At 44.2% G+C, this 71,931-nt stretch overlaps 1 protein-coding gene across 2 annotated transcripts; it reads left to right on the forward strand.

The window, feature by feature from the left end:
- Window positions 1–3,735: 3,735 nt before the first annotated feature.
- Window positions 3,736–18,933, forward strand: Znf14 (zinc finger protein 14). Of its 2 annotated transcripts, none has more exons than XM_027394583.2 (5): window positions 3,736–3,872; window positions 12,221–12,548; window positions 15,504–15,630; window positions 15,800–15,860; window positions 16,377–18,933. In XM_027394583.2, exons 2-5 carry the CDS (start codon window positions 12,510–12,512, stop codon window positions 17,746–17,748), a joined length of 1,599 nt encoding a protein of 532 aa, XP_027250384.1. In that variant the 5' UTR covers window positions 3,736–3,872; window positions 12,221–12,509; the 3' UTR covers window positions 17,749–18,933. The 2 variants fall into 2 exon arrangements, with proteins under 2 accessions (XP_027250384.1, XP_027250385.1); XM_027394584.2 differs by lacking the exon at window positions 3,736–3,872 and adding an exon at window positions 4,094–4,379.
- Window positions 18,934–71,931: the final 52,998 nt, after the last annotated feature.

Below are 71,931 nucleotides of genomic sequence, written 5' to 3' on the forward strand. Positions count from 1 at the left end.
AACGGAACTAATGGGCATCACCAGGCTTCATGGACTGAGCAGCTGTTGGGCTCTCAGGGTCTCCACCATTTCCATGGCCTTTGCTGGGCTCCGCAGCCCCGCCATGTTAGTTCACTCACTGAGCTCTCTTTCTTCACATGCACACAGCCCATCCTGTCTCTGGCATAGTTTGTAGTATAAGAAAGGCTGAGACAAAACCCAGTTAATGGCTGGCTAAGTAGTTTTGGGGTTACATTTCTCTGTATCATGCACAGACATCTGGGTTTAACTCCATGGACCACATGTACTGGGCAGGAGATATAAATGCCTTACAAGAAAAGCACTTTTCTAAGTGCCTCTTATGGGGGACTTAAATCTCATGCAAATAGGTTAATTGTGAAAATACAAGTGTCTTCAGGCCAGTTAGCATGTCTTCCTGTTTCACAGGGATGATGTTTCTTCATTGGGCATTACAGTCCTGCTAATAATGACATTTTCTCAGCACTCAGGAGGCAGAGGCAGGCTGATATCTCTGTGAGTTCAAGACCAGCCTGGGCTACAAGAGCTAGTTCCAGGATAGCCTCCAAAGCCACAGAGAAACCCTGCCTGGACCCCCCCCCCCCCAATGACATTTTCTACATTTCAAGAAGAGAAAGAAAAGATAGATTTAATCTCAGTGTGCCAATGATGACAAAGGCAAAAACAGAATATCTGGAAGGCCACAGGGTAGACTGATAACAGTGGAGAAAACAAAGGGTCCTGGCTGATTATATTGTGTGCCTGTGTGTGTCTGCTTGATTGTGCACCACACCGTGCAGTTGCCCATTGTGAGAGCTACTCTTGGTTGTCAGCTTCCTACACCTGGGATTAACTAAACCCCCAAAGGGCTCTGCACACCTGTGAGGGATTTTTTTCCTTACCTGGATATTTTCAGTGGGAAGATTCACTCACTTCCAATCCAGATCTTGAGGTGGAAAGACATACCTTTAATCCAGATCTTTTGAGCTGAGAAAATCTATCTTGAATCTGGTCCATGCCTTCTGCTGAAAACCTATACAAGGGCATGGAAGAAGGAAACTTTTCCTCTTTTCCTGCTCATTTCCACTTCCTAGAAAGCCCATTCCTTCACTGGTAGTAGAGCCTTATTGCTTTGGGGAATTCACCAGAGATGACTGTTCAGACATGGGTTTAAGACAACAGGAAGGCTGGAAACCACTGAGCCATTTCTCCAGCTCCCTACTTTTGAACTTTTAATATCATTTGTGTCTGCTGCTTCTTTATTTTGGCTTGATCACCTGCCTCGTCTCAAGAGTATGGTATTGACACTGCTATTGGATAGCAGTCAGTTTGTGCCTGTACGGCCCATTAGCCTTTGTTTTGTGAAACTAAACGGCTGGTGTTTGGTGCACATGTGTAGCATCTTAATCATCTCCTGAGATACTGTTCTCTTTGATCTCCACAATATGGCTGTCTTTATCTCTTCTGAAGCCTTTCACCAGACATCAGTTCCTGCTTTCTCATGTGTCTCAAGTACCCTTTAAGCCCTTCCTCTCTCTGCTGATGATTTTCTCCATCAGTTATGCACATTGTTTCTGAGGCATTTTTGTTTTTTTGTTTTGGTTTCTGAGACAGGATCTCACCATGTAGTCCTGACTGTCTGGAAATCATCACTATGTAGACCATAGAACTCAAATATGTCTGCCCTTGCCACCTGAATGGTGGCAGTAAAGGTGTGTGACACTAAGCTTCTTAACATTTGCTTGTTTTTTATTTTATTTTATTTTTTTCCTGTTGTTGCCTGCTAGCTTACTTTCCACCAGCTGGTTTCTCTCTTATGTGATTCTTACAGAATGAGAAATTTGCAGTCTACCACACATAAGATTTATTGCTCCAGGACAGATAAGGCTACATAGTGAGACCCTGTCTAAAAAAGAGCAAAGCAAAACCCAAAACCTGCCCTTAAAAAGCACACACATGCACAAAGCACGGGCAGGTGTGGTGTGCAGAGAGGGAGCACTGTGCTCCCTGGTGAATCGTTATATTTCATGGGAATGTTCTGCCTGCATGTATGTATGTATGTATGTATGTATGTATGTATGTATGTATGTATGTATGTTCACCATGTGCATGCCTGGTCCAGGGAGGTCAAAGAGGATTTCAGATCCCCTAGGGCTAGAGTTACAGACTGTGAACCACTATGTGGGTGCTGGGAATCGAAACCAGATGCTATGGAAGAGCAGTCACTGCTCTTAACAACTGAACTATTTCTCCAGCCACCTCCCCCATGTACATTTTACTCATACATATAAGGTCGTGGAGCAAAGCTTAATTCCATTTCTCCTTCTCAGAGTCGACTAGGCAGCACACGTTTAGCTGATCCGGTCATTTTAAATGGCAGCAAAAGGTGACTGACACATGAATGAAACCTTTGAAAGTCCCATGGAGAAGAAAGGCCTCAGAACCTTCCTGGCCTTGTTAATTAGTTTTCTACAGTGTAGCGGGCAGGAGGAGGGAGTTAGATCACCCACGTCCACCAACTCGGCTTTTTGGGATGGGGTTGCGGTGTGTGTGTGTGTGTGTGTGTGTGTGTGTGTGTGGTTAACGTCTGCTGCTAGGCATTAGCCCAGTGGGTGCCAGAGATGAAAAAAGTCTCAGCAAGGAGGGGGTTTCTCTTGGGCAAGAGTCTGGAGTAAGTCCTCCAAAGTGGAGGTACTTCGATTTGGTTCAGGACCGCTCTCCTCAGCTAAGTACCTATTTAAGAATGAACTAATATCTCCTGTCTTCCTTACTATTCTATTGTGGTTTAGTCATTCCGGTGGCCCCATGGATGTGTGTATCTTCAATGTGTAAGGCTCCTTCAAACACCGTCTGTTGTTCTGGCAAAGTGGTCTGGAATTCGTTCAGTTTGTGTTTGTTGTCGAGAAATTTTTCCCTTTTACTCATGAAGTATATGCGTAATTCCTGTTCCCTTTGCTTCCACCCCCTGGTGTTGGGATTGCAGGAAAAGCAACACTACATCGGGCTTGGAATGTGTGTGTGTGTGTGTGTGTGTGTGTGTGTGTGCGCGCGCGCGCGTTCTGGTTAAAAAGAGAATGTGCAACTTGTTAAAGTTCGAGCAATCTTTGGCACGCCTTTCTGAAGTTCCTGATCCCCGGAGGACGTCAAGTCCTGTTCCAGTTTGATCTGGGAGAGCTGGGCGCTAGTCTAGCTGTGAGGCAAAGGGATCGCTGCCTTGGTCATTGTGTGTAACGGGCTGTTCACACCAACAAATCTATGTCCCTATTGCGAGAAGACAGCAGTGACAGTTCTGGGAGGCAAAAACAAGGTCTGTTTCCAAGCTGATCTCCCTGAAGCAGATTTGCGTGACCCTTGAGCCAGGAAAGGCTGTGTGGTCCACGTCTTTTAATTTCAGCTCACCCACCTAAGAGAGCTGACACTGTCATCCAGGTCTCAGCCGCCAATCAGGCCCTGGGGCAGGGCCATTCATTCACAAGTACCAAAGGAAGACGCGCCTGTCACTCAGGCCCTCGTGGGCAGTGCTGGCCAATCGGCCTCTGGGCCTGACCACTCAGTCGGCAGCGCCTGAAGAACTGCTTCGTCATGCAGGCCACGCTGGCCAATTAGGGCAATGGAGACCAGTGGTCCCTGCAGCAGTGTCTAGGGAGCTCTTGTCAATCAAGCTTGTGGGGAGGCTCTAGCCAATCAGGACTTCGGAACAGGATGTCCAATCAAGAGCGTCAGCCGGAGGCGGGAGGCGGGCTCTTTCCCGCCGCCATGCTGCGTGCTCTGCTCCGCGTCTTAAGCGGGCTTTGCATGGTCTCGTGTGCCGCGCCGTGAGCGCCGCTGCGGGGAGCCGGGAGGCGAGCGCGGACGAGCTCGGCAGCCGCGCCATGGTGAGCGCGGGGCCGGGGGCCCCGGACGGCGAGGAGCGGCCGGCTGAGCCGCGGCTGCCGGTGTGCTGGGCCCTCCCCGGGCTGGGGAGGGTGGGAGTGGCCGGCGCACCGGGCGCCCGGTGAGGTTCCGCGGCGACCTTAGCCCCGTCACCGGCCAGGCCTTGTCTCGGAGGAGTCTAGCCACTTCCGCCTTTCCGGCCATGTCCCCTCCAAGCGCGGGGAGCGGGAGGCTCCGCCCTTTGCGGGCGGGCAGCTTCCGGGTTGATGACATCAGCGGCCGGCGCTGGCGCCCTGTGCGTGCTTTTGGTGTCGCACTTACTGCTGTGCTCTGTGCACTGTGGTCTAGACGTTCTGGACTTTGTAGTTCACATTCAGGTCTAGGATCAACTCTGAGTTAATTTTGTGAAATTTTCTGAGTCTTTGTCCAAAGTATCTTAAGAATGGTGTCCCAGAAACAGTTCTAGGAAAGACTGATCAGTGGATTCCCTTTGCTACTTTTTATCAAAGGTCAGTTTGTTTCCTTATTTTTTAGTTGGTTTGTGGGTCTTTTTATTCATCCTAAATAGTGCGTTGTCTTGTGTATTTCATTGGGATTGTTAAGTGTGTGCTGTGGGTTCATCTGTAGTGCTGACCGTTCTTTTTTATTTTTATTTTTATTTTATTTTTTGGTTTTTTGAGACAGGGTTTCTCTGTGGCTTTGGAGGCTGTCCTGGAACTAGCTCTTGTAGATCAGGCTGGCCTCGAACTCACAGAGATCCGCCTGCCTCTGCCTCCCGAGTGCTGGGATCAAAGGCGTGCACCACCACCGCCCGGCCATTCTTTTTAAAAAATATTTGTATATAATCTTTAGTAATTGCTTTCTGTTACTTACAAGGGATTTTAAAACATTTTTATTGGGATTATTTAAGTCTATAATTGAAACTGGGGACTGACATTTTAAGCTTGTGGCTGTCATGTGCCAAAAACAGTATAATCTGGGTGAGGCTAAGGCAGGTTCTTTTTTGCAAATTGTAATTACTAATATTAACTTCATAACAGTAAATATATAGGTATATGCACATATGCTGTTTATAGAATGCATATAAGATAAAGAGGCTGCAGCAGAGTTAAAAGGGTCCAAGAAGTTGGCTGAGAGAAATGTAGTGTGTCAGTTGATAAAGATAAATTAGAACTCATGATCAGTGAGCCCCAGAGGGAACTTTGAAGTCTGGGAAGAGTCAGGTTTGAAAGTGTAGTTATGGTTGTCGGTGTTCCAGCTGTCAGATGAACGGCAGACTGGGGTCTGATGTGTGCTCCTGGTCTCAGTGGACAGACAGGGACCCAGCTGAGCTGAAGCTGCAGGGACAGTCAGGTATCAGATGATAGGCTGGTTTCAGGGGAGATGTCCATCACTTTCTGAGGCCAAGCAAGGGAATTGCATCCGCTTCAAAAAATATTATAAACACACACACACACACACACACACACACACACATTGTACATACATACATATTTTGACAGGGTCTCATTACACAGCAGTGGCTGACCTGGAACTTCCTGTGTAGACCAGGCTGCCCTGGCCTTGACTGAGAAATTCACATGCCTCTATCAAGTGCTGAGATAAAAGGGATCTGCCATCATGCCTAAGGATTTTTTATTTGTTTTTTTATTTTGAGATAGGGTCTCACTGTGGTCCCGGCTGCCTTGGAACTTCAGTGTGCTGGCCTTGAATTTACAGAAATCCACCTGCCTCTGCCTCCCAATGGAATGATAGGATTTTAATATGCCCACCTTTCCCGTAGTCTCAACAAACTAGATAATTTTCTCCTTTTCTACTCCCAGGAATAAGCTGTTTCCTAGTCTGTGCTGCATGGGTAATCAGATGTCAGAGTTTTTACATCTACCCAGGGGCTATAGTCAGTTCTCTTCCCTCAAAATGGAATCAGAAACTGCTTGTAAAATGGAGTCTCTCAGCCTGACTTCCAGTGTGGAGTGACATTGAGCAAGGCACAGCCTGAGCTCAATTGTCTGTCTGCAATTCCGCAGTAGTTCTCCTGTTAGTAAGTAAGATTATTTTTATTAGAAATTTGCAGTTAGCCAGTTGGTGGTGCACACCTTTAATGGAAGCACTCGGAAGCAGAGGCAGGCAGATCTCTGAGTTCAAGGCAGCTAGGTCTACAGAGTAAGTTCCAGGATATCTAGTACTGCACAGAGAAACGCTGTTTCAAAAAGACAAAGGTAAATAAAATAAGGTTAAAAATTAATTTAGAATTTTTTAAATTGTAAAAATTGGGGCTGGAGAGCTGGCTCAGTTCAGAGCACTGGCTGCCCTTTCAAAGGACCCAAGTTCAATTCCTAGTGCCCATACGGTGGATCCCAACCATCTATAGCTCCATGCAACACCCTGTTCTGTTCTCCTTGAACACCTGGCTCACAGATGGTGTGCAGATACACTGCAGGCAAAACACTCATACCAATACAGTAAAAAGTAAAAACTGTCAAAAATAAATTTATAAATAAAAACAAACCCCAAACTATTGTATCATGGTCAAGTGGAAGTTAAGGCAGGTATGTAGGACCAACAGAAACCTCAAGACTGAGGCTGTTCATGAATCTCACTGGTAAAGCACATACTAATTCCCACACTCAAAAAGGAAAAATTAACAGCCAGTATAATCCACTATATCCACAGTAAAGAAAAATTATATGATCATGCCAACACTTTGGGGAGGGGGACAACAACAAAAGTATGCCATATATCGAGAAAAGGTCAGAAAGCTATTGAGATTCAGAAGATATCAATTACTGCCCACAGAAAAGCCCAAGAACTAACAGAAACTCAAGGAATTAATTAGTATCTGAAGGATACAGGATCAGTATACAAAATTCCATTTTCCTGTATGTCAGCAATAAACAACAGGTTGTGTAAATAAAAACATTACACTGCTTCTAGACCATAAAGGAGAAAGACAAATACAAACAAATAAAATAACAAAGAACTATGGACATTAGCTACATTTTTCACTGTGTAACAGTGGCTGTCCTGGAAACTGCTCTGTAGACCAGAATGGCCTCAACTCAGATTAAAGGCGTGCAGCACCACTGTCCAGCAACTTTTATGTGTATGAATGTTTTGCTTCCATGTATATCTGGTGCACTGCTTGCATGCCTAGTGCCTACAGAGGCTAGCAGAGGGCATCAGATCTCCTGAAAGTTGTGAATGATTATGAACTGTCCTGTGTGCTCGGAGTTGAACCCAAGTCCTCTGGAAGAACAGCTGTATTCTAAACCACGGAGCCACCTCTCCAGTCTTACTTTTCTTTTAATTAATTAGCATGTATTTTTTGAGGTAGGATCTTGTATAGGCAAGAATGATCCTGAACTCCTGATTCTCCTGCCTCTATTTCCGTACATATTTATATGTATTTCTTTCTGTGTCTTTCTCCTTGGTATAGAAGCAGTGTAATGTTTTTATTTTCACAACCTGTTGTTTATTGCTGACATACAGGAAAATGGAATTTTGTATACTAATCCTGTTTGCTACAAGTTTGCTGTAGTATCTGATTAATTCTCTGAGTTTTTGTTAGTTCTTGGGATTTTCTGTGGATAATGAATAACAGGCATGCACTGGGACATGATTTAATAATTTCATATATAAACAATGTTCTGATTATTGTCATGTCCCACTCCCTAATTTCCCTTTTACCCTCTTTAGTCAACTCCTGCTTATAATTCCCTTTGATATATCCATGTCCCCACCCCCCTTTTTGTTTTGAGGCCCACGGTTTTAACCAGGATCATCTGTGTAGCCATGGGTGAACCTGTCCATTGGGCTTGGTGGTCACCTCAGTGGGCACACAATTGAAGACAGTGACTTGCTCCTCCAGAGTCCCTCAGTAATCATACTTCAAGGAGGGGTAACCACTGATTCATGATGGTTAGGTCCATCGCAGAAACCCATGGCTGTTGTCAAGTTGGAACAGCATTAGCTCTCCCAAGTCCAGAAATCAGCATTTCACATCCCATCTTGCTATCTTCTGGGCCTTTTTGTTTGTCTTTTTGAGACAGGTGTAGTCCAGGTTGGCCTTATACTCACTGAGATCCGCCTGCCCCTGCCTCCTCAGTGCTGGGACTAAAGGTGTGCGCCACCACTGCCTGCCTGCCTGCCTACCTTCCTTTTTTTTTTTTTTTTTTTTTTGAGACAGGGTTTCTCTGTATTGTTTTGGAGACTGTCCTAAAACTCACTCTGTAGAGCAGGCTGGCCTGGAACTCACTCACAGAGACCCACCTGCCTCTGCCTCCCGAGTGCTGGGGTTAAAGGCGTGCGCCACCACTGCCCTGCTGGGCCCTTCTTTCTTTATGCCCCTTCTACAGTGATCTCTGAGCCTTAGAAGTGGTGGTATAATTCCCTGTTTGTGGCTGAGCACTCAGGTGTCTGCTCTTATCACCTTGAGTGGCTGTGCATCTCTGTGATCTCTGCGAAGAGGCTTCTGTGATTTAGACTGGCAGTAGCATTTGTCTGTGGGTATAAACAGTATCAACAGTATTTAGAAGGTAACTGGATGCTGGGACAATTTAGCTAAATAGTAGTGCTAAGTTCAGCCCTCCCGTCTCAGACATGGGGTTTTGGCTGTGTTAACTGTGCCTGCATGGCTTCTCTTATGGAGTGAGCCTCAGATCCAATTAGAGAGCAGTCTGGGGTTGTCCTTGGAGTGGTTATACCACTCCTGTATAGGTGGCATACCTTGCTTGGGAGCTTGGTATTGTATGTTGTAGAGGTCACACAGCTGGGTAAGACATTTTGGGTCATAAGTCTTCAGCAGCTTGCATTGCACCTTTGGGAACTGTGAAAGTCAGCCAACAGGAGGAAGCTTTTAGCTCAATTCCAGTTTGATTTCTTGCTGCATTGTAACAGTGTGTATGGTGTCTTCAGCAATAACAACCAGCTCTGGTGGGCAGCCAAGAGGAGCAGAAGAGGGTATATTATTTGGGCGACTTCTGGGGCCTCCCTGACTAATAGCTAATAAAATACGGCGGTAACTCACTCCTGTACTCAAGTTACGGCTTAGTAACCATTGGCTTTTAGAAGCATCATTTATGTAGGGTCTCTTCCTTGTAACTCATACATGACTATAGCTATAAGCATGCCTGATCTTACTGCAGGAGGTACTCACACAGCTGTTTTCATTGTCACTCTTATCTGTAGTAACTGGGAAATGAGGGCAGCCTAGACACCATCAGCTGGTCAGTGGATAAGAAAAATGTACATACATAATGGGCTTCTGTGAAGAAGAAATTCTGAAACTTGCAGGTTAGTGGATGAAACTGGATTAAAAATACAGAATGAGCTGATAACCCTGGGCTGAGAGGATGAACACCCTGCATTCTCTCTCCCATGGGTGCTAGCTTCACACCCGTAGGTTGGTGTGTCATCACTTGTAGGGAAAAAGGGCCTCGAGGGAAAATTGTAGCACATGTGAGAAGAAAACAGGAAGAATTGGGGGTGAGGAGTTCAAGCATGGTGGTAGGATTGGGCTATGAGAGTTGTACAGCGGACAGGAGAGTTCATGAAACTAGGGTTGCATGGACAAGCCACATGGACACCTACTATGTTAGCAAGATGAAATTATTTCCTAAGTTTTCTTTTGTTATAGAGATAATATGTGAAAGCCGGGTGTTGGTGGCGCACGCCTTTTTCCCAGCACTTGGGAGGCAGAGGCAGGCGGATCTCTGTGAGTTCGAGACCAGCCTGGTCTACAAGAGCTAGTTCCAGGACAGGCTCCAAAGCCTCAGAGAAACCCTGTCTTGAAAACCAAAAAAAAAAAAAAAAAAAGAGAGAGAGAGAGAGATAATATTTGAGATGTTTCCAATTTCATTTTTTATCTACTTATTTATTTTTTGTTTTCTTGGTCTTACTTTGTAACCCAGGCTGACCTAGAATTTATAGGTTGCATTGCTGGCCTTGAAGTTGCAACACACCTCCTGTGTCTGCTTCCTCATAGCTGGAATTACAGGCATGTGCCACCGTGTCTTCAGGGTTACAGTTTCTACCTCAAAATCTCTCTATTTGTGATGTTATTAATGTTTTTATAATTTTAAAAAAGTTTGGATTTAGATGTAGCAGTGTTTTGTTGTATGTATGTGTGTGCCCTCTGTGTGTCTGGTGCTCATGGAAGTTAGGAGGGGTGCGTCAGATACCATTGGACCGGAGTTCCAGATGGTTGTCAGCCATCATGGGGTGCTGGGACTGAGCCAGACTCCTCTGCCAGAGCAAGTGCTCTTAATTTCTGTGCCATCTCTCCAGCTCCAGATATTTTGATAAAAATTGGTAAAGGTCTCAGGATTCCTGCCAATTTTATGATTTTTTCCAACTCTTTTTGTTTGTTTTTATAGATTTGTTAAAATATAGATTGGGTGTCACAATGTAGCCCTGGTTGGCTTGGAATTCACTCTGTAGAGGCCTTGAACTTAGAGATCCACCTGCCTCTGCCTCCCAAGTGCTGGAACTAAAGGTTTGTGCCATCACCACCTGGATCAGAATGGCTGTTTTAGCTCTGAGCACTGATGGCCTTTTCTAGCCCCAAACTTTAAAATCCATTTACAGTGCTCCCCCAATAGTGTGGTCAATGCTCGTTGAAGCAATATGATAACAATAATTGTCCCAATGTACTTTTCTGTTGGTGGTGACAAAACATTGACCAAAACCAGCCAGGAGAAGAAAGGGTGTAACTCAGCACACTCATCGAGGGAAGTCAAGGCAGGACCCAGGAGTGAAGCAGAGGCCTAGAGGAGTGCTCCATACTGTGTTTCTTTCCTGACTTGCTCAGCTGCCCATGGGCAACAGCAGGTTGGAAACTTGCCATTAATCACTGACCAAGATATGCTAACAGTCCAGTCCGATGGAGGCAGTTTCTCAGTTGAGGTTACCCCTTTCTAGGTGACTCAGGTCTGTGTCAAGTGAACAAAAATTAACCATTACACTTTTAAAAGAGTTGGGTATATAGACCCAAGCTCACTTGATATAGTGAGCTTCTACCCAAATATACGATCTATTTTTAATGTTGAGAAACATCCCACTTACTTCATGCGGGTTACAGTAGTTTCCGTTCTTACCAGCAGTGGATAAGGCTCCCTTTGTCTGCATCTTCACCAGCATTTGTTGTTACTTGTTTCCTTGTTTCTGGCTGGTGTGACATAGAGTTTCAAAGCAGTTTAGCATTTCCCTAAGAGCTAAGGGAGTTGATTTTGTTTTGTGAACAGCACAGCTCTTTCTCTCTTTTGTCTAAAATTGGGTCTATTTTTGTGGGTTTGTTTCTAGGTTTTCTGCTTCAGTGATCTGTTCATTGCTTACCAAATGTAAGTGCATGGTCATGATTTTGGTAGTTTTATAGGACTTCTTAAGTCAGGTAGTGTTTGTTTGTTTACTCTTTCTTCAGAGTTGTGTTTGAACTTTTTTTTTTTTTTTTCTCTTCACTCTTTCCATGTAACCTGTGGGATTGGCTCTGGTTATAACATAATCTGGCTATGAACGTTATGAAGAGGGTGTTTATAGAGAAGAAACATAATGCCTTACGATGCTGAGGCTTACCATCCTCTGTGATGGCAACTTTTGGTTTTCCCTCATTAGAAATGTTTGGTTCTTGTCCAAAGGCTTTTCTCTTACCTACCCTCTTTCTAGTGTGAGGTGCTATACACATGATGTAGAATTTGTGTTTGCACATCCAGTTGTTCACTGCTGTTATGGAAAATGATGGTTTTTTTTTTGTTTTTTTTGTTTTTTTTTTTCTTTGAGACAGGGTTTCTCTGTGTTGCTTTGGAGCCTATCCTGGCACTCGCTCTGGAGACCAGGCTGGCTTCGAGCTCACAGAGATCCGCCTGCCTCTGCCTCCCCAGTGCTAGGATTAAAGGCGTGCACCACCAATGATGGTCTTTTGTACTTTGATGTCTCAAAACTTTTCAGTAGTCCTTTAGTAGTTCCTCAAGTTTTTGTGGATTTTCTGTATGGAAATTTCTTTTCTTCTTGATCTCAACGTCTCTGCATTTATTTCCCAATGTCCCTGCTCGTAGTTGTTGGTATCATATGACTTTTTGGGATCTAACCTGCTGATTTGTTACGTTGCATGATTTCAGAATTTTTCTTTTGGAGTTCTGGGGATTGAGTCAAGACTTGAAAACATGGACAACATAAAGATAAATGTGGAGCATTGTCACTGGCCTTCAGAGGGCTCCTGGAAAGGTGCCCATTCCTATGATGCATGTAATAAAGTATTGCTGAAAAGCTGAGAATAGTAAAACCAGAGCTAACCACTTCAAACCCTTAGATACAAACTTTTGCTTTATGTAATCAACTAAGAGGCCTGTCTCTGCAGGTCTGCCAGGGAAGTTCAGGAAGGATTAACTGAGTTGAGAAGACCCTGTTGTATAGAGGGTGACTCTTTGAGTGTGGCCTTGGTACAGAGAAGTCCAAAGAAGAAACAGTGTTGCTTTCCTGCCTGCCTTCTCTTGCTGGTGAGTGGGTCTGTCCCATTGCCGCTGCCGCCACCACCACCACCATCATCATCCTTCACCGACACTGGAACCTAGCTTCTTGGGAACTGAAGACCAGAAGCTGTCCAGGTGTGCGCTGGGCCTTTGGCACCAGATTGAAGCCTCTGCATCATGGAGATGGTCATTGTTGGCCTGTCCAGGCCGGATCAGGTAAGCCAATCTAATATATATTTGTTGTGGTATATATTAATTCTTACTCTGCTAGAGAATCCTGACTTGTTCAGTGGCCACCTATGTCTCCTCCTTTGCTTATGAGTGCACCTGAAATACTACTTTTATCTATTTATTTTGCAGGTTTTTTAAAAATTTGAATTAGAAACAAGATTGTTTTACATGACAGTCCCAGTTCCCTTGTCCCTCCCATCCTCCCCTACCACCCCCTCCCCCAACTAAAACCCTACCTATCACATATCCTTTCTGCTCCCCCTGGATGGTGAGGCCTTCCATAGGGTGTTATCAGAATCTATCGTATCCTTTGCGGTAGGGCCTAGGCTTGGCTCAGGAAGTATTCCTCCAAGTGGAAAGGGCTCCCAAAGTCCACACCTATGCTAGGGATAAGTACTGAACTACTACAGGAGGTCCTGTAGATTTCCGAGGTTTCCTCACTGAAACCTATGTTCATGGGGTCTGGATCCGTCCCATGCTGGTATTCCAGCTATCAGTCTGGGGAGCAAGAGTTCTCTGATGTTCAGTTCAGCTGTTTCTGTAGGTTTCACCAGCCTGGTTTGGACCCTTTTGCTCTTCAGTGGTCCTTCTCTGCATCTGGATTCCAGTTCAGTTCAGTGAGTAGTTGTGGGTGTCTGCTTCTACTTCCACCAGCTGCTGGATGAGGGCTATCGGGTGGCATATAAGACAGTCATCAGGGCTGGAGAGATGGCTCAGAGGTTAAGAGCACTGACTGTTCTTCCAGAGGTCCTGAGTTCAATTCCCAGCAACCACATGGTGGCTCACAACCATCCGTTATGAGATCTGGTGCCCTCTTCTGGTGTGCAGAAATACATGGAAGCAGAATGTTGAACACATAATAAATAAATAAAATCATTTAAGGTAGCCTCTCCTCTGTTGAAATACTACTTTTAAATAGCCATTTTCTGTTTTATAGTTTGCACATATAAGCCATGTAATAATAAGATACTTTTTCCATTTTCTTCACCAATCGAAGGCCTGAAATAATGACTAGAACAGCATGTTTGCACCAATAAGTAATGCCATAGTTGCTAGATGTTACCAGGAAAATTGGGGTCTTTTCTTGGGGTTGTTGATCCTCACTCAGCAAAAGTAATACCATTACCACATTTTTTTTTTTTTTGAGCCAAACTCAAAGCAAGCTTTATTATATACTGGCCAGGGGCCAAGAGTTGGTGGAGCATGCTTTAATCCCAGCACTGGGGAGGCAGAGGCAGGTGGGTCTCTTGTGAGTTTGAGGCCAGCCTGGTCTACAGAGGGAGTTCCACAACAGTCTCCAAAGCAATACAGAGAAACCCTGTCTGAAAAACAAAAACAAAAACAACAACAAAAAATTATATGGGCTGGAGAGATGGCTGGTGTCAGCTGTTGTTCATGTAAGCTGACAGGCCACGTGTTTTCACTTCTATAAATAAGGTTGGTTGGCCCCGCTGCACAGGATGTGCTTGATTCCACACAGGAGAGAGGTATATAGGCAGGAAGCATGTCAGGATGTGTGCTTGCCCCCATTGGACAAAGGCAGGAAGTACGTAGCCTCGTGGGTTTTGCCTTTATAAGCATCTGTCTAATGTAATTTGTGGCCATTCTCTGGGAATCCTGGGTATGGACCTAGCCAGTATTTATTTATTTTTTTAAGATTTATTTATTATGTATAGTCTTCTGTCTACATATCAGCCTGCTGGCCAGAAGAGGGCACCAGATCTCATGATAGATGGTTGTGAGCCACCATGTGGTTGCTGGGAATTGAACTCAGGACCTCTAGAAGAGCAGTCAATGCTCTTAACCTCTGAGGCATCTCTCCAGCCCCCTGTATTAACTCTTAAGGGCAGACACAATGGCATTTCTTCACCCAGAGTTAGATTTCATTTGACTAGAAGGAACCAGCTCTTTAATTGTGCTTCAGTGCTTCTGTGATGTTCCCTCCTGTGAGGAATCATTTAGGAACCAGAGCCAGGATCAGAGCCCTCAAATATTTTGGCATTTCTGGCCTCTAAACCAATGCAGAAGCAAGGACATCTACGGTTCATGCTCAAGGACACAAAGCTCCTATCACTAAACTGCCTCTATCATTTCTTTGTCTCCTGTTCCCCTCCTTCCTCCCCTGAATAGGATTTGGGACAATAGTGTATCTGGCTTTCTTTGAGGTTGTCTAAAGTGAGGTCCAGTGTAACAGTTGGTGTACCCCTCCTTGGGCCTGTCTGGGGCACCTCCAATCTGGGGCATTAATGGGTACATTTGTATGGCAACCAGGTGTGTTGAGGAGAGGAAGTCCTTTGCTGGAACTTTGAAAAGAGAAATGAGATAGGGATAAGACTGAGTGGAGACAAATAGAAGTGAAATTGGAATAGTTTGAGCAAAGGATAGAGTACATCCTCTGCCAGGGGCAGGCATCATTTTTATACAGAAGTTTAACATTTGGAGACAGGCAGAGAAGCTGTCGTCACATAGTCCATAGACACTTTTGGGAGGCTGTATCTGATCCTCGAGATGTCTCTGAGTTTGGATGTGATTAACAGACTGTCAAACGGGAAACAGGAGCGTTCAGAACTATCATGCTGAGTCATTTACCCTTAGCATTTATGTTCATGTGCAGTCTCTTAGACAGGATGTTGACCATTAGGCCAGCAGAGGCAAAACCCTGAGCATGAATTCCAAGGACAGACAGCCTCCTGAGCCTAATGTTAATGAGATGATAGGGTGTGGGTGCCTGGGACGAGAGGTGGGGATGGCTGGAGGAGGAGAATGGGTGGGGAGGCAGCGCATCTCCCCAGTGCAGCCATGAGGAGGGGATCTGCCTGCCGTCTCTGGACATTGCTCAGTGCTTTTACTAGCACTCCTGGGAACCACACAGTTACACTGTCAGATGTGCACACATGTGTTTTTCTCCCCCCTTTCATCTGCAAATGTGGGATATTTTAGGATCTGGTGAGCTTTGAGGACGTGGCTGTGCACTTCACCCAGGAAGAGTGGGATTTGCTGGATGCTTCCCAGAAGAGTCTCTATGGAGACGTGATGCTGGAAACCTGCAGGAACTTCACTGCCATAGGTGAGGGCATTGCCTTACCTTCATTCCATAAATTAGAGAGCAAGTGTTCCTGGTTATTGATGGTGGCTGAAGTTTGGCTGTGGAAAGGGAGGAATGTGGTGAAGAAATTAGGCGTAGTTGTGATTGTGCGTTGTGATGACTTGTCACGTTTTCTGTGGCTATGTTTCAGGGTATGAATGGGAAGACCAGACAGTTGGAGAACATTGTGAAGACCCTGAAATAAATCTAAGGTAATTTGCATGCACAAGTGGGAGTCGGTGTCCCTCCAAGACATTTTAATGTGCCCTCAAAATTCAAGAACAAACTAATAAAACAAATGAGCCCAACTTCAAAATTATTCATCTGTAGAAAATTTTTACCTCAAATGTGTACCTTCATAAGTTTTCGATTTCGCATTGTGTTTCAGAACCATTTTGGGACCCTGCATTGACGAATGCTACTATTTTGATCCTAGGCCTATGGGAACCATACTGTAGAGCCATCAGTCCATTTATTTTCAGAACTTTCATGTGAAGGCACACATTTTGCTGTTTTGGGTAGCAGACTGTCCAAGAAAGATGGTCTAATAAGCAAACAGTAGTAAAAACGACTGTCACTAATGTGCTTGTCGTCTCTCACAGTAGTTACATTTAAAGGTACTCTGTGGTAATGAAGAAGGTGCTCAGGTTGGAGCAATCTTATTCATATGAGCAATACGAGCAGCAATGTGGGTGGAGAAATTTTCACGTGTCATTCATTTTTAATAGGCACATCGACTCTCGCTCTGAATGTACGCAGTATGAACATGAGGAATTTGAACAGAAGCCACAGGACTCTAATTTTCTTACAAGTGTTGAAGGATGCACGGAAACTCAGACTTCGAGTGGACCTTCTGTGTGTGAGGTTTGTTTAAAGACCTTTGGACTCTATCACCTAACTTATAATGGACATCATAACTATGACTACAAGGAAGTTGGAGGAAGCCAGACTGACGAAAATGATTATGACGGTAATCAGTGTGATAACACTTCCAGTTCCCTTCAAAAACAAGAAAAAAATCCTACTGGGAAAAAACTCTATGTGTGTCAAGAGTGTGGGAAAGCCTTTAGGTATCCCAGTGCCCTCCAGTTACATGAAAGAATTCATACTGGAGAAAAACCCTATGAGTGCAAAGACTGTGGGAAAGCCTTTCGAGGTCTCAGCGCCCTTCATTTGCATGAGAGAATTCATACGGGAGAAAAGCCCTATGAATGTAAACAGTGTGGCAGAGCCTTCACATATCTCAGTGCCCTCCAATTACATGAAAGAATTCATACTGAGGAAAGACCCTGTGAGTGTAAACAATGTGGGAAAACCTTTAGATATAGCAGGGCCCTCAAGTTACATGAAAGAATTCATACTGGAGAAAAGCCCTATGAATGTAAACAGTGTGGTAAATTCTTTAGAAGTCACAGGACCCTTAAGTTACATAAAAGAATTCACACTGGAGAAAAGCCCTATGAGTGTAAAGAATGTGGGAAAGCCTTCAGATGGCTAACTTCTCTGAAGTTACATGAAAAAATTCACACCGGAGAAAAACCCTATGAATGCCAGGAGTGTGGAAAGGCCTTCAGGTGTCAGGCTTCTTATCATAGACATAAAATAACTCATGGTGGAGAAACATTGTATGAGTGTAAAGAGTGTGGTAAATCCTTCATTTACCCCTCTTTACTTCAAGTGCATGAAAGAACTCACACAGGCGAAAAGCCCTATGAGTGTCAGCTGTGTAGGAAAGCCTTCAGATGTCAGTCTTCACTCCGATTGCATGAAAGAACACACACCGGAGAGAAACCCTACGAGTGTAAACACTGTGGCAAAGCCTTTTCAAGTTACAATTATCTTCGATTTCATGAAAGAAGCCACACTGGAGAAAAACCCTATGAATGTAAAGAATGTGGTAAAACCTTCACACATCGCTCTTACCTTCGATCACATGAAAGACGACATACTGGAGAGAAGCCATATCAGTGTGTTCAGTGTGGCAGATCCTTCAGTCGGCATAGTTCCTTTAAGAGACATCAGTCTGTTCATGGAGTGGAAAACCCATATGAATGTCAACAATATCTAATTCCTTTATCCCCATTTCCTTCAAATGAATGAAAGAACAGATACTGGCAACAAACCCTTTGAATGTAAACGATGTTACAAAATATCCCCATCCACATAAAACACAGTCAGGAACTCAAGACAGGGATGAGCTTTTTATATGTAAACTGTGTGGCATAGCCTTTCAAGGGCCATGGTGTCCTTCAGATCCATGAAGGAATTCATGCTGGACAAAGTTTATATTTATTACTAATGTGGTGTCACTGTCATACTTCTTTCCAGAGAAGTAAATTAATTCATGCTGGTCAGATGCCCGATGAATGTACAGGATATGGTTAATCTTTCTTTTATCCCTGTTTGCCTTAAAGTCATTAAAGAACTCAGTGGTGAAAAAACCACAGGAATATAAGCAATGTGGAAAAGACTTCAGGTGTCACAGGTCCTTTCAGTAACATGAATGAAATCTCATGATGGAGAGAAAATTTGAATGTGTTTTAAAACCTTTAGCTATCATTGCTCCCTTAGATCCCGTAAATGAACTCATACTGGAAATAGTTTTCCAAGTAACAATAAAAGCTGTGAGGCCTCCAAGGTCACAGTTCTTTCAGAAACTTAAGGTGATGGATGGTGGGGAGTTCTGTCAGCGTAAGAAGTGTGGGAGCTTAGTGGGTGCTGGGAGATGGATGTTTCCATTGCAGTGGCTGCCCATGATTTGCCTGGGTTCTTGTAAATACCCTCAATTAAACTCAGAGCTCCCTCAAGCCACACTTGGGTAGAATCATTCTTTGTCGCTGTCTTTGTTACCCTGTCTGGGACTAATAAACCTTCTTTTAAAGTTGTGCTGAATTTGCATCAGTGTGAAACATGGAGGAGGGGAGGCTGTGGCTTCAAATGCTTTCTGTGTTGGGATTGTGGTTTGCTTCATTTGTCAACTTGATACAGTCTGGAACCGTCTGGGGGAAGGATCTCAATGCTGAATTATCTAGGTTAGGTTAGCTTTGGGCCTAGCTGTAAGGGGTTTCCTTCCTTGGGTTAATTGAGGTAGGAAGAATGCTGAATGCTGTTGGCACTATTTTATGAACAAAGGATAGAAGGAGCTGAGTACAGGCATTCCTTGCTGTCTGCCTTGGGACTATGGATACAGTGTGACCTGCTATGTCAACTCCTGCCACCATCACTGGCCCACAGTAATGGATTGTAACCTGGAACTGTGAACTGAAATAAACCATCTCCCCTACATTGCTTTGGTGAAGGTATTTTATCCCAGCCACAGGGAATGAAGCTGAGACTGCCTGGACCTGTGCACAGCAGGAACACTTGCCTTGGCTCTGAGGTGCGTGGTCACAGCACTGCGGGGTACCTTTTGAGGATGCTTCATCCAAGGCAGTAAGCCCAACCAACTTATTCTATTCCAAAGTGCCATGGAAGGGCAGGCCTTCCTGCTGTGTTGCCAGCTTCACAGCTCCCATTGCTACTTGGGTGTAGTGCAGCACATTTCTATGAAAAGATGAAGTGGTTCAGAGGGACAGGGACGCTTCCCTTTATGGCTGAAAAGGCTAGAGAATCTTACAGTCCTGCCAGGTGCATCTGTGGGACACACTGCCATCAGATTCACGCTCCTTGTTGCAGGCAGTGGGGCATGTAGCAGGCCGAGGTGTCAGAACAGCAGGAGCTTACCCAAATGTGCAGCCATTGCAACAAGGAGAGACATGCAGGGACTCTCCTGTGTTAGCTGCATATTGGCAGGAAAGGTACAGAGAAAAGAAATGAGATGGGAGAGATGATTAAACACCCAGTTCTTGAGATCCCAAACCTGGAACCCATGGGAAGAATTAAACAGCAAGGAGGAAGAGTGAGGTCTGACCTTAATAGGAATCAAAAGCTCAGAATAGAGCATGTAGATGAGGCCTGAACAGTAGCCCCATCCAGGAGACTGATAGCAAATGGCCTGCCTCTTGAGGCTTCAACCTTAAGCAGATGTTTATTTAATAGGACGGGGTAGCTGAGAAAGTCCCAAGTTTTCAGGAGGTGGCCAGTTACACCCTTACAAGGCTTGTGTGATTGTTAGCACTGTCAGTGGCTGGAGGCACCAGGTGAAGCAGCAACAGTGTTGTATGTCTTGCTTCCAGGGACTGTTGAAGCCAGGGAGCTGTGGGGTTGCATGTCTAGGCTCTAGGTCAGTTAGGACCAGAACCAGCTCTTCCCATCCAAGCCTGGTGAAAAGGCACACAGCACGCTAGCAACTGAGCTGTACCCTCAGCTCAGTGTTGATCATTGAAGAAACGGTACAAATGTTTGGTACAAGTGGCAAGTTGGGTCTTGTTAATTTATTTATTGCCTTCTAGCTCCTGAGTCCAACTGTGATCCTGAGACCCCCGTGTAAAAAGGTGTCACCGCTGACATAATGCTAGCCTGTGAGTGTTCCACAGAGTTAGTAAAGCATCTGTGTGAGCTGAAAGAGTGACGACCAGAGGGGAGGTACACATGTGACCAGGGCAGGCACATGGGAAGTTCTTGGAATTAGTCTGTTCTGTTTCTGTGAAGAGACTACGACCATGACAACTCTGTGAAAGAAACCATTTAATTGGGGATGACTTACAATTTCAGAGGTTTATTATTAGTCCGTTATCATCATGACCAGGGGCATGGCCTCATACAGGCAGACATGGTGCTAGAGAAGTAGTTGAGAGTTCTACATCTTGATCCACAGGCAGCAGGAGAGACACTGGGTCTGGTGTAGGCTTTTGAAACCTAAAAGCCCACCTCAGTGACATACTTGCTCCAACAAGGCCAGACCTAATCATTCTAATTCTCAGTCCACACCCTGATGCCTAAGCATTCAAATGTATGAGCCTGTGGTGGCCATTCTTATTTACACCTACAACACAAGTGATGCAAAGTAAATGAGAAAACCCTTGACACTAGAGAGATGGCTTAGCAGTCCACAGCATATTGCTCTTGCAGAGGACCCTAGTTTGGTTCCCAGCACTCAAGTCAGTTGGCTTGCAAATGGTTGTAACTCCAGACCCAAGGTTCTGCCACCTGGCTTCCACAGATCCTTGCACTTATGCACATAACCCCATATAAGACACACGTATGCATGTAATTTAAGTGAGAAAAAAAAATCCCAATAGCCCGTGCCTATAGATGTTAAAACATGGTTGAAGGGTTTGAATGAATCACCCTGTGTATGGGAAGTGTTTGCAGGAGGTATGTTGGTGAAAATTCAGTGCCACAGGTGGGCTGCCTTTCTTGGAGTTGCTTGTGGAGAACAGCCCCCAAACAGCACTCTGTTGCCAGTGCTGCTAGTTGCTCATCAGAACTAGATGGTAAGACTCCGTTAGTAAAGACACTGTGCTTGGTTTGCTGTGGAGAATTTGAACTGAGACTGAGCTGGGAGTTTCGTGGGTGACTGTAGGGGCTGTGCAGGGTACAGGAGAGAAGTGCTCTCTGTGGAATTGCTCAGCTCTGGACCCTCACACCACACTAGCGAAATGGTAGGCATGTTTTTGCAGGCAACAGTTAGGGCTGAGACTCATGGCTGGTTGGGGTGTCAGAGAACAAGTGGGCTGATCCCTAAATAAGACGGTGTTCATGGACATGGACACACAGGTTCTGGGCACTGCTAAAGTGGACAAAAACAGTGGATGAGCTGGAGGGACAATTGAAGTATTTCTGAGCATGGCATTACCATTTTCCTCTTAACCCCAGCACCTGTGATGACCTCTGGAGACCAGACAGAATCGAGCCTTTTGTTTCATTGGGGGGGGGAGGGGTGGTGGTGGTGGTGGTGGTAAGATTAACTGGGTGGTGGATTGTTTGCAAGAGCCAAGCCATTTGTATAGCTCCACTATAATTTGAATAACCAAGATAGATTGGGTCCTAGTCCTAAAGTAACTCAGTTTTTTCTAGATGATTGATTTTATTTCTGTAAGTGTCGCCCAGTAATGGCCAGCCAGGAAACATGTTGATTCACCTAACAATGACTACACTCACTGGTTACTGCAGGGATCAGCTGTGGAATTGTCAGAGGGAAGCAATACCTTCCTTTTCTGCCCCTCCTGCCCTGTAACTACATCTCTCATGGCAGAGACTCTCCTTGCAAGTGTGTGTTGTCTCCTCAGTACAGGCCTGCACTATAAGTAGCTCCTTCCCTTGTCCTTCCACCTATGGTAGTTTGACTAAAAACAGCCCTGTTTTTATAGGCTCATATATTTGAATGCTTAGTCATGAGGGACTGGGATTCTTTGAAAGGCTTAGAAGCATTAAGAGCTGTTGTCTTGTTGGAGGAAGCATGCCCCTGGAGGTGGCCTTTGGAATTTCAAAAGACCATGCCCGGTCCAACCTCTCTGCTTGCTGCCTGTAAATCAGGATGTAACTCTCAGCTGCCACTCTGGAGCCATGTGTGCCATCCATGCTCCCACCATGATAATGGACTGAGCCTCTGAAACCATAAACCATCCCCAAAGTAAGTGTTTTCCTTTGTAAGAGTTGTCATGGTTTTGATGTCTCTTCACAGCAGAACACTGACTAACACCACCTTCCATTTGGTGGCCAGTAAGGGGAGTTGGTGTGCGGATTCCCTCACCCCTTCACTCTTGGTAGCCCTGGTCCCCTAGAGTGATACCACCAGAGACCATCTCCGAGCTGCCCTCCTGGATGAACACTGCTGAGTCAGCCTCAGGTGAATGTGGTTGGTGGTGCTTCCCCTTCTCAGGAAACTTCCTTTCTGGCCGTTCACCAGACACCTGTCAGAAACCCCCAATGTTGGGTGGGGAAATCATTCTGCGCCATTAATCTCTGTCTAGAGGAGCAGCAGAGACATCTCTGCTCTTGAAGCACCCTCTTCCTGGACAGGCATGTTGGTTGGGCCCTTTTAGTTTAGCCTGTTTTTTGTTTTTTCTGAGTCAGTTTCTCTGTGCAACCCTGGCTATCCTGGAACTCACACTGTGGACCAGGCTGGCTTCAAACTCAGATCTGCTTGCCTCTGCCTCCCGAGTGTTGGGATTAAAATGTGTGCACCACCATTGCCTGGCCCCTGTTTTCTGCTGAGAAGACTGTTCTCCTCGCCATGGGCCAGCAACCTTCTACGTACCTATAACTCCTCTAAACTGTACTCGGATGTCCCACAGTCTGGCCATCGTATCCTTTGACAGTCCCTTGACAGTGGCTACCACTGTCGAGAGGGCAACACTTTGGCTTCTTATATGTTTGTTTAATTTTATGTGCATTGGTGTTTTGCCTGTGTGAAGGTGTTACAGGCAGTTGTGGGCTACCTCGTAGGTGCTGGGAATTGAACCCATGTCCTCTGGAAGTGAAGCCAGTGCCCCCACTGCTGAGCCTCTCCAGTCCTGGCTCCCTTATTCTAAAGGTCCTTGCATTTGGTGTCCTTATGGAATAGAAGGACTATGATCTGAGGTTCCCTATGTTCAAGACTTTATCTGTCTATTCCAGCACTTCCTGCTGTTCCGTTTCTCCATTACTGTCCTCCCTGCCCAGTCCTGAATCTCACCCCCTCCTGATAGGCTTTGTTCCTTCCATGCCACAGACATTGCTTTCTCTGCCCACTTTATGCTCCCTTCCAGAACTGGGTATCATGTTCTCCAGCAGTCTCTGGCTGAGGAGCAGCTAGCTGCCTTATGCTGCTTTCCTTCCTAGAGAAACATGCTTCCAAACCTAGCTTCAGCTCTAGTTCCCGGTGACAGCCATGTTTTCTTTCTTGTACTGTGTCTGCTTTTCCTGTTCTGACACTTGGGCCATATGGCTGCTACCCTCTGCTCTGAGGAGCCCTGTGGGCACAACCACTCAGACAGCTATTCCCTACCTGTGTGCTGTTTGGCCCAGCCCCACTCCCAGGGATCCACCTAAAAAAGCCAAAGAGCTTTTTAAAGGGTCTTATTGTTTCCAGTTTAAACTAAAGAAAATATGTATGTGGCTAGGTATACACAGGTTTACATGTGCTTGTGTGTTTATAGTTACATGGGATCAAAATGGCATATTTTATCGTTATTTCTCATTCATAGTATGAAGTTAAAGTATAGCAGGACCTGCAGCCAGACGAAGTATTGTCTCTGCTCTCATCCAGTATGTATTCTAAAAACATTGCCATTGCCTGGAAAAAGACTTAGGACATGACGGCGTCTGCTCCCATGGTACAGCGTCACCCTCACAGGTTACAAAGCACTCATCTGGGAGGTGACCCTCTAGGCTTTGCTGTTCCTAGAATGGGGGGGGGGAGACTCAACCATGTCCCTTCAGCTTTCTTTCTTTTTTTTGTTTTTTGTTTTTTGTTTTTTGTTTTTTGTTTTTTGTTTTTTTGTTTTTTGCCTTTTATTTTTCGAGGCAGGGTTTCTCTGTGGCTTTGGAGGCTGTCCTGAAACTAGCTCTTGTAGACCAGGCTGGTCTCGAACTCACAGAGATCCTCCTGCCTCTGCCTTCCGAGTGCTGGGATTAAAGGCGTGCGCCACCAACGCCTGGCTCCTTCAGCTTTCTTAAAAAGTAATTGGAACTTCTGCCCCATGTATCAACTTTCTGATTAAAAACTTAATCTTCCTTCAGGTTCATTTAAAAATCCACCCCTGCCAAACTTTATCATGTAATGGCTAAATTTTAAAATGTGTTATTTTTCAATACTGGTGCAGCTAATTTTCTGTGTGTTCAGTAACCAATCTTGGAGACCTATACCAATGTGGTCAGAGAGCTTAAATGGGACAGTGTGTCAACCTTTCTCCTTCAAGGTCAGACAGGTCCTAGGGGACTATGGGATGTCTCTCAGAAAGTTGTACAGCTATGGTGAGTCACCCATCCTCTTGTGTGCAGAGGCCCTGTAGACCCCATGAGGGACTTGGCCAGTGTGCACTGTGGAAGTCAACACAGGCACATTCCTTGTGCTTTCAAGGAAGCCATTCTCAAATGTTTTAAACATGTGGAACAACTGGTAAAACAATAAGTAGAGGAGCCAGGGGCTCTTCCCAAGCCCAAGGGATGGAACTGGCAATTCCCTTATAGCAATTTTCTTCTCAGAGGTAAAAGAACTTGTTTGTGCAACTAGCTCCTTGACTCTCCTGCTCTGTAGAACACAGGTGTTCTGGCCTCCCAGGAAAGATGTTTATCCATTACCTAACAGACTCACAGATTACTCCTAACAGTGGCCAACTGCAGCCCACCAAAGGAATACTTTAAAACTCTCTCCCCAAACCCACCCCCTTTCTGCAGTGTAACAGCTTGTAAGTGGACCATTGGGCTCTTGAATCTTTTTAAAAATGCTTTATTTTTATTTCATGTGCATTTGTGTTTGGCCTGCATGTATGTCTGTGTGAGGGTGTTGGATCCCCTGGAACTGGGATTAAAGACAGTTGTGTGCTGCCATGTGGGTGCTGGGAATTGAACCCAGAATATTGGAAGAGCAGCTGGTGCTCTTTAACTGCTGAACCATCTCTTCAGCTCCTGGGCTCTTGGTTCTTACACAGATCCTTCTGCAGCTCCTACTCCCCCCCCCCCCCACCAAAGGCCTGCATTGTCCTACATAGCTCGTCCCCTTGTCTGTCTTCCCTTCTTGCTCACTTTTTAGGATTCATGAGGCTCTTGCCACACAGTTAATGGTGCTTAAGAGACAACATGGTTCCTTGTCTGTGACAGAGAAAGGACCCAAAGCATTTATGGATAATAAAAACATCATGACAGTGTCAACAGCTAGAAAGCAAACTATTTCCAGGAGAAGTTACTGTTCAGTTTTGTAAAGATGCTTGTAGTGTCAACAAAAAGCCAGGAACTGAAGGCCTCAATGTGACTTTCCCTTTCTGCTGGATGTTTTAAGGTCTGATTTCATGGTGTTACCTTTGTTAGATCTCACAGAAACCCAGAACAAATGGCCTGAGGTGTCTATTAAGCATATCAAAGTGGATGCTGGACTGCTCTCCCAGCAACACTCCTACCTATGGCTCTTCCCAGCACTCCTCACCCCTCCCCCTCAAGCCTCTCCATCCCAGTGGCTGGGCTTCTTCTCTTCCCTGTATTACTCGTCATTTTAGATACATACCCTATTGGAACATGTGTTCTCTTGGCCTCTTGGTCCTTGGCTCCCTACCATGGCCCAGTTCAGGCAACTAGATGCCTCTGCTGTTTTCTCCTTCCTGTCTACAGTAAAACCTCCTCAACCATACCTAGGAGCAATCATATCCTTATTTTTCGTTCATGTGGTGCTGAAACGCTAGAGTAGCATATATGAGCTCCCTTCCAAGGGACTCTCCAAATCAAACTGCTGATCTGACTTTCCTGAGGTGCATACAGATGATTTATTTCTGCTGGCTTCTGCCACCTACCATATTTGACTCCAAAATCTAGAGTCCGATTCTATAGCCTCTTCCTCTACTTGATCTAATCGTGTGCCTCTCCTCACCTACTTGGTAAGTGTTCGCTCTCTAACAAAATAAACTTACAATTTTAAAGTAGAGAATGTTCATGTAAACCAAGTCTGAAATTTTTTTGGCTGTTCTGCTTTTTTTTTTCCTCCCTGTCAGTGTCAGGAGCTGAGACTGGCAGAGCAACATAGAGGAAACCTTTAAATAAGCATGCTGAGTCTATCAAAGGAAGAGCCATAATCCAACTCAAGTCAGCTTTCAGATAAAGAACAGCATAAAACAATTCAGTGACCAGACCTCAGAGATAAAGTTTGAGCCCTGACCATAAATGCAGCCACAGCAGTGGTGGGTGGTAACTGGCTGCTGTAAGCAAAAAGCATTTTTGTTTCATCTTCATGCTTGCAGCAAAACTTACAAATACACAGACAAAACTTTTAATATGATGAACAATACTTTTCAAGCCTAATAGGGCCAAATAACTTTAAATTTGCATCAATTGTTGAAACCTGTACTTGGGACTAGTAATTTTTTTCTTAACCAATAATAATGCCTAACCAACCCTTTTAAATGACAGATATTTATAACCCCTTGGATCTGAATGACCGGAGAAACACTGGTGGAGGGAAGTCTGGCTAGAGCATCACAACACAGTTACTACTGAGAGCCAAACCTTGGCCTGGTTTGGACAGAAGTCAGAGATGGGTGGCCCCGAGAGCAGGCGGTGGGAACCCCATCCACTAGCCTGGGAGGGGACGGTGTGCAGGATGGGACAGGAGATTAACTTCTCCAGCCATAGAAATTGAACCCAGATTCTGTGTTCAGCGTTTGAAATCCTTTTGGGGCATAGCCCCTTGAAAGCTGTGGCCGGCAGCCTTGTTCTGTTGTCACAACAAGGTTGTGTAGCCCAGTCAACCCATCCACACAAGCGTGCTGCCTTGCCCATGTTCTGAGTCTGTTCCGTATCATCAGCATTAGTCTTGTAAATCAGAAAGAGGACAAAAAAGGACAAAAACAAAACAAAACAAGAAAACAGTATACAGAACAATACAGAGTCCTCCTGGTACCCAGAGACAAAACTGAACCAAAGATTATGGCCTCAAGCTGTTTTGTAGGTTCGACCCACTTTGCCTTTTTACGGAAACCAGAGAGATTGGATCCCATACAGAAGGTGAAAGGTTCAGGCATTATGCCCCTGTTACCTGGCAAAATCCATTCAGGCAGTACCCTGGTCAGCCCAGGGTTCCATGGGAACTAAGTCTGCACACAGGTGTAGAGGACCTCTTTAAAAGACAGACCCCTGCCCACTTACACTCTCTTCTCTTTCTTCTCTCCCCTCTTTGCTTCTCTCTCTGCCTCTTCTCCTCCTCTCTTCTATTTCTCACTCGCTCTCTCCGTGATATAATAAACTGGTTAATAGTCTCATGTCTCATCTTGCTCCCCTTCTTTATTTCTAATTTAAGCAAAAACCTAACATTTTGTTTTTGGGTCCCCAAGCTTCTACCATGACTCAAAGGCACAAGTCTACAGCTTCTTCTACAAGGTGTATTTCAGTACCGATTACAAACAATGGTGATGCCAATATGTCCCATCCCCCCAATTTCTTTTTTTTTGGGGGGGGGTTTGTTTTTCAAGACAGGTTTTCTCTGTTCTGGAACTTGCTCTGTAGACCAGGCTGGCCTCAAACTCCACCTGCCTCTGCCTCCTGAGGGATTAAGTGCAAGTGCCACCACTGCCTGGTTTAGGTCCAACACTTTGATATCTTTTTATAAACTTAAAAAATACGATGTAAGCGTCAGGGTGTTGTGACTTGGATCCACCTCTCACAGGTCAGACTACAGATAAGTACTTTTTCCAATTAACAGCCTAAGTTTCCCACCTGCCTATTCCTGAGGGTGGAATCTCTCTCTCTCCACTGGTCTTGGGACTCCCCTACCCCAACTAATAGGACCACGGGCCTGAAAGTTTCAGATGTACTCTCAGAATTTCCTCCTATAGCCTAGCTTTACCTTCTGTCCCAGGTCTACAGCTGTCCCTGGCTTTAAGTCAACTGCAGACTTCAGACTGCTCCAAACACACCAGTTCTAGATGCTTCTGATGAAATTTCCAGTCAGCATCTCAGAATGCTCCAAAGTGGCTAGCCCCAAGTGATCCTGCAGAACATGGGCAGCAAGGGAAGCAGATGTCCCCCAAACTGCACTTCTCTCCCTTTCAGGCTTGATCAACATTCCAGCCTTCCCCTGCCCCACAATGATGCCCCAATTTCAGCAGGAAATATCTACAAAAGAGACTACACCTCTCTTTACCATCAACAAAATGCTGGAATGTCATATCTCAAATGGGACAAATGGCTACCTGAGGTGCCTATTAGCATATCAAAGTGATGCTGGCCTGCTCTGGCAGCTTCACTCAGAACCTGTGAGAAGCTGCTCACAGTGCTTCCTAACCTGCCTGCATCATGAGGTGCCCAGGGACACAAAGAGTTTGAATTCCTATGCAAAAGCAAAGAGCCTTTATTGCAAGCTTGAGCTTGGGCTTTCCATCAGTTCTGATTCAGCAGTTGGTTCAGGGGAGAGCCCTGAGCTCAGTTATGGCAAGGTTTTTAAGGAGTAAAGGATGGGGGTGGGAGGTATTCCTGATTGGGCAGGAGTAGGGCAACAGAAGAAGTGAAACAGGGCAATCCCTGGGACTGGTGTTGCTGCAAGCATATTGGCAATCTGAATACAAGTTATGTTGTTAGACCCCCGAAAACTCAAGTATCCGGGGTCTCAGGCCAGGTTCGCGGTCACCCCAATCACCAGGCGGATTCGAGAGCTTGCTGCAAACTGCACGAGGCTTTATTGTAATTTAACGAACTAACCCCATGTTAGCTCGGGTCTTTCACCCACCCACCATGGCAGACGGCTAGAAAAGACGGCTCCTAAGGTCTCCCCAAAGATCTTATAGGGCAGCGTAAGGGGAGTGTCTAGGGGTACGCACAGGCTCACGATTGGTGTGCTTCCAGGCTTGGAGGGCTTGCCCTGTGTTGATTGGTCAACTGGTTGTTATGGCTCATAGGCCCTCCCAGGGTGGTTGCTATGCTCTCTACGTCATTGCTGTGCGCTTGTCCGTAAAGCACACCCAGAGCCATAAAGCATAGCGCCACCAGCTAACTTCTGATTGGTTCCTTGTCACGAGACAGGCATCTGACTTTCTGGTTTCTAGGACAAGGTCATAGAAGCACATGTTCAACCATTATGGCTGCCAAAAGGGAAGCCGGTTCCTTCATTCCCCCATTTTCTTTTCTGGAAATTCCAATCATGGAATTGCTGTCTCTCTAGCATCCCCATCAGGGAGTGATAGATATTGGCATCCCCATGTAAGGGAGTTCCTTTTGACTTAGCATTTTAACCAGGGAAAATGGACGCCGAAATTCTTTTCTAAACTGCTTCCTGCTGACTTTGGGACGAAGTTAGGGACCCCAGAAGGTTGAAATGCTAGTCAAAAGCAAAAAGGAATTTAGGCAATGGGGAATCCATCAGGGGCTTCTGGGTAGCAGACACTGTTGCAGAGACAGGGGGTGTCCATATCAGCTGAACTGGTTCACATCCACAGCAAGTCCAGGGCTCGCAGTCTTAGAACAGTCTGTAGTCAGCAACTGATATTCAGATGTCTGCCAGAAGCAGAAACCTGTTTAAGACATGTTTAAACTAGGAACAGAGGTTAAAGCTTATTTACTGAAGCCCACAGTGTAGAAAAAGCAGATATCTGTTTAAACAGCAAGAACATATTTATAACTTTGAGTCCTAGCAAAAACTGCAGATTTGGGATATAAGCATGTACATTTTTCTTCTGTCCAGAGAGCCAGGTATGGATTGGACAGAGGTGCCTTTGGCCTGATGAAAAGCCCTTTAAGTTTGTACTTAGATGACAACCAAAATAAACTTAAAAACCTTGAGCTTGTGCCTGAACAGTAGATAGTTACTATTTTATCAGCTAACATACTGACTAGTCTATAGTGGATCTGACTGACTGATACTGTCAAGCTGACAACCAGTAATATTTCAGAGATCTGAGAAGGGTATATTTTGTCCGAATCTACTGAAAAGTGACAGAAGCCAGTCTATATACAGTTAGCCACACCCAAGTTTCTCCATTACCGCTGGAGGCAGGTGTCTGAAAGACCAGCAATCTTCGCCAGGCCTATACTGTGAGAGTTTTTTTTCCTCTCTGTGGAAGAGGGACATGGAAAAGACTGACCTTGTTTTGTCTAGGCAAAGGGGTGCAATCAATTTTCCAGTGTCCAGCAGCTTTGTCCACAGTCTCGGCTAGGTTCTGGCAGGCGGCAGGTATCACATCTGAGCATCTTGCTCACTGGTCCAGGTGCAGGAACTGGGTTGCCTCATAATCTTTGGAGACTTTGGGTCACTGTCAGGATCTGGCAGTCTGTCTGACATTATAAACTTTAAAGATAACAATTTAAATGCCATATTCTGAAGATCTCTGAAGCATTAGAGGTCTGTTTTAATTACTTGCCTTAAGCATACAAGAAGCACACAGGTGGCTAGTTAAAGTCTTTCTGTAATACAGCTGAACTTAAAACTATATAGAGCTACCTTACATTTTTTAAACAGTAGCTTAACTTCTTTCTGAGGCAGGGTTTTTCTGTGACTTTGGAGCCTGTCCTGGAATTCGATCTGCCGGACCAGGCAGGCCTTGAACTCATAAAGATCCATCTGCCTCTTACTCCCGAGTGGTGGGATTAAAGGCGTGTGCCACCTACACCCTGAGCTTAAAGGTGTGTGCTACCAACACCCTAAACTTAACTTCTGAAAACACAAACTGTAACAGATTAGCATCTTTTATAAAACAAGAACTTTACATTGTCAGGCTTTGCTTAAAAATAATTCTAAATTGAAGCTCTTTAAGTACAAATATTAATAAAAACAAACATTTGAAAACTGGTTTTAAAAAGAAATTTAAATTCCCTTAAGGTCTTTCTGTAATATATAGAAGTATTAACATTTTAAATCTTAATTGAAAAACTTGTTTCTAAGATGGTACCTCTAATTTCCATGGGGTCACCTTTAGTCAAGATGGCGGCTTAAGTATTTTTTTTTAACTTTAGCAAAATGGCGACTAGTCAAATCATGTGACCAGTTGGCCATGTGCTGGCTAAACCAGGAAACAGAACATTTTAAAACAAGTATACATAAATTACTTGAGAAATAAACAGGACTTTTTAAAAACAGAATTAGCTTAATATGGTTAAAATTTTAACTTATATTACCATTTTTAAAATTACTGTTTGTAGACATGAGAAACCATAGCACAGTTTACATTTTTTTTCACTTGTAACAACCTTTTCTCTGACCTTCGACAACTTTCCTCTGACCTTCTACAACTTACTTTAACCCTCTATAACTTTCTGTAACAATCTTTTTCTCTGACCTCCAACAACTTGCTTTAACCCTCTATAACTTTTACCATTTGTTTTAACTCTCTATAATCTTTTATTTTATTTCTCTGACTTTCTTAGACATTCTTAGATAATTTTTTTTCTCTTTATTACTTGTCTTTTACATTTTTTTTTATTTTTTAGTTAACATAAAAATTTTGTCAAAGTCCCTTTTATAGTTCTTAATAACTTTAAGGCCATTTAGATGTCCGGATCAGGCCAGATAAGTTCATACGCTCGAGCTCCATGTGCTCAAGGCAGAGAGACCTGGGGTAGGGGTGCTGCTGGTAACCCCAGACCCTAGGCCAATCCAGGGGTGGGAAAAAGACTCCTGCGGCCCCCCTGCATACCATGTGTGTGGAGCACAGAAAGACGGGTAGCAGATCTCAGCCTTGTAGCCATGTTCCCTCAGAGCAGGGAAACACCCGAGACAGCCGCTGGGGCAGAAACAGTCCTACTGGGCATGCCTCAGACCCGCAGGTGGGGATAGAAAGGGGGGTGGCGTGGTAGATGATAACACAGAATAGACAGGAAAGAATAGACGCCAACCCAATCCGCCCACGCTGCTCATAAGGCAATGGCGCCGGGAAGACGGCGGCAGAACTCAGCGGCTAACTGAGGCGGGTCCAAGTGTCCTTGGCCCGCGTCCATACCTCTTGGGTCCTGGGTGTCCTCAGAGTGGCAGTCTGTCCTCCGGCGCATCTGCCGATAACAGTTGAGGTGGCGCCATGTGCTCAGAGAAGAAAAGACCCCTGACCCCCTGACCCATGCATGCCACGTGCATGGGCAATGTGGGACAGAAAGAGATGCTTAAGAAACACATAACACAAATGACAGCACATTAGACAGGACAGACATTAGACAGGACAAACCGCGGCAAAGAAATGGTGCCCCAAACCAAAATTACAACCAAACCTTGGACTTTCATCCAGGGTGGAACCAAGGTTCTCGCAAGTCTGCTTACCCTATGGTTCAATTACAAATTCTGCGCAGATCAAATACAAATTACAAATTCTGCGCAGATCAAATCAAGCAACCCTCGGACTTTCATCCAGGGCAGGACTTTAGGGTCATCCCCAGAAGTCCGAATTACAAATACAAATTCTGCGCAGATCAAATACAAATCATGGCACCAAACAAAACAGCAAGAGACAAAACAAGAAACATAGAACATTGAACATATACAAGTTTCGAGCTCCAATCATCTTACCTCCAAGATCGAATCCACTCAGGTGAAGGCTGATCGCAAATCCCGGACGAGCCCCCAAAATGTTAGACCCCCGAAAACTCAAGTATCCGGGGTCTCAGGCCAGGTTCGCGGTCACCCCAATCACCAGGCGGATTCGAGAGCTTGCTGCAAACTGCACGAGGCTTTATTGTAATTTAACGAACTAACCCCATGTTAGCTCGGGTCTTTCACCCACCCACCATGGCAGACGGCTAGAAAAGACGGCTCCTAAGGTCTCCCCAAAGATCTTATAGGGCAGCGTAAGGGGAGTGTCTAGGGGTACGCACAGGCTCACGATTGGTGTGCTTCCAGGCTTGGAGGGCTTGCCCTGTGTTGATTGGTCAACTGGTTGTTATGGCTCATAGGCCCTCCCAGGGTGGTTGCTATGCTCTCTACGTCATTGCTGTGCGCTTGTCCGTAAAGCACACCCAGAGCCATAAAGCATAGCGCCACCAGCTAACTTCTGATTGGTTCCTTGTCACGAGACAGGCATCTGACTTTCTGGTTTCTAGGACAAGGTCATAGAAGCACATGTTCAACCATTATGGCTGCCAAAAGGGAAGCCGGTTCCTTCAATGTAAGCTATCCTTAACGTTCTGGAACATTGGGTACTTGTTTGTATCAATTCTGATTGGTCACCCTCAGGTTATTGTAAGGTTGAGGCCTAGTCCCAGTATTGTTCATCTGCAGCGTCTCATGGCTGCATTGATGTTAAGTTAGGCCTCCTCAGCTGGCTCTCTGCTTTCCTTCTCCCAGTTTCTCTTCCCTAAATAACTCAGCCATTTTGGTTATACTCCCTCTTGATCCTCAGCTCCTCTCCCTCCACTCCCATCTTTCTCTCTCTGTTCTTTCTCTCCTCTCATGGTCTCATTCAGTCTATTTGTCTGGTTCATTGTGGACCCTTCTAGATATCTCTGAATGTTTTCTCCCTCATTCTACAATAAAACCTTCTCCTAAACCATAGCTAGGAGTGATCATGTCTCATTTTCATTCATCCTTTTGTTTGCTTCTCAAATGTGCTGCTTGAGGCTTCTGCTGGGTGTGGTAAGCGCCCAGTAGTATAATATTTTGTGATCTACTGATTCTATCTGTGACTCACTACATATTTCACCTTTATTAATTTTTACATCTCTCTCTCTCTCTCTCTCTCTCTCTCTCTCTCTCTGTGTGTGTGTGTGTGTGTGTGTGTGTGTGCACATGTGCATGGCTTGCTCTGAGTGTTGAGGCTTGAGGACAGCTCACAGGGATCAGTTCTCTTCCTTTCCCCTTTTGTTCTGAAAGACCCCCCAGAGGCTCAGGCCCCCCCAGGATCTCAGCCCAAGACCTTGGCGACCCCAATCACCAGGCAGAGGCGAAAGCTTGATGCAAACAGCAAGAGGCTTTATTGTAGTTGTTTAACGAGCTAACCCCATTAGCTCGGGTCTTTCATCCACCCGCCATGGCGGATGGCTGAAGAAAGACTCTGAGAAACCACAGGACAAAGATCTTATAGGGCAGCATAAGGGGAGTGTCTAGGGGTACGCACAGGCTCAGGTTTGGTGTGCCTCCAGGCTTGGAGGACTTGCCCTGTGTTGATTGGTCAACTGGTTGTTATGGCCCATAGGCCCTCCCAGGGCGGTTACTATGCTCTGTGCGTCATTGCTGTGTGCTTGTCTGTAAAGCACACCCAGAACCATAAAGCATAGTACCACCAGCTAACTTCTGATTGGTTCCTTGCCATGAGTTGGGCATCTGACCTCTTAGTGACCAAGACAAGGTCAGGCAAGCTGTGTTAGGCTGTTATGGCTGCTGAAATGGGGAGCTGGCCCCTTCATTCCCCCATTTTCTTTTTTGGAGATTCCAATCATGGAATTGCTGTCTCTCCAGCGTCCCCATCAGGGAGTGAGAGATATTGGCATCCTCTATGTAAGGGAGTTTATTTTGACTTAGCATTTCAACCAAGGAAAATGGGTGACATATGCTTTCCCATGCTACTTCCTGCTGACTTTGGGATGAAGTTAGGGACCCAAGAAGGCTGAAATGCTAGTCAAAAGCAAAAAGGGAAATCAGGCAATGGGGAAGCAGCTGGTTGGCAGACTCTGTTGAAGAGACAGGGGGTGTCCACATCAGCTGGACTGGTTCACATCCATAGCAAGTCCAGGGCTTGCAGTTCTTTAGGGGCAGCCTGTAGTCAGCAACTGATACTCAGATGTGTCTGCCAGAAGCAGAAACCTGTTTAAGACATGTTTAAACTGGGAACAGAAGTTAAAACTTATTTATTGAAACCCACAGTGCAGAAAAAGCAGATATGTGGATATCTGTTTAACAGCAGGAACATATTTATAACTTTGAGTCCTAGCAAAAACTACAGATTTGGGCTAGAAGCATGTACATTTTTCTTCTGTCCAGAGAGCCAGGTATGGATTGGACACAGGTGCCTTTGGCCTGATGAAAAGCCCTTTAAGTTTATACTTGGATGACAACAAAAATAAACCTAAAAACCTTGAGCTTGTAACTGAACAGTAGGTAGTCACTGCTTTATCAGCTACCAAGCTGATTATAGTCTTGTGGATCTGACTGCCTGATGCTGCCAAGCTGCCAACCGTTAATATTTCAGAGATCTGAGGACGGTAAATTTTATACAGTTTCCAAATCTATTAAAAAGTGACAGGAACCAGTCCATATACAGTTAGCCATACCCAAGTCTCTACCAGCATTGGAGGCAGGAGTCTCAAAGACCAGCAGTCTTCGCCAGGCCTATAATGTGAGAGTTTTTTTTCTCTCTGTGGAAGAGGGACATGGAAAAGACTGACCTTGTTTTGTCTAGGCAAAGGGGATGCAATCAATTTTCCAGTGTCCAGCAGCTTTGTCCACAGTCTGGGCCAGGTCCCGGCAGGCAGCAGGTGTCACATCTGAGCATCTCGCTCACTGGTCAGCATCGCTGTCATCCAGGTACAGGAACTGGGGTGGCTCATAATCTTCTTTGGAGACTTTGGGTCACTGTCAGGATCTGACAGTCTGTCTGATATTATAAACTTTTAAAATAACATTTTAAATGCCATATGAAACGTGACACAAGAGAGGATCTGTAGTCCATATGGTCAAGATATCTTTATTGAGATAAATACCAGCCCAGGGCAGCCAAGCAGCGAGGCCAGGGAGAAAGGGAAGGAGAAGGGGGTTCCACGTGCTCTTCGGCCCCTTAAGAGCCCATGCCGCGTCATCCTGACCTCACCTTGACCACACCTTTACAGGCGTGGTCAGGCCCTTAGGAGGTGTGGTTACAGTGTCTCCCTACAATTCCCCTTTTAGTCTAAAAAAAGGATTAAAACTTAACAGTGTAAAGTATCCAAAATTAACAATCATAAAGGTGAAATACAGTAAGATGCAATAATCTGCTATTGCACATCTTAACTCTGTATATTTCAGCTAAACCCTAAAGTCACCTGAAAGAGGTGTCCAAACCTGAACACCTCCTTCCATTCCCAACCCTAAACAATAGGAAAGTTATTCCTAACTAGGCTTACACTACCTAATAGACAATAATGGGGGATGGGGCCATAGCATCCTGAAATGGGACAATGGTAGCCTCGTGGGGTCCTGTGGGAAGAAAATGTTAGTATAGTGAAAATCTCTAACGGATTATATCCAGTCCATGTTAGATGGGATTTGCTTGATTGAAGATCTAGGTTGAAATCCTCAACTTGATTGAAGTCAGTACTGGAAGCTATGATCAGAGTGTCAGTTGAAATGGAGTAAGTTGGATCCAGTGCAGTTGAGGAGGTATGGCCCAATTCCTTTTCTGGAGTGCCCAGGGATTGCTGTCAGGCAGGTCTTCATTGGCTGTGTGGGATTCAAACATAAGTGTTAGTAGAGAAATGTTTGCTTGTATACGTATGCATACTGGGAAAGGCAATCATGGAAAAATAATGATTGTGAGATGGTGTACACCTTGAAGGAAAGAACCAAGAAAGACAAAGACAGTCCCTAAATTCCTCTCTCATTCTGTATTACATCCATTGGCTTCTTGATATAATACAGAGACTCTAAAGTTTAGTTACACAACGTGCTTGGATTTTAGAGGAGGAAAGCCAAATCCAACTCTAAATCCAGCATTAATTTACTTGGATAGGGACTAGGAAATAAGGAGAAATAGAGTTATTTGAGAGACAGCTGTAAAGTTTACCATATGGCATGTTCCTTTTATTTGATGGTTATAGCTACCTTCTCTTCTTAAGCATCTACCCATGTAGTGTTCTTGGAGTTCTGGAGATGAGTTTTCCTGTGAAGATAGAAACAAACACTTCCCTTTCTTTGGGAGGTTTCTATTTAGTTTATGAGATATACCTCAGTAAATACCTGTCACTCATCCTTGTTGAGAGGTTTGTCTTTTTCAACTTGAATCTTGATCAACTTTGATGGTATTCAAAGTTTTTCTTCTCCTGTGGAAACAAATGCAAAATCCTTACCCCAACATAACACATGTCCAGGCTTCCATACTGAGGTTAGTACATCTTTGAAGTATACTGGTTGATTCAGTTCAGCAGTTTTTTCCGAAGTCCAGTGTGTTTCTGCAGCTGTTTGTCCTTTGTCATTGGCATTAAGAAAGTTTAGTGTCAATAAAGCATTATGCAACCTATGTTTGGGGGTTTTTGACTTACCAGCTTGTCTATGGAGCATCTCCTTAAGCGTCCTGTTAGATCTCTCAACCACTGCTTATCCTATAGGATTATGTGGTAATACCGGCGACATGCTTTATGTTATAATATTTGAAGAACTGTTCCATTTTTGTGGAGACATATGCTGGAACATTGTCAGTTTTTATCTGTGCAGGTATACCCATAACTGCCATCACCTCTAGCAGATGTATAATAACAGAGTCGGCTTTTTCAGAGTTGAGAGCAGTATCCCATTGGAAACCTGAGAATGTGTCAATGGTATGATGCACATATTTCAAATTTCCAAATTCTGTAAAGTGAAAGACATCCATCTGCCAGATCTCATTCCTCTGAATGCCTTTAGGAATACAGCCTGCTGGCAGTGGAGTTTGGTTATAAAAGGAACAAGTAGGACAGTTTCTCACTATCTCCTTGGCTTGTTGCCAAGTGATGGAGAAGTCCTTTTTTAAACCTTTGCTATTTACATGATTTTTTTTTAATGAAATTCTGAGGCTTCTAGCCTTGTGTTAGTGGCCTGGCAGACCCATATGGGATCTGATATGTGTAATGTATAGAGGATTACTTCTGTTTCTGATTGTTTCCTGTAATTGTAAAAACAACGAGGTTAATTCCATATTATCAGGAATGAATTCTGCAAGTCTCTATGTGTAAGATGACTCTCTCTGCATATAGGGAATCAGTAACTATGTTAAGAGGTTCTGTAAAATCCATAAGCACCATGAGAATTGCATATAATTCTGCCGTCTGTATAGAAGTATACGGACTTTGAACTACTTTACTTACCTCACCTGCTTTATAACCAGCCTTACCTGATTTGTTAGCATCAGTGTAGAAGGTAAGAACTCCAGAAATGGGAGTTTGTCTTACAATACGTGGAAGAATCCAGACTGTCTTTTTTTATGAATTTAATTCTGTCAGTTTTGGGATAGTTGTTGCTAATAGTTCCCAAAAAGTCAGTAAGAGCTATTTGCCAATATTCATTATCCTTCCATAAGGAGGAAATTTCTTCATTAGTTAAAGGTACTATAATTTCTGCTGGATCTTTTCCAGTCAGTTGACGAAGTATTAATTTGCCCTTTAAAATCAAATCAGAAATCTTTTCTATTATATGTCTTTAACTTTTATTCTGTTTATGTGGCAGAAATATCCACTCCAATATAATGTTTTCCCTCTGCATCAAAATTCCAGAAGGATATTCTCTGGATGGCAAGATGACCAGAATACAGTCTAGATCAAGTTTTATCTGATCTACATGAGCATCCAATATTCTGTTTTCTACCCATTGTAGTTCTTTTTTCTGCCTCAGTGGATAATACTCATGGACTGTTTAGGTCCTTATAACCTGTAAGAGCCAATTTTAAATGTTTTAAGTCAAAACCTTCTACCCCAATAATTGTCTGTAATTGAGAAATTTCTACTAGCAGCTTCTAAAGACTATTCAGATTTTGATAACGATCCTTCTAATTTGCACCTTCTGTGGCCTGATTCTTTGTAAGTCTATCTTATAACCTAAAAAGTTAATAGAATCTCCTCTTTGTAACTTTTCTGGGGCAATCTGTAACCCCCATCTAAGCAGAACTTCCTTTACCATGTCAAACATATATTCCAAAGTTTCCTTATTGGAATCTGATAAAAGAATATCATCCGTGAAATGATAAATGAGGGATTGTGGAAATTTTTTACGAATTATTTCCAAAGGTTGCTGTACAAAGTGTTGACATAAAGTAGGACTATTTAGCATCCCCTGAGGTAAAACTTTCCACTGATATCTCTGAACTGGCTGTGAGCTATTAAGAGTTGGTACAGTAAATGCAAATTTCTCTCTATCACTTTCTTGTAATGGTATAGTGAAAAAACAGTCTTTCAGGTCAAGTACCGATCTGCCATCCTTTAGGTATTAAGAAAGGCAATGGCATTCCAGGCTGTAGAGAGCCCACAGGCTGAATTACCTTATTTATGGCTCTCAGGTCTGTCAGCATTCTCCAGTTACCTGACTTCTTTTTGATAACACATACAGGAGATTTCCTAGGGCTGATAGATTCCTCTATATGTCCAACATCTAGCTGTTTCTGTACTAACTTTTCTAGAGCCTCTAGCTTCTCAGAGGTCAAAGGCCATTGCCCTATCCAGACAGGTTCATCTGTAAGCCATTTTAATGGCAGGACCTTTGGTTCCTCTGAAAGTCTATCATTTGTATTTAGTTTTTGTACAGGTTGGATGGTTGTTAACCATTTCTCATAGCGTCTTCCCTGATATTTTCTAGTATCCAGCTATTGTACATAATTTGTATCTGACATTGGAGGGATGTTAATTTGAGTTTTCCATTGCTGTAAGAGATCCCAACCCCAGAGGTTTATAGCTATATTTGCCACATAAAGTTTTAGTCTCCATTTCTGTCCTTCCGGTCCAATGCAGACCACTGAGCAAACACTCTGTTGTACTCTAGATAGTGTTCCAATACCCAGAAATTGTACATTTGCTTCCCTGAGTGGTCATTCCTTAGGCTAGGACTTGTGGGTAATAAAAGTGTCGTCAGCACCAGTGTCTACTATGCCATTAATAACTTTATCATTAGTTTGTACCCCTTTTTTAAATGAAAATAAGCTTTATTACATCAAGTAATAAATACAAAGATGCAACAGTTTTAGTCGTTTTCTTCCAGATATTGTGATCATCTCACAGTAAACACGGAACTGAGATCTACAGTCTCAGGATGGACATTTGCAGGGTGCTTGGTAGGTTGGGGAGATTGTTCTTTCTTCTGTATTTATAACTTGTGTATTTTTAAGATTGACTTCAAAGCACTTCAAAGATTGACATTCAATCATGCAGACACTTAAGCAGAGAAGATCCGTGAAGCAGGGTCTACACTGTACACAGGCAGCCAACTACTAAGCAAACATGCTGTGGTTTGCACTCAAGTCCTTAGAGGCAGGTGAGCTCATGGAAAGGAAGTCAACTGGAGTGATGCAAATAGCGAATATATCCAAAGGGAGATTAAAGGGGACACTGGTATCTGGGGGCAAACAATAGCTTGCTTTGAAGTGGCTTCACAAACATCTTTCAGATCAATGCTTGGAAAAAAAATGAGCTGGATTGTTCCTAACTACTTAAAATGCACATCATCAATAACTGCAAAATGTCTTCCCAGTCTTTTGAATGTGGGTTCAGAGCTTAATGACCATGGCAGGAAAACTACTGCCATTTTGAACATCTCCACAGGGTATTGAGATGGGCCTTCAGACTGGCCAGGGACTAGGACCTGGCATTACATTCTGAAAGACCCCTGAAGAGGTACTTTCGTAGGAGGAGACCCGTACCCAGGAATCAGCGAGACCACGAACTTGGATGCAAACTGCAAGAGGCTTTATTAGCGGCACGGGTACCCGGGGCGGCTTAGCTTCTGTTGGGCCAAGCGCGCCGAGCCAAGGGAGAGGGGTCCTTATATAGCAGAAAGCGCAATACAGAAGCGAGAAGCAGAGATTCTATTGGATAATTCAAATGAGGCGCAGTACAGTGTTATTCCTATTGGTCAATTTAAATGAGGCGCTATATAGGGTTATTCAAATGAGGTGAAGTATAGAGTTATTCAAATGAGGCAAAGTACAGAGTCATTCAAATGAGGCAAAGTACAGAGTCATTTCTATTGGATGGTTCAAATGAGGCACAGAGCCATTTCAGACCAGCATATTCTCAAGGTCTGGTGTCTGGTACAACAGACTCAATTCCCCCCTCTGTGTCCAGATGGCTGACCTTGGGGGCGGAGACCTTGGGACGGAGTGTTCCCCATCGGGCGGGGACTCGGAGGCAGGGCCCCGGGCCGGCCCACCTGATGCTCGCCCTCGGGCCGGCACACCTGGTGCTCGCCCTCGGGCCGGGCGTGCGGAGGCGGGGGAAGTGGAGGCCGGCAGGGGTGGGGATCGGGGAAGCTGCCGACCGGAGGAGGAGGCAAACTTGAGAAAGAAAGGGCTAAGGGGAAGGGGTCTTTCAATTCCATTTCAGCCAAGCACTCCTGAACCAGGCTTTGGGCATGAATGATGCCTCATTTAGTCTTTCCATGGCGCTCTTGCTCCCCGCAGAAGTGGGTCTGATCTCTTTCCCCAACTCTTCAATGATGGCCAGCAGTTCTGCGTATTTACTCTGAGGCACCTGGCTATTTCCAGTTCCCTGGGTGTAGCCTAGTGACTGGCCCATAGTCACTCAGCCGCTGGCGATATTGGGAGGATGTTGCCATGCTAGTAGAAGGCTAGTGGACACTTCTGGCATTGAGGGCGGCAGCGGGCATGTGCGCAGTCAAGTTGGCTTGTACGACATCCCTATGGGCAGGCCAGGCACCTGTCTGAGCGCCCACTGGGCACCCGTGCACTTTTTGTTGTTGCTGGCTCAGGCTGCGCTAGCCTTAATTTGTACCCTTAAGTGAGGTCATTTGTCTTTGATTGAGGTCTGCCAAAATATGTGCTTTTCATCTTGTCTAGTCTTACCTGATCCTTCATCGCTAGCCAAACTACCATCTATTGCATTGTCATCTTTCACAATAGACGAAGAACTATCTATTCGTCCTGTGAGGGATTTGTCTTCCATTGCTACTGGAAATGACTGGACCTTTTTCGATGTGGAGGACTTCTTGAGACCCCCTTTGGAGTTTCCTGGCCTTAATGGGTTCCCTTGAATATCCCTGGTCGATCTACACTCATTAGTCCAGTGTCTGCCCTTACCACATCTCCTACACAATCCAGAAGGCAGTGGCCTTTCGTGTGAGGGATCGTTAGAATTTCTTCCCCTACAATTTCTCCTTATATGTCCCATTCTACCACAGCTGAAACATCTATTTTCCTGACGCTTCCATGGACTCCTGGAGTTGGCTCTTCCTAACGGAGGCTCTAGTTCATAGGAGAGATGAACCCTGGCCTCTTGATACCTATATTGATCCCTGTAAGGTGTTTCTCCTTCCCAAGCCCTTCTGTCCTCATCTCTTAATCTCCTGTCGCCTTTTGAAACCTCTTGGGATAGCTTCTCCTGCCTAGATTCCAGCATCTTGCACATTATAGTCAATGTGGGCAGTAGGCAAAACCCATTCTTCTAGCGGAGCTGATATGATCTTTAAAGGCAAAAGTATTCTTTTGCATATTGGGTTTGCTTTGTCATAAGCTATTGTATACACAATCGAATGTCTTACTGCTGGATCTGTTACTTGTTAGTCTACTGTTCTGGTCAACCGGTCTAAGAAGTCCTGAAATAGTTCTGTTGGTCCCTGTTCTATTCTGGTATAAGCTTCCAGTTGTTCCCTTGGCTCACAAACCTTATCCCATCCATTTAGTGTTGCTTTCTTGCATAAGGACAGCATATGGTCGTCATTTTCATCCTGAACCTGTGGGTCAGGATAAATAGCTTCTCCCTGGATTTTTTCAAGAGGCGCATCATGACCGTCCCTAATGGCTTGACGTTCAAGAAGCTTTCTTCTTCTCTGATTAATGCCTTCCATTCGATTTGGCAAGAATTCTCAAGTACGGCTGACACCAGTCCTACCCAATCTGCGGGTGTCACCCTGTTAAAGGTGGCCCATGAATGTAATAGCTGTTTTACATATGGGCTATGAAGACCATATGAGACAACTGATTCCTTAATATGCTTAAGATCCTTCAACTATATAGGCTGCCACCTGTCCCTGAGAGTGTTTTTTATTTGGTGGCTTTTCTACCAATGTTTCTGGGTAGACCAATGGTGTACTCGTAATGACTTTAGAATGATTGAAATACCTGTGTGGAGTAGGTGCCTCAGAGTGGAGTGATTCTGTCTCCTCGTCCTCAAAACAGTCCTTGAGGCTAGCAACAATATCTTCATGGAAAGTTTCAATTTCATTAATCATGAAAGATTCAAGGCATGATAACGAATCCATGAATTGCTGTGACTGCTGTTCTACATGGTTTTCTAGGTGTTTAATACTTTCGTCCCTAGCTAGCATCTGGGTGGCATGGAGACTGCCATATCGGAATTGAAATTTAGACCCAAGGTAGTGATTTGCCTCAGCAATTGACTTGATGGACCTTTCTAGTTTGTCAGCTCTGTTCTGTAATTCACCTTGCAAACTTTCAAACTTAGATTCAACCCTATTATCTACCCTCTTGTATTTTTCAGCCATTGATTTAATGGCATTATCCAATTGTTTAAACCTATCCTGGGTATCTTGCATCTTAGTATCCAGACTACAGGACAGAGAGGCTACCTGAGTTTCCAGTTGGTTACATATATTCTTTAGTTCATCATGGTCCTCTGACCGCCTAGCCCCTAACGCCTCTGAAATGGAGCATCTCTCTGCGTTTATTTTATCATAAATGCGCTGCATTTCAATTTGGGTAATAGACAGTTCTGCCCGTATCGTATAAAACATAGAGCAAAGCCTATTATCTAGTTTCTATTCTGCATGCTGCATAAACGTGTCATGGGCCAGTCTGGTCTCCAAAACCTCATTACGTAAAGCTTGCATGTCCTGTAGGCAGGTGGAGAAATCAGCTTTATCCCTGTTCCTGAGGACTCTGACTAGTTAATACATGTATTAACATGCTAACAGCTAATAAGACATATAGGCCAATATTCAGCAGATCAACCTCTTCCTTGAACATTGAATTTACATAAGAAGTGAAAATGTTACCAATTGAGACCAATGACAGATATTCGGCCATATTAACCAGCAGCTTTCACTCCAGATGCGGTAACAACTTTTGACCAGCAGGTGGCTCAGGTGGCTCAGGTGGCGGTCGTTTCCAGTAGGACCTGAAATTTCCTGAAAAAATCCTTATAGAGCATGTTAAGAATGGATTGGGGGTGTGTTTTTACTAGGTATGGGAAAACCTTCGAATGGTACCTGGTGGAGACCAAGCTTGGGAGATGTAGTTGGACAGGCTGAGCTTGTGGGGCAGGCAGTGCAGCTTTGGGACTGGGACCTATGTGGGGGGACCAGCCACACGGCTCTTGATTCCAGGCAGCAGGTGTGCACATGCAGCTAGATTTGAGTGAGAGAGAGCGACTGAAAGCAGTGGGTGGCGGGCGGCAGATGCGCGGTTTTTCTGCCAGCAGATACAGGCCACAGAAACTATACAGGGCAGCTGGCGCATGCATGTGGCTAGCGGTAAATGAACACGCAGCTGCAGCGCAATATTGCTGCCTGGAGCAGTAAAACCTGCAGAGAGGCCTGTGGAAGATTTAAACTCTCCCGGCCGTAGGATGGTGGGCAGCGGCTGAGCACAGGGCCCCGGGCGAGGCACTAACTCACTGTTTTCATTGGGGGGTCGTGTGTGGCAGGTCTGGGCGCAAGGCTGTGGGTGTGGGTTTTCACTCACTGGAGGCTTGGAGCAACTAGGAAACCTAAAGCGCATCAGATCCTAAAGCCCTCTCGATTCATGCGGCTTCTGGGCTGTGGGGCCTTTCCTGGCCTTTCAGCTCCTCAAGCAGAGGCCCTCCCAGAATGGGGCTTGCATGGAGCATGAGTGGGTTGTGGATTTCAGTTGGGCGCCAGGTGAAACGTGATACAAGAGATGATCTGTAGTCTGTATGGTCAAGATATCTTTATTGAGATAAATACCAGCCAATTGCAAGCCAGAGCGTGCCCTGGGTAGCCAAGCAGCGAGGCCAGGGAGAAGGGGAAGGAGAAGGGGCTTCAATGTGCTCTGAGGCCCCTTAAGAGCCCATGCCTCGTCATCCTGATCTCACCTTGACCACGCCTTGACAGGCGTGGTCAGGTACACCTGAAGCCACCCTCTAACAGGCGTGGCTTACTGTCCCCTACAGCCATATTCTGGAGGTCTCTGAAGCATTAGATGTCTGTCTGTCTGTTTGGTTACTTGCCTTAAGCACACAGGTGACTAAGTAAGGCCTTATTTCTTTAAGTAATTTTCAGTCTGACTATAACTGGTTTTAGCTTAGTAAAATATTTGAAACTTAGCACAGCTGAATTTAAATTGCATATAGTTACCTTATATTCGTTAAACAGTAGCTACATGTACACATTTTAGTTGCTTGCTTAAGCTTAACTTCTGAAAACATAAACTGTATTAATTTGTATTTTTAACATTTTAGATTAGCAGCTTTTATAAAATAAGAACTTTACATTGTCAGGCTTTGCTTAAAAATGATTCTAAATTGAAACATTAACATTTTAAAAGCACAAACATTAATCTTTCTGTAATATATAGAAGCATTAACATTTTAAATCTTAATTGAAAAACTTGTTTATAAGATGGTACCTCCTAATTTCCATGTGGTCACCTTTAGTCAAGATGGGGGTTCAAGTATCTTTTTTTAACTTCAGAAAAATGGCTACCAGTCAGCCATGTGGCCAGCTTGCCATGCGGCTGGCTGCAAAATGGCAGTAACCTGCACCATTTGTTTTAGCTGTATGCTTGTAACAGAACTTAGGTTATGCCAGGAAACAGAACATTTTAAAACAAGCATTCATAATTTACTTGAGAAATAAACATAACTTTAAAAATAGAATTAACTTAATATGGTTAAAATTTTAGCTTATATTACCAATTTTTGAAATTTACTATTTGTAGATATGAGAAACCATGGCAAACATAGTTTACATTTTTTCTCTGACTTTTGACAACCTTTCCTCAAAACTTTGACAACTTTCCTCTGACTTTTTACGACTTTCTTTGACCCTCTATAACTTTCTATATACCTTTAGTTCATTCCTCTGATTCCCTTAGACATTCTTAGACAAATTTCTCTTTTCCTTTTCCTCTTTATTACTTTAGTCTCCTACATTTTCTCTAATTTCTCAGTCAACATAAAGACTCTTACTAACGTTCTTCTTGTAGTTCTTAATATCTTTAAGGCTGTTTCTTTAGAATGTCCGGATCAGGCCAGATGGTTCACCTGCCCCAGCTCCATGTGCTCAAGGCAGAGACCTAGGGGGGGTGCTGCTGGTAATCCCAGACCCTCTGCCAATGCAGGGGTGGGAAAGAGACCCCTGAGGTTTCCCTGCTCCAACATTCTGCACACCTCGTGTGGAACACGGAGAAGGCTGGGCAAATGGTGGCCTTGGAAGCCACATGCTCAGGGCAGGGAAACTCCTGCTGTGTGCTAGGACCTGCAGCAGGAGAGCCCAACTTTGCATGCCTCATAGACAGGCAGGTGAGGATGGAGAGATAGATTCACCTCTGTCCACACATGGGCGGTAAAGACAGAGAGAGACGCTGCTGCAGTGCAGAGCAGCAGCTGTTCTGAAAGACCTCCACAGTTAGGACAAAAGACAAAGACAGGCTTAACAAACATACAGCACAAACTAGACTAGGGTCCTATTCAGAATTTCAGATGGCTAGCCACATGGGGAACAACTTGGTCCACAACCAAGTCACCTCCTACAGATTGGGTAACCCCCGTGGGTCCCCTTACAGATGGAGCAGGCAACTTGGTCCTACCAAGTCCCCCTCCTACAGATCAGGCGACCTCCTGGGTCCCCTTACAAATTTCGCTAGCGAACCCAACTAAATTAATTTTGTTAATTTACACAATTAACAAAAACAGCAGACATGAAAACACAAAACTGACACAGAATGTATAGTTCAGGATCTGCCAAGCCAGCACCGAAAAGCAGGCAGGTAGACTGTGGATTGCAACAGATCAGATAAAAACCTGCTTAACTGGCCAGTCACACAGCCTGTTTCGATCCTTCAGGCTTCACAGAAACCGTACAGAAACAAAGACAGAAAAAAGAAAGTTACCTTGTGTGGCACCACATGACTCAATGAAAGGGGGTGTTGTGGTAGATCCTGAATTGAAAACCAACGATAAAAACACACAGAGACAGAATAGACAGAAAAGAATAGATGCCAACCCAATCTGTCCTGGCTGCTTAAAGGCAATGGCGTCAGGCAGACGGGCAGCAGAACCAGGTGGCTGCAATCGCTGCTATCTGAGGAGAATCCCAAGTGTCCTTGGGTCTCCAATCCTCTTGGGGCGTCCCCCAAGGCATCAGTCTGTGATCCTCTGGGCATGTCTACCGATCGCAGTCCAAGCAGTCTCATGACCACCAGGACAACTGCAAACCGAAAACTGAAAGCGCTTTTACGGAATAGACAGAGCCGGCAGACAGTAGACGAGACAGAATAGGGTACCTGCTTACCTCCAAAATCGTCTCCACTCAGGTGAGGGGTGGTCAAAAATCCCAGACAAGCCCCCAAATGAAAGACCCCCAGAGGCTCAGCCCCCCCCCCCCAGGATGTTGGCCCAGGACCGCAGCAACCCCAATCACTAGGCAGAGGAGAAAGCTTGAGGCAAACAGCAAGAGGCTTTATTGCAGTTGTTTAACGAGCTAACCCTGTTAGCTCGGGCCTTTCATCCATTCACCACCATGGCGGATGGCTAAAGAAAGACTCTGAGAAACCATGGGACAAAGATCTTATAGTGCAGCATAAGGGGAGTGTCTAGGAGTACGCACAGGCTCAGGATTAGTGTGCCTCTAGGCTTGGAGGACTTTCCCTGTGTTGATTGGTCAACTGGTTGTTATGGCCCATAGGCCCTCTCAGGGTGATTGCTATGCTCTGTGCGTCATTGCTGTGCACTTGTCTGTAAAGCACATCCAGAGCCGTAAAGCATAGCACTACCAGCTAACTTCTGATTGGTTCCTTGCCATGAGGCAGGCATCTGACTTCTTAGTGACCAAGGCAAGGTCAGGGCAAGCATGTGTTAGGCTGTTATGGCTGCTGAAATGGGGAGCTGGTCCCTTCAGTTCCTGGGCATGAAATTTAGGCATCAGACTTGGCAGCTTATCTTCCATCTTATGAGGTCCTATTCTTTTACTAATGTTTACTTTGTATTTTTTAAATACACTCTTTCTAAACTCAAAATTGTGGCTGTTGTGGCACATGCTTCAGACTATGCAGAGCAAGTGTGAAGGGATTCCACACTGGCTGGACTCTGGATGAAGGCGAACAACTCATTGAGCCCTTTGTGTCAGGATTCAGGCATTATCCTGGCCTGCCCCGTCTCCTGGCAGGATGCACTCAGGTCAGCCCAGGGTTCCATGGCTGCTATATCACTATGGAGTCTGCACGGAGGTGCAAAGGACCCTTTAAAAGAAAAGCCCTGCCCACTTTCGCTCTTTCCTGCTGAAAGGGTGGACAGGACTTTCCCTGTCTCCCTCTTCTCTTCCGTCCTCTCTGTGTCTCTGTGTCTCTTTACCTCATTTCTCTTTCCTTCCCCCATCCCATTGTAATAAAACTTCTCATGTAAGTTCTGCCTGCCTGGTGTGCTTGTCTCTCACCCGCCATGGAATCCGCCAAGGCCCCCCCCCAACACTTTATTATAACACTTTGTTTATGCACATTCATTTCACACTTACGAAAGTTTTCATGTGTGATGAACCCTCTGGATAGAAAGACAGCAAAGCTGGCAGGACTTTTCTCTCCACAAGAAAATCTGAGGCTGGAGGACAAAATCTTTGAATGTCTGGTATACTGGCTGGGTTTGTGTGTCAACTTGACACAAGCTAGAGGCATCAGGCAGGAGCCTCAGCTGAGGAGACGCCTCCTTGAGATCCAGCTGTAAGGCATTTTCTCATTTAGTGATCATTGGGGGAGGGCCCAGCCCATGGCAGGTGGGGCCATCCCTGGGCTGCTGGCCCCGGGTTCTATAAGAGAGCAGGCTGAGCAAACCATGGGAAGCAAGTCGGTAAGCAGCACCCTCCATGGCCTCTGCATCAGCTCCTGCTTCCCTTCCAGGCTCCTGCCTGTCTGAGCTCCTGTCCTGATTCCTTCAGTGATGAACACAATGCTGAAGCGTCAGCCAAGCAAACCCTTTCCTCCCCAGCTTGCTTTCTGCTCATGGTGTTTTTGTCACAGCGATAGAAACCCTAACTAAGACAGTCAGCATTGAAAAATGTCAGAATTTCTAATTCCTTTTAAACATATGAATGATCTCACAATTGGGAACATTGGTGAGTATAAAACATGACCAAGCTTCACATATTTAATTTTTTCTTTGACATTATGAAAGGACTCATGCTGGAGAAAATTGCTGCGTATGTGGGAAATGAATAAAATCTTCAGTTCTGTCTTAGTCACTGTTAGGTTGGCACCACAAGACACCATGGCCACAGTCACTTAGAAAAGAAACTAAAGTTTCCAAGGGTAGATAATGATCATCATAGCAGAGAGTGTTGCGGCATGGAGGCACCATGGTCCTGGAGCAGTAGCTGAGAACACATGGGTCAGAGAGGGAAATGGGCTCATCCCCAGTGGTACATCCAATCAGTGCCAAACAGTTCCACCAACTGGGGACCAAGCATTCAAACTAGGAGCCTGTAGGGGCCGTTCTCACTCAAACCACCACAAGATCCACTCAAAGACTAAAAGGATGCACTATGAAGATAACCTCTGCATGAATGAAGTATTATGTTCTGTGTCTCAGTCAGAAACACATAATTCCAAACAGAGATAGATCAAAAATGAATGTCAGGGGAACCCTGGCATTTTTAACCACAGTGGAATTTATGTGATTACTCCTATTGAAGGAACCCTATGAATTTCAGTGTCCTGAATCCCTGCTAACACAAACTTCTGCTTTCCAATGAACACTCTTGGCCAAGTTTGTAACATTGTGATTCACTCTGAATCACTCATTTGTCTTTAAAGAAGGCACCTCCTGGGCTTTGTATTGGAGGCAATCTATACTTTTGGAACAATACTTGTTTTATTTAAAATGATAAGATATGGAAACACTGATCTCATTTTAACATAAAACTGAAATGTTTGCATTTCTCACAGATAGGTGTAGGTTCCATATGGTCTTTTCTTGTCTCGTATGGGACAAGTTCAATCATGTTTATTGTGTCACAAAATCTATCATCCAGCTTTCAAGAATATGCCAAACCAGTGGGTCCCACTTTGTGACTTGTGGTATGGATATAAAGATTTTCCCAGGACAAAGCAATGTCTACACTCGGTTTCCTCCCTGAACCTGTCTGCTTCTGCTGCTTCTGCTGCTATAGTCCTGCAGTGGTAGCAGCTTCTCTGGCCTTTCAGTTTGGACTAAATACTGGCAACTCTAGGAACCTTTCACTTCCAGAATGTGTGAGGCTGGGTTCATCTCGTGTTTGTTAGTTTAGGTACTAAATCTCAGTAGCACTCATAAGAAGAAATCATTTTGACTCATCCACACCTTGTTCTCTCACTGTTATTGTTCACAGTGTGTTTTAGTCACTGTTGTATTGCTGTGAAGAGACACCATGATCACAGCAACTCTTTTTTTTTTTTTTTTGAGACAGGGTTTCTCTGTGACGCTTTGGAGCCTATCCTGGCACTCACTCTGGAGACCAGGATGGCCTCGAACTCACAGAGATCTGCCTGCCTCTGCCTCCCAAGTGCTGGGATTAAAGGCGTGTGCCACCAACACCCAGCAACCACAGCAACTCTTATAAAGAAAGTGTTTAATTGGGGCTTGTTTACAGTTTCCGAGGTTTAGTTCATTGACATCTGAGAGTTCTACATACAGACCCACAGGCAGGAGGAAGAAAGCATCTTTTTGAGATACTGAGATACTGAGCCTGGCTTCAGCTTTTCAAACCTTAAAGCCCACCCTAGTGGTGCACTTTGTCCCACAAAACCATACCCAATCTCCCTGATGACTAAGGATGCAAACATATGAGCCTATAAGGACCATTCCTTTTCAAACCACCACACATCTGATCCATGTTTGGACTGGGCTTTTGAAACCTTAAAACTCATTGCCAGTGATACACATCCTAATCCTTTCCAAATAATTCCACCAATATGACCAAGCACTCAAACTATGAGCCTTGGAGCCATTCTTATTCAAACCACTAGAAGCTCCATTTGACAAAGATGATGCACCATGGTTATAAACTCTGCACGAATGAAAATATTAGGTTTTTTGTTTTGTTTTGTTTTTACCATCTGAAGTTCATGGTAATTCCGAATGGAGATAGAACATAAATGAACATGTTCATCAAACATAGTTCATCAAAAACTTGGCAGTTTGTAGAACTATTTGTAGCTATAGTGGAATTTGCATGATCACTCCTATTGAAGGAATCCTGTGAGTTTCTGTGTACAGAAACCCTGCTGTACATGAGCACAAAATCCTCCTGCTCCTATGAACCCACACTCGGACAAGTCCATAACATTATGATTCATTCACGCATTTGTGAAGAGTGCCGCTCCTGGGATTGGTGTTGGAAGCCCATTGGCTATTCTACCTATGTGGCTTAGGCAGGAAGATGGCCTGCCACAGGCTTTCATTTACATCAGAAATACTTTCAGAGGGTCAACATCTGTGCTGGGAGAGCAAAGACAGGGTGGCAGGAAGAGTGAGAGCTCAAATCTGGACCCACAAGAATGAGGCAGAGATTCATACATACCAGGAATGACAAGAGTCTTTTGAAACCTCAAAGTCCACCCCTAGTGACAAACATCCTCCAACAAGACCATACCTCCCAACCCTTCCTGAACAGCTCCACCAAGTGGGGACCAAGTATTCAAATATATGAGCCTATGGGTGCTATTCTCATCTAAACTGCCACAGGGTGGTTTCCTCTACATCTAATTGCATTCTTTGACTTGTGCAGAATAAGGACAGACCTCGGAATGGCAGGTGGCCACTGTAAACCTCTTCTTGTAGTCACTCTGTCCCCAGCTGCTCTACTAGCTACTGTCTTCTTGCTTCAGTTGATGGACACACTTGGCTTCAGATATTCAAGGACTAATTTCCCAATGGTTGTTCTCTGTAAGTGCCCATAAATCCCCCAGTTACTACAGTTGGCAAGGCCAGCAACAAACTCCCTGTGTTTCTTAATTCTCAAGCCTTAAGTCATAACTTATTTTCCAGAGATCATGGTTTCCTGTCTTTCCCATAAAGTAATCAGATTGGTACATTACAATATGTACCAATTGGTGACAATATGCTGACTGAACAAAGTGAGCATTGGGCACCATCTACTATGCACTTGTTGGTAAAACCTTTTCATATCAGGGGATGAGAAGTAGCTGAATTCTAAATCAAGGGCTTCCACCTTGAAAATGTTGTAAGAACCCAGTAGCTTGCGATGCATAAAGATAATCCCTTAAAGTGAAGTAATTTAAGACTCCATTTTGTTTCTGCTTCGACACTTCATACCTCACCCCCAAATGGTCACACTTGCCTTGGCAACAAATTTGGGGTTGTTTGTGACCCCAACCATGGTCTAGATGTATTAACTAATATAATTAAAATTGTATAAACTTCTGTGTAGATGGAGGTTCTTTCCTGCCTGGTCCCACAGCCCTCTAGTCCCAAATAAATACACAGAGGCTTATATTAATTATAATCTATTACGCTGGGCGTTGGTGGTGCACGCCTTTAATCCCAGCACTCGAGAGGCAGAGGCAAGTGGATTTCTGTGAGTTCGAGGCCAGCCTGGTCTCCAGAGCAAGTGCCAGGATAGGCTCCAAAGCTACACAGAGAAATCCTGTCTCGAAAAACCAAAAACCAAACCAAAACAAAACAAAAACAAAAACAAACTATTTGGCTGATGGCTCAGGCTTCTTATTGGCTAGCTCTTTATTATTAACCTATTTCTATTAATGTATGTACCTCCAAGTGGTCTTGGTTTACTGGAGAATGCCCAGGCATTCTATTTTCCTGGTGGCTACATGGCATCCTTCCAGTGGCTCCTCTCTTTCCAGAATTCTCCTAGTCTGGTAGCCCTGCCAATACTTCCTGCCTGGCTACTGGCCAATCAAAATTTACTCATCAACCAATAATAAAAAATGTATTCACAGCATACAGAAGGACATTCTCCCATCACTTCTGGGCAGTGGTGGCACACACCTTTAATCCCAGCACTCAGGAAGCAGAGGCATGCAGATCTCTATGAGTTCCAGGCCAGCCTGGTCTACAAAGTGAGCTCTAGGATAGCCAGAGCAGTTACACAAAGAAATCTATCTCAAAAAAAAAAAAAAAAAAACAAAACAACCCAAAATAGCATAAACTAACTATTAACAGTATAAATCAAAAGTAATTGTCATTTGTCTAAATACTGGGTTCTATCAAAACAACAGATGTTGCAAAGTTCCTCTGACCCTCATGCGACACCGATGTAACTGTGGTCTGTGTGGTCTTTTGCCTTTATAAATACTGCACCCCTCAGTGCACCCCTGAGCTTCATCACCCAGAGTCTTTCTGAGGCACCAGCCTGCTCTTGTTAGCTCAGCCAAAATAAAGAACACTAGTTTGGCTTCATTTGTACGTGGTTTGTGACTTTCTCACCTACATTTTTTAATCATTTTTTTGAGACAGGGTTTCTCTGTAGCTTTGGAGCCTGTCCTGGAACTGGCTTTGTAGACCAGGCTGGCCTTGAACTCACAGAGATCTGCCTGCCTTTGCCTCCCAAGTGCTGGGATTAAAGGCATGCACCACCACCACTGGCTCTCACCTACATTTTAACAAAAGATAAAGGATAAAACATTGTACCTGGATTTTCCAAAGGCCGAGAAAGGATAGCCTTATTGGGCCTATTTGAATTTCTGTCTCAGAAATTTGGTTGTAACATTCTTGTTCATATACCAGGTAAGCTGGCAAGCTGCTATTTTGAAGCTATCCCAGAAAAGGAGAAATGCTCTACAAGATAACTCGCTCTCTATGCATTTCACCAAGTCATCTGAGTCTTATGAGTCACCCCACCTCTTAGCTGGTGCCTAGGGTGGTACATGTAAATCCATAAAGGGCCTGAGAAAGCTGGGAGAAAAAGTTCCAAGTAGATTTGATGGTGGGAGACTAGGTAGAAGTGCCTACCACAGCCGGGGCAGATAGACTGGCTCTAGGGCAGGATCTACAGGCATGAGGCTCCACTTTCACCCACCTGAAGGGGACAGGGACAGCTGTCAGACCATGTGCTAAGAGGAGCTATATGACGGAGGGCCTAGCCACTGCTTAGAAGTTTAAGCTTTGGCTCATGTGGTCAATAAAGGCTGCAGATGCACAGAAAGTTAGATTCAGACTGAGAAAACCTCTGAACAGAAACAATATGCCTAAAATGTGTGTGTGTGTGTGTGTGTGTGTGTGTGTGTGTGTATATATATATATATATATATATATATATATATATATATATATGAAAGAAAATAAAATGGTATAGACAGTCATAGAAAAAATAAGTAGTTTAAAAATAATGAAGTAAAGTCTTTAAAGAGAGAGTAGAGTAATAGAAAAAAAGCCACATAAAGACGGGAAATACACAGTGTGTCTGGATCCTGTATGGTGCTTTGTTGACTTTGAATTTTTTAAATGCTAATGAACAAAAATAGACAGCTGCTGAGAGATACTGGATTGTGGAAGAAACTGCTTAATTAAACTAGTCTATACATTTAAGGATGTCTTAACTTCAAAATGGAAGTCAGAAAATATGTTGTGTTGCGGGAGAGGCTATGCCTTTGTTTCCACAGGAAACAAAAAGTTATGGTTCTCTTCAAAATTAATAATGATCAGATTTGATTGGGGGAGACCTCCTGAAAATGTTGGCTACAGACTTGAAAAAAGAAATAAGAAGACTACAGGACAGGTGACATATCTGCTGATCCTTCTACTATGGGAGCAGCTCTGAGACTGGATGAGACATGATGAATCTTGTATTACATGCCATCCTCTCATGTGGCATGGATAGAGGATTGGTTATATAGTCCAAACAAACTTATAAAGTTAACAGGTGCCTTTTAACTGCTCAAACAGAAAACAAAAAAATCTTTTAACTGACTTGTACACACTGTACATTCTTGTGTTACTGCAGATATACCTTACCTTTAAAAGTTTGTGTTTTCAGAAAAAAAGGACCAGAGACCAATATGGACAAATAGACCAGGTGATCCAGCCTCTCAGAATGCCTCTGTTGCAGTTTCCTCAAAATTCTACATCCAGAACAGCTTCAAATCTGCCAGCTGAGATGGTCCAGCCTCACTCACTATTCCAGACAGGACTTCAGATAAGCCCTACACTTTCCCATCACAGAGACACCAAACAACAAACAATACAGCTAGCTCTCTCAGGACTTGACCATTATCCCAATTTTCTCAGGGTCCCCTAAAGATGCTATCACTTCCAGACAACAGGAAGCAGTCTAGAGAACATGAGGCCCACATTCCCAGGAGGTGGGGAGTGTGGTTTTTGGTCATTCGGTGGATATTTGTCATCATTTAGGAGGTGTTGATTATAAGTTTTTATTGGTCATGGTCAGGAAAAAAGCTGAACAAAGGAGATTAGACTCAGGGATCTCTAGCGGGAAAAGGGAGGAATATAGAAATAATAGGATACAGGGGTGGATTGTTGAGTTTACTTTTGAACAACTACTAGTATCAAATATTTTACATTTTTGTATATTGATACAAATTTTAGGTTATTTTTGTTATAGTGTATATATGTCTCTACTCTTGTTTAAGGATTTGTACCTATGCAGCTAATTTAAAAATGTAAAGTTTAGTTCTTGAAAGCTATTTAGGATAATAAATAAAGACAAGTTACTAGTTAGTCATCTATAACAATCAAACTTAGAGTCATGTTAGATATGTTTTCAAGGTCAAACAGAGATATATTAATAGTTGGTCTTCAAACACTTCAAAGACCCGCAGAATATGGCATTTAAGATGTTTTAGTAACCCAAAGCTTTTCATGACAGTAAAACATGCCTGCTCCGGCAGCACCAAAAATTTACTTCAAAAAAGAATGACGGGCACGGAAGAACCTCCATAAGGAGTTTGCTTTTATTGTGGCAAAGTTAGCCATTGGGCAAAGAACTTCCTTTGCCTTGACTGCTGACAGAATTCTGTCTAAACTGGACAAGCAGGACACAAAAGAAAGCAACTGCAGGACTTTGCCAAGACAAGATAGGACATTCATTCAAAATTTCTGCTTTACAGAAAAGTCTGTCAGATATTCTAGGTCATAGGGTGAAGATGGATGCCCCAAAATTGGAGAGGAACTTTGGGTGACTGTCCAGGCAGCCAGCTCTCTCTGCCATTTATATAGTTTTGAAAGTTTTTGCTCTGCATTTCCTGTTTACCCAGGTAATAATATATCCTTCCTGGGTCTCTGATTGGGTTGAAGAAGAGATAGTTATGTTACATTTTTCCTTGTTACCAAATTCAGGAAAAAAAACTCACAAAAGAGATGTAAGGTGTACAAGTTTGAGAGACATAAACGCTTAAATTGCCTATCTCAAAAAAATGTTTTGAGGCCTAAAAAATATTTTTAGGATGGTAATACAAGTTATGATAGAAAATAGTTTACACATAATACTTTAAATTCATCAAAATAATAGAGTATTTTCTCCTATTATGCCAAATACAAATGTACTGGACATTGTGAATGTAATTCTTACATGACAATTGTTCTTATTGTATATAGCTTTACTGTGTTAGAGTTAAAACCTTTCCTTTTTATTTAGACAAAAGGGGAAAATGTTGTGGGATATTTGTACACTGTGTGAAGATATATTTGCTGTTATTAGTGTAATAAAACGCTGAAGGACATTGGCAGGAGGTATAGGCAGGATTTCCAGGGAGAGAAAGGAAGAGGAAGAGAAATTGAGGCAGGAAAGAGAAGCCAGCAAACACAGAGAGGAAGTGGGAGGTGCAACATACAAGGAAGGTAATGCCATGTGGCAGAACATAGATTTAAAAATGTAAGTTAATTTAAGTTGTAAGAGCTAGCTAGTTGAGGTAAGCCTAAGCTGAAACCAAGCACTCATGATTAATAGAAGTTTCCATGTCATTATTTGGGAGCTGGCTGGCAGGACAGAAAAAGACTTGTTTCACCAAGCCAATCAATGTTTGGAACCATCCAGTTTTTTTTTTCAACTTGGCAGTACTAGCCAATCACAATTCAGGGCTGGTCACCAGTCGGGAGCACCATCTGGCAACAGCTCTTTCTGATGCCATGCTGTGGGCCTCCGTGTCAATCCCCATGGGCAAAGGGACTTTGAAACTGATCACTTTGTGACTCTGGTGACCTTTGGGTTTATAACCCCATTGCTGAAATCACAAATGCTATCCTGAAAATGATACCTGCTGGCCAACACTCACTCTCAAGGACCTTCTGCAGTTTTTGACGTTGCTTACCTCCAGGCCTGCCAGAGCTGAAGGACTTCCCAGTGGACAAAGTTGGTGCTTACTCCAAAGTTTCTAAGATCTTAAATTCATGAAAGAATCCATCATGGAGACAAACACTACGAGTGTAAATAGTATTTTAAAGCATTTAAATGTTGGAGTTATCTTTAAACATTCATATTGGAAAGTTACCCTATGAATGTGGCAAAGCTTTTAGATTTCCTGGTGCCTTGCAAGTGCATTAAAAAAACAAACAAAAAACAATTGGGAAGAAGCTTATGAATAGAAACAAGATGACAAAGACTTTAGATGTCACAAATCTATGCAGTTCCATGAAAGAAGTCAGACTGAAGAAAAATTCTATTAATGTAAATCACATATTAGAGTCATTATCCACCACACAGTTCTTGAACATTAACTTTTTTTTTGGAGACAGGGTTTCTCTGTGTAGCTCTGGCTGTTCTGGAACTCACCCTGTAAACCAGGCTGGTCTCAAATTCACAGAAATCCACCTGCTTCTGCCTCCCAAGTGCTGGGACTAAAGGCATGCACCACCACTGCCCAACCTGAAATAACTCTTATGGGAGAGAAAACTCTAGAACTATAAAGCAAGAGTGTGGCTGCTAATCCTCTATATGTTATGGCTCTCTTGAGTTACATAGAAGAAATCACATGTAGGAAAACCTCTGAGAATGTAAAGAATTTGGGCAAAGCTTCCTTTAGTTATCATGGTTCCTTTAAGAAATACTGTTGAGAGATTTTTCTGGGAAGTTACCAGCAGGTGTCCACTCACTCCAGAAAGGGAACCAGTGACAGACCAAAGTAACTGTTCTATCAAAGTCCTGCATGGGAAGCTGATGCTTTTTTTAGGGGGAGGGGTTACCTACAGGAACAGGGACTATTCAGCTGCTTCCCATCACCAAAAAAGCCACTGAACCTGAGTGATGACTCAAAGAAGTTAACACCCTGGAGACCTCTGTACAGCGTGCGGGCAGTTTGGCTCCTCAAAGCCTCTTCTCTTAACTGTTTACTGTATCTGTGCATTTAGGGGACACCTCTTGAATCTCAAAACATTTCAGCTTTTCAAGCAAAACTTGTTAGTTATTTACTTCTCAGTCTCACAGTCTCACTCCAAGAGGAAATGTTCTGGTTCAGAGGACACTGTCAGACAATAGCGCATTCCTGCCTCTGGTTCCCCCTCTTTGCTAAGATATTTTTAGCTTTGCTAGAGGTGATATGAAGCCCATGGCCAAGCTTTGGCCACTGTGCCAGACAGAGCAATACTCATTTTTTTCTCTGGAGCTTCACTGCTAAGTCTGAGTCTCACTAAGACACCATCTTAAAAGTGAAAATTTTCTTCATGATGGTGTCTTGTTAGGGCTTCTATCGCTGTGACAAAACATCATGACCAAACAGCAAGTTGAGAAGGAATGGGTTTATTTTGCTTAGACTTCATCATTGCTGTTCATCACCAAAGGAAGTTAAGGGCAGGAGCTCAAACAGCATAGAATCCTAGATGCAGAGGCCATGGAGGGATGCTGCTTAGTGGCTTGCTTCCCATGGCTTTCTCAGCTCATTTTCATTTTTTTCTTTTTGGTTTTTCAAGACAGGGTTTCTCTGTGTAGCTTTGGGGCCTGTCCTGGAACTCGCTCTGTAGACCAGGCTGCTCTCAAACTCATAGAGATCTGCCTGCCTCTGTCTCCCAAGTGCTGGGATTAAAGGCATGCAGTTCACCTTCTTATAGAATCCAGAACCACCAACCGAGGGATAGCACCACTCACCATGAGCTGGGCCCTCCCCCAATGATCACTAAATGAGAAAAGGCCTTACAGCTGGATCTCAAAGAAGCATTTCCTCAGCTGAAGCTCCTTCCTCTTATGACTCTAACTTGTGTCAAGTTGACACACAAGACTAGCCGGAGTATCCAGTCAATAGGGTGCATAACTCATTCGGTTCCTTAGAGCTGCTTGGAAGCCTCTATCCACCTAAGCCAGAGTGTGGTGTTATCTCAAACCATAAGAGTTTGTCGGAGCAAAGAAAGCATGGCCTACATTCTAGCACATTCTTATTACTGTGCTGTGTGAAGTTTAGAATGCCAGGAAGCAAAATGAGAGCAGTGGTAATGAAGAAACAGATTGTTAACCATACAGTAGAAAAGTAAAAATGTTCCCCAAAATCTACATTAAACCTGTACCCAGGGGAATCACATGGCCATGACCAGTTGGGCTTTGAGTTCTGTGGTACAGCCTCACAAGCTTACTGGCATGGGGAGGGCATATTTCCTGCCTGTGAAGAATGTATATGCTATGCAGATCTATGCTTGTTTCTGGGGGCTAAAATTCATGAAAGTTCCATGAACTAGGATTCCATTTGCAAAGTTTGATATAGATGAAAATTAAGTAGTTTCTCAGCTAATAACTGCAATATCTTTCTTTTTAAGCCAGGGAGTCTTTTGGGCAGTTATACTACAATCAACCAGGGTTTTATTTCATCCATTTCTGAAGCGTAAATCTAATTAATCTTGATCGATAAAAAACAGGAGTTGCTCTGCTTGAGGTGAGTCTGGACACTGCTCTGGCCCCAACTCCCGCCATCACTCCCTCCTCAAATCTTCCTGGGCCTGCTCCTCGAGTAGAGTGGACCTGCCCAGGCAGGGAGGAGCACCCTGAGTCTGGACACACCTCATTCTTGGTTCCTCCTCCCCCCTGCCCTCCACTCTTTGCTTGAGAAGACTAGAGGAGAGGTAGAGACTCCACCTGCACCCACTGAAAGAAGAGATGGGAAGATCACAGTATAAGAACACACTCAACAATAGAAAGACCAATATGACACCACCAGAATCTAGGGACTACACACCAGCAAGACCTGAAAAGCCCAACGCAGAGGAAGAAGAAGAGATGGACCTCAAAAACTATCTTATGAAGATGATAGAGACCATTAAAGAGGAAACAAGAAAATCCCTTAAAGAAATAGAAGAAAAAAAAACAAACAAAAATACATGAAATGGAGGAAAAGACAAACCAAAAAATTCAAGAAATAAACAAATCTCTTAAAGAATCTAAAGAAAGCCAAGAAAAAACAACCAAACAAGTGAAGGAAACAATTCAACCAGTTCAAGGCTTGAAAGCAGAAATAGAAACAATAAAGAAAACACAGAATGAGGGGATGCCGGAAATAGAAAAGCTAGGTAAATGATCAGGAACTACAGATGTAAGTATAACCAATGGAATACAAGAGATGGAAGAGAGAATCTCAGGTGTTGAAGACTCACTAGAGGATAAACAGTCATCTACCAAAGAAAATCTCAAGTCCAACAAATCCCTAACACAAAATATCCAGGGAATATGGGACATCGTGAAAAGCCAAATCTAAGAATAATAGGTATAGAAGAAGGTGAAGAAATTCAACTCAAAGGTACAGAAAACATATTCAACAAAATCATAAAAGAAAACTTCTCCAACCTACAGAAGGATATGCCCAAGAAAGTACAAGAAGCTTATAGAACACCAAATAGACTGGATCACAAAAAGAAGTCCCCTTGGCACATGATAATCAAAACACCGAATCTACAGAATAAAGAGAAAATATTAAGAGCAGCAAAAGAAAAAGACCAAATAACATATAAAGGCAGACCTATCCAAATTACACCCGACTTCTCAATGGAAACTTTGAAAGCCAGAAGATCCTGGATAGATGTTGTATAAACGCTAAGGGAACATGGATGCCAGCCCAGACTACTGTACCCAGCAAAGCTTTCAATCACTATAGATGGAGAAAACAAGATATTCCATGACAAAACCAGATTTAAGCAATACATGTCCACAAATCCAGCCCTACAGAAAGTACTGGAAGTAAAACTTCAACCCAATAAACATAACTACACTCAAAAAACCACAGGCAATAGATAATCCCACTTTACCAAACACCAAAAGAAAAAAAGGTGGGAAAATCCACACATAATAACACCAACTGTTGGAACCTAGTATGCTGGCCCTCATCCCTGAAAATGTGTAGGACACGCATTCGGCATTCAGAATACTTAGGCAGCTAAAAAGGGTCCTATGTTGTGTGGCCATGTCATGGCTACATCACAAGTTACTCGGCTGTGTAAGGACCCAGTATGCATGTGCAAGCTTCCCCTTTTAAGCGAGCACCTCCACATTCTCTCTCTCTCTTGCTCGCTCTCCCGTCATTTCCCCCTCTCTTTGCCTGCAGTGGTCGGCCACTAATTCTTCTCTCTTACTCTCTGCCCTGCTCTGTTCTTCCATTTCTCTCTCTCCCCCTCTCGCTCTCCCGCCCTGTAATACACTTTATGTTTAATGAACCCTCCACGGTTCATGTTCCATCTCCATCTTGTGACTTCTAATTTAAGCAAAATAACAACTCCACCAACAACAAATCTAAACAAACAAGAATCAACAATCAATAAAAAAGAAACAGGCTAACAGAATGGATACGAAGACAGAATCCATGCTTCTGCTACATACAAGAAACTGTAGGGAAAAGGATCTAGCCAAAGAAACACACCTTGAGCAGAGCCAAAGAGACACACTTTGACCCAGCAACTAGAACCAAAGAAATGTACCCTGACTCTGAAACTAGTGCCAAAGAAACACACTTTGTCCCTAGAATCAGAGCCAGTGAAAAAAAATACACCCTGGCCCTAAAACTAGAGCCAGAAAGCCAAAAAGACCAGTAAAAGAAACACACTTTGACCCTAAAACTAGAGCTCAATCTGGCCCTAAGCCCATGCAACAAACTAACCAATCGCTGAACAGAGAGCTAGCCAATCAGTTCAGGGATTCAAATTGGACCAATTTCCACTCCCTGGAGAAACTATATAAACCCGGTGTCTGCACGGAATTAGTGTGTGAGAGAGAATAAAGATCTCTGAAGGAGCTTTGAGTGAAGACCTTTCTTTGTGGTGGTGGTGGTGGGGGGGAGGGCGGAGAGGCAGCAGAGTGGAGCAGCAGAGAGGGATGGAGCAACAGCAGAAGAGAGCAGCAGCGAAGAGCAGCTTACTGTGACCTGTGGTGTTCATTGACTCCTGAGCTCCAGGATCCCTTTCCAAATGAGCTGTCTAACACTCAGTATCCTATCACTCCCGAGCTCCAGGATACCTGTCCCATCTGAGCTGCCCAAAAGGCTTACAGTTAGTTCCAAAATACCTGTCCCATCCGAGCCAGCCTCCTCAAGAGAGGAGGAGGGTGTGTCTGTCTCATGTTAGGTTTCGTCCCTGTCAGGTCCGTATTTGTCAGTACCATCAAGACAAGACAAGACAAACAAACACAGCACTTAGACAAAAGAAAGGGGCCCAAGACAGATCATCAGAGTTCCAAGACAGAGTACCAGAGTTCCGAGGAATTCAGAGTGTTGGCTTTGGTCAGGCTCTATCAGGCCAAATACCGTACGGATTGGATGAAGGTCCACCAGGGGCTCATTGTTCTCATAACTTTCAGACAAACAGATGGGATCCAGGGATCCCTACGGGATGGCCCCAGATAGGCCCTGTCCTCATGAGGAAGAGGGCATCTCTCGGTTCCTCCATGTCTACCTAATAGCTCGCCTTGGACTTGTGACCTGTACAGAGTTTGAGTCAGAATTGCTAGCCAGAGAAAAAGGAAAAATTAACAGAGAACAATCTAACTTACCCATCTGGGTGATGAAAACCTCCGGGAGTCTGGGGCCCAGAGGGTCTCTGGGGATCCTGGACGAGCTCCAAATGTTGTGCCCGAGTCATAAGGATCTCCAAAGAGACCAGGAAGACAGACCACTGATGCAAATGCACCAGGTTTATTAAATTGTCCATCCTACCTCGGGAGGGACCCGGTCTAGCAAGCTGACACAGCAATCTCCAGAGGGGGTGAAGTTCCCTGTCTACTGCTAGGTTTTAAAGACAAAAGTTTCAGAATTACATTAGTAGGGGTGGGTTGGTTTCTGACTGGTTGACATTTGGGAACAATCAGGAGAATTTCTCAAAGTCATATTTTGGCATGAAATACCTGTATACCAGGTATTCTCATTGGTCAGTGCTGAGAGGGAACATTCTGTGGTTTCTATGGCTTTGTCTTGTTACTTGCAGGTGGCCTGTTGTTCATAGATACCAATAGTTTTCAGAACTGTACCCGGGAGACTATAGGGGAGGTTTTGGTCTCTGCTGAAGTTTCTATTGTGGCCAAACAGTTCCTAGGAACCAAGTACCTAGGAGGCTGGGGCGGGGGGGGGGGTCTAGTAGTTTCTTTGTGTTCAGTTTTGGCTCTAGGCTCCAGGAGGCCAGAAGATCTGGAGTTTCCTTGTGTCAGAGGCCTATGTGTCTTTTCTGTAGCCTGTCATGGCTGCTAAAGCAGAGGCTGAGTGAGGGTCTGGTCCCTTTATTCCTAGAAGTGAAGCCTTTTAATTTAGTTTACCTCTTTCACCTGCAGCATGGGCAGAGGGAGCCAGCTGTTTGAAAAAAATGTACACAGGATTGTGGTGAAGAACCTGGGAGCTGCCTGAAGGCAGAGCCAGTGTAGCCTGGGTAATCTGGTGGCATTTGGAGCCCAGTTGCCGCTGGGGTTTTGGGTGGCAGCCGGAGACCATTGTAGACAGGAAAATCCCAAACGGCTTAGAGGGTTTGGGGAAGAAAGGGAAAGGCAGCTGGCAGTGTGGTGACTCGGTTGGGTGTACTTCCAGCCGTGTGCAGTTCCCATGGTTCTGGTAGCTGCAAAGCCACAGGCAAGCGACTATTTCGTGAATTTGTGCCCCACTTGTACACCAGATGAGGCATAAATCTAATTAATCAATAAAAAATTGGGAGTCAAATATTGGGGTAAGTATGTAGAAGATCAGAGAACCAGGAGCAGCTGCCAGTTGCTTCCTGCCTGTCTCCTTCCTAAGGTGGGGTATAGACAGGATCTTGTCACTTAGGACTGAGGAACGGAGAGTGAAAGGAAACATCTGGTGGTTGCTCTGAGTTCTCTGATCTTCCAGGTTCTTATCATGAAATTTGACTTCCAATTTTTTTATTGATTAAGATTAATTAAATTAACACTTCACATCTCCATAAAGCAAAGCATCTGGTGCTGGTAAATCCTCTCTCTCTCTCTCTCTCTCTCTCTCTCTCTCTCTCTGTGTTTTTTTTTTTTTTTGAGACAGGGTTTCCCTGTGTCCCTGTGTAGCTTTGGAGCCTGTGCTGGAACTACTGCTTGTAGACCAGGCTGGTCCCAAACTCATAGAGATCAGCCTGCCTCTGCCTCCTAAATGTTGGGATTAAAGTCAGGCACCACCACCGCCTGGCTGGTAAATCTCTTTTTTAGGCTTGTCCCGTGTGAACTCGAAACAGCTAGCAACACTTTTCTTTCAATTTTCAACATGATTCTGAAGCTCAGTGGCTGCATGAAAATGCACACAGGTGGCTGCCAGGAGGGCAGCTGTTAAGAACACTTACTGTGCTTCCAGAGGACCCAAGGAATTCTGAGCACTTGTGTCAGGTAGCTCCCAACCCACATAGGCCCACAGGGAGTGGCATTATTAGAAGGTGTGTTGGAGTAGGTGTGACCGTTTTGGAGGAAGTGTGTCACTAGGGGTGTCAGAAGCTCAAGCCACACCCAGTGTCACTGTCACTCCTGCTGCCTGAGGATCCAGATATAAGACACTCAACTCCTTTTCCAGTACCATGTCTGCCTGTATGCTGCCATACACCCCGCCATGATGATAATGGACTAAACTTGTGAACTGTAAGCAAGCCTCAATTAAATGTTTTCTTTGTAAGACTTGCCTTTTGTCGTGTCTCTTCCAGCAATAGAAACCATAACTAAGACAATGTCCATGATCTGTATGGCTGCTGGAGACCATGTTGAAGTCTGTGGTCCATCCTGAATGCTGGAGGCCACGTGCTGTAGTCAGAAACCATGTGGAAGTCAATGACCTGGCTGTGGCTGACTATAAAGAGCAAGGAAGCTTCCATGACTGCAGACTCATAGTTGAGAACGAGTGACATAGAAGCCTTCTGTGACATGCCCCCCCTCAATAAAAACAGCATAGACAGGAAGCCACTTAAGAAAACTCAAAAATTGTGTTAGGGATGCTCAAGTGTAGTTCTTCACAGCTGATGGCTTCTTGTGGTGGTGAATGACTCAAGTTTCCTTTAAGGGGCCGGCCACTGGGAGTTTAACCATGCTCCAGTTAGTATATGGGCAACACAAATTGGACATGGAATTTTTATTTCTTTTTTTTAGGGGGCAGAAAAGTAGGGGTTGGTCCTGGGAGGACTGGGAGTGAATGTGATCAGGGTGTATTGTGTGAAATTCCCAAATAATCAATAAAAATATTATGTTGAGAGGAAAAGGGAAAAAGTGACATCATGAAAATTTCAGGCAAATGGATGGAATTAGAAAAAAAATCATCCTGAGTGAGGGTAACACAGACACAGAAAGACAAACATGGTATGTACTCATTCATAAGCGGATATTAGCTGTAAATTAAAGGATAATCATGCTACAATCCATAGCCCAGAGAGGCTAGGGAACAGGGAGAGCTCTAGGGATGGGACACATGGGTCTCCCTGGGAAGGGAAATAGATTTTACTGATGGATTGGGAGTGGGTGGGGTGGGAATAGGAAGAATCAGATGCAGGGGTGGAGGGAGAGAGTACTGAGAGAGATGACTGGAATCAGAGGCCACTTGGGGAACCATGTGGAAACGCAGTTTGGTGAAAACTCCCTGGAATCTATTGAGGTTGATCCTGGTGACAACTCCTAGTAATGTAGGATATGGAGCCTGAACTGGCCATGTTCTGAAACCAGGAAGGAATCCAGTGGTGGAACCTGGACACCAACCTAGATCCATAGCCTTCGACCTACAATCTGTCCTGCCTGCAAGACGTGCTGGGATAATGGTGGTGCAGAACTTGTAGGAGTGGTTAACCCATAACTGGTCTAATTTCAGGCCCATGGCAGTTGAGGAAGTCCATGCCTGATACTGCCAGGAATCAGAGGCTGGATAGACATAGACCAAGGGTAGAACCAAAGGCAACTGCAAAAAAAAAAAAAAAAAAAAAAAAAAAAAAAAGAACAGATAAGAAAAGAAATGATTCCTAATGATGTTCTGTTATACTCATAGTTTAGTGCCTAGTCCCATTGTCAACAGAGATGCTGCCTCCTGAAGCTTATGGGAGTGTATTCAGAGACCCACAGCCAAACATTAGGTGGATCAAGAGCCCAGGTAAGAGGTATCCATCAGGTCCCTTCCCTTGGAGCTTGGAGAACCAGGAAAGAGGGCTAAGGGGATTATTGGAGCTAGAGGGGTAGAGGACACTGTGAGGAGGGGCACAGCCTGAGGAATAAACTAAGATAAACTAACCAGAGTAAATGGAGCCTCACAGAGAATGAAGTAGCAATAGCAGAACCTGCATAGGTCTGATCTAGGTCCTCTGCATTGGTTTGGTGTTCTGGAGCGACTCCTGACAGTGGGAGTGTGGGTGACTCTTTTCCATGCTCTTGGAACCCTATTCCTCCAAATGAGTTGCCTTGCCCAACCTTGATGTGAGGTTTTGTGTCTGATTTTATTGTATCTTGTGCCACGTTTGGTTGATATCCCTGAGAGGCCTCTTTTCTGGGGGTAGACTTGGGTAGGGGGTGGGTCTGAGGAAGTGGGGAGGACTGGGAGGAGTGGAGGGAGGGGAAACTGTGGTTGGGTTGTATTGTATGAGAGAAGAATAAATCAAAATTAAAAGAAAAAGAATGGCATCCATAGGCTGCTAGATTTGAATACTTGGTCACCATGGAGTGGCACTATTTGAAAGGATTAGGAGGTGTGGCCTTGTTGGAGGAAGTGTGTCACTGGGGGTGGGTTTAGGCTTCAAAAGCCCAAGCCAGTCCCAGTCTCTCTCTATTCCTGCTGCCTGCAGATCCAATGTAGGGCTCTCAGCTCCTTTTCCAGCACCATGTCTGCCTGCTTGCTGCTTGCTATTCTCCCACCATGATGAAAACGGAATGAGCTTCTGAAATGGTAAGCCAGCCCCACTTAAATGCTTTCCTTTGTAAGAGTTGGTGTGGTTATGGTGTCTCTTCACAACAATAGAATACTAAGACTGAAGTTGGTACCAGGAGTCAGGTATTGATGTGACAGGCCTGATCATGCAACTTGCTTGTGGAATGTGGACTTTGGACTTGGAATGCAACTGAACACTTTAAGCAGGTCTTAACGGACCATCCTAGTAGGAGTGTGGAAGAGAGTGCCGAAGGTGATTTGACAATGTCAGGCACTGAGGGGAGCTGTCTGTTTTGTTTTTTAAATTTAAATTAGAATCAAGCTTGTTTTGCATGTCAATCCCAGTTCTCTCTCCTTCCCCTCCTCCCCTGCCCTCCACTGACCCCCCATCCCAACCCCTTTCTGCTCCCCAGGGAGGGAGGGAGGTCTTCCATGGGGGATCTTCAAAGTCTTTCACATCATTTGGAGAAGGGCTTAGACCCTCCCTGTGTGTCTAGGCCTGGCTATTTTCTTTTAGGACTCCATTACCAGTACTTTCCCACTGCCATGGTAGTTGTGGCAAGAACCACCCCTATTTTTAGTCTGGGTTTCTGTGAGGTAAGAGACATTCAACAGTCAAGGAAAATATGTCAAATTGAACACCCAGGTGTAGGGAGAAACCCTGATTAAGAGGTACCACTGTCCACCCCCACTTGAGCATAGTTACGTAACAAGGGTTTAAGTGGGAGGGAGGCTTGCACTCGGGCTCTTTTTTCTCTTTCACCTGGCTGAGCTCACTAGGAAGCATCTTGTGGGTCCCTCCTGCTCCGGTGAAGACTTGGTACTATTCCTTAATAAACTACCTGTTATCAATCTATTTCTGACTCCACTTTGTAAACCTCATTACCCAGGTCACCAGGCAGCTTTGTTTCTATATTTGTAACCACTATTTCTGGGCTTTTTAAACTAAGGAAAGCTACTGTGGTATTCCATCCCAAGAAGTTTCAGAGTGGAAAATTATTATCAAGTGGTCTAGAGACTGTTCTTGTGATATTTTGATGAAGAATATGGCTGCTTTCTGCCCTTGTCCAAACTCAAAAATCTGCTTGAGGCTATAATGAGAAGTTTTGGATTAATGGCATTGCCAGAGGATATTTCAAGACAGCTTAGCATTGACTCTGACATGAGGTTATTAGGGCCCACTCCTATGCCACTAATAACAAATACAAAATGTACAGTTTGAGGAGAAAAAGAGTGCCTGCAAATGTAATACAGATAAGTCCAGTGCTCAAGGAGAGAAAAAGTTTAAAGAAGAGCCTGACACTAAATGGAATAACTGGAGTGGAGGCCTCAGGGCAAGATCCCACCCAGTTAAGCTTCCAGAGTGTGAAAACTAATTACAGAAAAGCTTAAACACTTAAGCAATGAAGGAAATGATCAACAACAGAAAGCTGGTGAATATGTAGTTGGATGAGGAGGAGGCCAAGTTCCAGCCCCAGCAAACAGCAGGACTTGGCATGGTTCTGGCTTTAGAGTCAAGGGTACAAGAAAGGGGTTGTGGAATCTCTCTCTGCAGTCTAGTAAGGCCATGTGTCAGGGGTGTCCCTGCATGGAGGCCTAAAGAGGACATTGGATAAAGATTTGAAAGTGAAGCCTGGATTGCCTTGGAGACCCCAAGATGTTGGAGATGACAGAGTTGTGAGATACATTCCAAGGAGACCTGCCAAAATGAAGTGGAACCAGCCCAAGAGAAAGAAGTATGTTGCAGTCAACAAAGCTGATCTGCTTTTTTATTTTGATTTTAGAGGGGATTACAGTTAAGAGATTGCAAGAGTCTCAGAAGAGATTTTGAACTTTTCAATAGTGTGGAGACTGATAGACTATGGATAGGGACTTTTGAAGTTTTGGCCTGAATGCATTTTTTTTATTATGATATGGTTATAAGCCTACGGGGGACAGGGAGTTGAATGTGGTGGTTTGAATAAGAATATACCCCATAGGCTCATAGTTTTGAATACTTGGTCACCAGGGAGTGGCACTATTTGAAAGGGTTAGGATGTGTGGACTTGTTGGAGGAAGTGTGTCACTGGAGGTGGGTTTAGGCTTTAATAGCCCAAGCCAGTCCCAGCATCTCTCTCTTCCTACTGCCTGCAGATCCATTGTAGAACTCTCAGCTCCTTCTCCAGCACCATGTCTGCCTGCATGCTGCCATTCTCCCACCATGACAATAATGGACTAAACTTCTGAAATGGTAAGCCAGCCCTACTGAAATGCTTTCCTTTATAAGAGTTGGTGTGGTTATGGTGTCTCTTCACAGAATAGAAAACTGATTAAGACAGCATTGTAGAAAGCAGAAGAGAAAAGAACAAAGCATATGATCTATTGATTAAAATAGCTTTCCTCACTTATTACCAAATTCATTTTCATAATTCCTCCACCTCTAATATAATCTTCATGTGGACCCCACTTTTCCCACAGACTGAAGTTCATTGCACAGAGGTCTGGGTGCCTGTTACTCACACGGGCACTGTACCATGGTTACCTTGACTCATGAGATAGCACTGTGTGAGTGCACGGAGGGGCAGACAACAGTTCAATTACTGGGTTTGAGGGAAAGGGTGTTTCCTTATGTTTGGTGTGCAGTTGTTAAAAATCCATGTTTCTGAATTTCTACAGTGGGTATGTATGTGTACCCTCACACTTTGAGAATTAAGGTCGTCTGAGAGATTGGCCTACTGATGCTTGCATTTCCATACATATTCTAGCAGGGTAGAATACTTTGGCATTTCCCTCAGACATGGGGGATTACTGAAAGCATATTATTGGGTTGTGATCTTATGTATTCCTCAAGGCATAACATCATACATGTATGATGTTCATTCTTTTCACTGTCGTTTTTTAACAAAATCTCAACCATTCAATTTTACCAATGAAGATTTGGGATCCAGATGCTAGGGTGAAAGCCTGCTCAGTCAAGGAGGCAGAGCAAGCAACCAGCTGATTTTCCTCCTCAGCAGAGGTCCCAGAAGCCTCTTCTCTCTCCTACCTTCCAGTTCCCATGTGTCTCTCTATCCATCCTCCTGACTCCCTCTTAATATTGATTTTTTCTTAATAATCCTATGCTGACCTCCTGTTAACTGGTTGCAGGCTTTACCTTTTGACCTGTGGTTGACTTTATTTAATCCTGTTTATGATATGCAGACAGAAATCCCTTGGATTAAAGGTGTGTGCCAGGCAGAGACTGAAGCAGCAATCACGAAGCCTGCATGGGCCTGTGCTAGGTCCTCTACATATATATTATGGACATGTAGCTTGGTGTTCTTTTGGGTCTGCTAATAGTGGGAGTGGGGAATGTCTTTGACTTCTTTGCCTGCTTTTGGGACCCCCCTTTTTTAAGATTTATTTATTTATTTATTTATTTATTTACCATGTATACAGTGTGTGCCAGAAGAGGGCACCAGATCACATTACAGATGGTTGTGAGACACCATGTGGTTGTTGGGACTTGATCTCAGAACCTCTGGAAGAACAGTCAGTGCTTTTAACCCCTGAGCCATCTCTCCAGTCCTTTTGGGACCCTTTTCTGCCTGCTGGGTTGACTCATCCAGCATTGATATGAGGGTTTATGCCTAGTCTTACTGCATCTTGTCATGTTGTGTTTGCTTGATATTCCTGTGAAGATGGCTCTTTTCTGAAAGGAAACAGAGGAGGAGTGGTTCTTGTGGGGGGGTGGTGAGGGAGGACTGGGAGGAGTGGAAGAACAGGAAATGGAGATCAGTTGGGATGTAATGTATGAGAGAAAGAGCATAAGAAATAAATACATCTTAACAACAACAACAGCAAAAAGGTGTGTGCTAGGGCTGAGCCACGTCACAACTAGAAACAGGTTTTTCCAGTAAATAACACAATCTCAGAGTTCATGGTGTGATCAAATATCCTGCAAAAACTGTCAGTGTGACTGAAATTTGTAATCACCCATAAACACCACTGAGTGTATTTGTGGACATTGCCAGGGGCAATATTCACCATGAATGTCAGCAGTGTGATCCTGTAAGCTTGGGTCCAAGATTGCCATGTGGTTGAGTTCCAGGTGAAATAAAAACGGAAGAAATGAAGAAGCTGACTGCTGGGGAATATTCATCTCTTTGTTCTCTGACTGGACATATCACAGGAAGCTCCTTCAGCTCCTGCTATCATATCTGGGACTGCTCTTCCTCTCAGGTTTCCTCCTCCACAGTACAATGCACCCTCACACTGTGGAACAACATAAACCCTTCCTGAAGTTGCCTTTAAGTGGCTGTAGCAGGCTTTCTTTTGGGCCACCAACCAGCTCCCAAATCACAATCCAGAGACTTATCATTAGTTATGAATGCTCAACCTTATCTTTTTCATGTCCCACTAGCTCTTTTAACTTAATTTAGTGGGTTTCTCTTCATTTACATTTTGCCTCAGGTTTTTTTCCTTTCTTTCATTCTGTATGTCCTACTCTGTGTCTGATTGGCTGGCAGTTGCCTGA

This window comes from Cricetulus griseus (genome assembly GCF_003668045.3).
Source record: "Cricetulus griseus strain 17A/GY chromosome 1 unlocalized genomic scaffold, alternate assembly CriGri-PICRH-1.0 chr1_0, whole genome shotgun sequence".
In the NCBI taxonomy this organism is placed as follows: Eukaryota; Metazoa; Chordata; class Mammalia; order Rodentia; family Cricetidae; genus Cricetulus; species Cricetulus griseus.

What these genes read in the sequence shown, in the direction of transcription:
- Znf14 (XM_027394583.2), top strand. Translation starts at nt 12,510, where the DNA reads ATGGAGATGGTCATTGTTGGCCTGTCCAGGCCGGATCAG. An exon ending in CAGGAACTTCACTGCCATAG is followed by an intron (nt 15,631 to 15,799) that starts GTGAGGGCATTG and finishes GCTATGTTTCAG; the next exon opens with GGTATGAATGGGAAGACCAG. An exon ending in GACCCTGAAATAAATCTAAG is followed by an intron (nt 15,861 to 16,376) that starts GTAATTTGCATG and finishes CATTTTTAATAG; the next exon opens with GCACATCGACTCTCGCTCTG.